The 72,089-nt window shown below is 46.7% G+C and overlaps 1 long non-coding RNA gene across 2 annotated transcripts; it reads right to left on the minus strand.

The window, feature by feature from the left end:
- Positions 1 to 12,657: 12,657 nt before the first annotated feature.
- LOC132208602 (uncharacterized) lies at positions 12,658 to 27,850 on the minus strand. 2 transcript variants are annotated; one of them, XR_009444731.1, is made up of 5 exons: positions 27,785 to 27,850; positions 26,795 to 26,923; positions 16,875 to 16,988; positions 14,514 to 14,690; positions 12,658 to 13,631 (listed from the first exon to the last, which is right to left on the minus strand). It is a non-coding gene; the product is annotated as an uncharacterized LOC132208602 (long non-coding RNA). The 2 variants fall into 2 exon arrangements; XR_009444730.1 differs by having other exon boundaries at positions 12,658 to 14,690.
- Positions 27,851 to 72,089: the final 44,239 nt, after the last annotated feature.

Here is a 72,089-nt window from a genome sequence, read left to right on the forward strand (position 1 = left end):
AATTTAGACAAAAAGACAGAAATTTCCAACCTCTGTGGGTCTTCAGCGAACTGGGAGAGAATCCTTCAGGAAGGTAATGTCTTCACCCTCTGTATCAGGAACTGTAATGAAGTGAGTGACCTGTGCCTGCTCTCAAGTGATCAAGTCTGTGAGAATGTTCTAGAAACCATCCGTCCTTATGAATGTGTGTTTCTGTCTTTTGGGAGGGAGAGTTTCTTGTATCTTACGTTACGTTTTTTGTAAAAAAAATTGGGACATTACTATTTGATATTTCAGCTTCATTTGTATTTTTTTCAATAAATCGCCGATACATTTGAAAAAGTCACAGGATCCTCAATCAAACTGGTAACTTTGCCTCCAGGGTGATGTATATTTTATTTGTTTTCCTTCCTCACAGTTAACATAGTGGCGATACACATCCTGTTTTTTAAAGATTGTGGATTGTCTCCATGTGCCAGACGTCACCTGGGGGCCATGGCAGTGGCGGATCTACTGGTCATCATCCTCGACCTGATATTGAGACACATTCCCATTGTTTATCCGGAACAGTTTTATTTCCTGCGATACATCCCCGTGTGTAATATCCACGCCGTCCAGCTTTATGCAGCCACTGACTGTTCTGTCTGATTCACCGTCACTTTCACCTTTGATCGACTTGTGGCCATTTGTTGCCAGAAGCTGAAAAGTAAATATTGCAGTGAGAAAACGGCGGCTGTGGTTCTGGGAACAGTGACTGTGCTGAGCTGTTTAAAGAACATTTTCTGGTATTTTATGCTCACAGCTCGCTATTGGCTGAAGAACCTCCCCTGGTTTTGTGATGTAACAATCGATCTTCGATTATCTCGAGCCTGGGTCACAATCGAGTTCCTCCACCACATTCTAACCCCGACTCTCCCATTTCTCCTGATTCTGCTGCTCAATGTTTTCACCGTCAGACACATTTTAGTGACCAGCAGAGCCCGCAGGAGACTCCGGGCTCACACCAATGGGGACTGTCAGTCCGACACAGAAATGCAAAATCGAAAAAAAATCCATCATTTTACTGTTTGTGATCTCGGCCAATTTCATCCTGTTATGGTCAACATTAATGGTGTATTTTCTCTGGAACCAAATGTATGATTTTGGGTATCGGTCTGTGTATCTGGATTCCTTTGTGCAGGAATTGGGCTTCATGCTGCAGCTCCTCAGTTGCTGCACAAACACCGCGATTTATGCCGTGACCCAGACTAAGTTCAGGCAGCAGCTGAAGAATGTGCTGAAATATCCCTTTACCCAAATTCATCAATCAATCAAATTCACTCATTAATCAATCCATCCAGGATTTTCTCATTTCAGTTCAATGTTTCAGCAATGAAGCAGCCTGTCGCTATGGTAATAGACTGAGGGTAGTGCTGGTTTATCCAACCTTATCCCACAGGTCATTAGAGGGACACATTTTAATGCTTCTATCAACTCTGGAGCCAGTGGGAACTTCCATTTTTAATTAATAAAAAAGTTCATTGAAAAGTGTGAAGCAGCAGAGCAAACTGATTGTTTGCGTTTGTGTTGAAGAAGCTGTGCTGGAGGGAGACAGACTCAGCCCCAAGTCCTTGTCCTCAGGGAAGTGATGAGGGGACTCGGGCCGACCTCAGGAGTTAGGTTTAATTCAGCCTGTCTTTGCGTTCATCTCTGGTCTTCCATTCCAACCTGGTTTCCACAGAATTCATCTCTCCCCTTTGTTCCATTTCCCTCCATATCTCCATCCATACCTCATGATGATGCCCCTCTCTCTGTCTCCTCGTCCTTTTATCTCCATCTTTTTCAATCTCCCTCTCTCCCTTATTCTCCTTCACTCTCTCTACCTCCCAATCTCCCTCTCTCTGTTTTTCTCACACCCTCTGTGTCTCTCTTCGTCTAATCATCTCTTACCTTCCATTGCTGGAAGAACAGTGTGTTTTGTGGTGATAGGATATTGATTGGGACCATAGTGGTGGTGCAGCAGGCCGGGGGATCAAGCTGGGTGTAGGATCCCTGGCCTTTGTTCAGGGGATACTATGTTGGTGGGTCTGAAGGTCATTACCTGTGGAACAATGTGGGATGGGGCCACAGGCTGCTGCTGGGGGAAACATCTAGGTGTGGGCCCATAGGCCGTTGCCACAGGAAATGTCTGAGTGTTTCAATCTGCTGATACTAAACACATGAATAACTGAAGGACAAACAGTGACAACAGCTTGGGGCTGGCACAGCTGAGGGATCACCCAAACAGCAGATCAGGTCTGAGCTGTGCAGTCCTGCCAACTGGAGCTGTGAATGGGGGTGGTCAATGAGAGCCACAACAGAAGGAGGCAATGTTCAGAGAATCAATGCTGAGGGAATGCAGGCCATCATTCCACTGACAAGGCAGAACTACTTGATTCTATCCTCAACGTGAAGAATCGAGTTTATGACCAGTTGTATTGATTTGATTTATTATTGTCACTTGTACCTAGGTACAGTGAGAGGTTTTGATTTATGTGCAGTACAGGCAGATCTGTTCTTCCTCTCAGCCATCCCTTCCTCCCACCTCAAACCACACCTCCATTTCCAACCTACGACCTCATCCCTCCTCCTTGGCCTGTCCGTGTTCCCTGGACTGACCTATCCCCTCCGTACTTCCTCACCTACACTCTCCTCTCTACCTATCTTTTTTTTCTCTCTATCTTCTGTCCTCCTCCCCCTCTCTCCCTATTTATTCCAGTTCCCTCTCCCCATCCCTGTCTCTGATGAAGGGTCGAGGCCCGAAACATCAGCTTTTGTGCTCCTGAGATGCTGCTTGGCCTGCTGTGTTCATCCAGCTCCACACTTTGTTATCTTGGATTCTCCAGCATCTGCAGTTCCCATTATCACTGATACAATCTTAACCTCACTGCAAAGCCTCTTCCAGGGATGACTAACCTGATGTATTTACCCTCCTCCCTCCGGACCAACCTCAGGGAATCTCTCTCCCGCTGCAAGTCTCTTGTAATCTCTTCAGCCTCGAAACTGCTCGACCATGTCCTGAAGCAAACCAGGTACCACAGCCACATCACCTTCCTCAGAACCTGCCTACGGAACGGGATCATCCCCAATGGACTACAGTCTACATTCAAGCCTTCCCAATTTGTCCGTGACCACCTCTACACCCAGAGCATTCAGAAGCGTTTCTCCCAGCGAGTCCTGAAACAGACACTCGCAGCCATGCGCCAGCACCTCCAGGCACTGCAATCCAGCCTGCCCCAGCTCAGAGCCTCCCTCTCCCAGACCTGCAAAGGACCTCTCCTGTTTTTGTTATCCTCCGCAGGATGCACAGACTGAACACACATTTCTACTCAGCTTTACTGGACACTAAAAATCGTAAGTACAACAAACTCACTGGGTCCAGCCAGCAACAAGAGGGTTCCTCCACCTCCGAAATCCCGAGACTGTCCTTGCCCCTCCACCAGCATGTATCTGCCTCCATTGACCATGAGGACACAGCCGGTGACCCCCACCAATGACGTCACACCCGCCACTGCCTGGCACACCACGACTGCGACTGCGCAGGCGACCGCTGCTGCAGTCACCGCCTCCACTTCCAGAACCAACACCACACAAATCAGTGATAATAGGAACTGCAGATGCTGGAGAATCCAAGATAACAAAGTGTGGAGCTGGATGAACACAGCAGGCCAAGCAGCATCTCAGGAGCACAAAAACTGATGTTTCAGGCCTAGACCCTTCTTCAGAGAGGGGGATGGGGAGAGGGAACTGGAATAAGTAGGGAGAGGGGGGAGGCGGACCGAAGATGGAGAGAAAAGAAGATAGGTGGAGAAGAGAGTATAGGTGGGGAGGTAGGGAGGGGATAGGTCAGTCCAGGGAAGATGGACAGGTCAAGGAGGCGGGATGAGGTGGTAAGCAGGACATGGAAATGCAGCTTGAGGTGGGAGGAAGGGATGGGTGAGAGGAAGAATGGGTTAGGGAAGCAGAGACAGGCTGGGCTGGTTTTGGGATGCAGTGGGGGGAGGGGACAAGCTGGGCTGGTTGTGTGATGCAGTGGGGGGAGGGGACGAACTGGGCTGGTTGTGTGTTGCAGTGGGGGGAGGGGATGAACTGGGCTGGTTTTGGGATGCGGTGGGGGAAGGAGAGATTTTGAAGCTTGTGAAGTCCACATTGATGCCATTGGGCTGCAGAGTTCCCAAGTGGAATATGAGTTGCTGTTCCTGCAACCTTCGGGTGGCATCATTGTGGCAGTGCAGGAGGCCCATGATGGACATGTCATCTGAGGAATGGGAGGAGGAGTTGAAATGGTTCACGACTGGGAGGTGCCGTTGTTTGTTGCGAACCGAGCGGAGGTGTTCTGCAAAGCGGTCCCCAAGCCTCCGCTTGGTTTCCCCAATGTAGAGGAAGCCACACCGGGTGCAATGGATACAATAGACCACTTTGGCAGATGTGCAGGTGAACATCTGTTTGATATGGAAGGTCATCCTGGGGCCTGGTATTGGGGTGAGGGAGGAGGTGTGGGGGCAAGTGTAGAACTTCGTGCGGTTGCAGGGGAAGGTGCCGGGTGTGGTAGGGTTGGAGGGGAGTGTGGAGCGAACAAGGGAGTCGCGGAGAGAGTGGTCTCTCCAGAAGACAGACAAGGATGGGGATGGAAAAATGTCTTGGGTGGTGGGGTCGGATTGTAGATGGTGGAAGTGTCGGAGGATGATGCGTTGTATCCGGAGGTTGGGGGGTGGTATGTGACGATGAGGGGGATCCTCTGGGGGTGGTTGTGGCGGGGGCGGGGTGTGAGGGATGTGTTGCAGGAAATGTGCGAGACGCGGGCAAGGGTGTTCTCGACCACTGCCGGGGGCAAGTTGTGGTCCTGGAAGAACGTGGACATCTGGAATTTGCGGGAGTGGAATGCCTCATCCTGGGAGCAGATGCGGCGGAGGTGGAGGAATTGGGAATAGGGGATGGAATTTTTGCAGGAGGTTGGGTGGGAGGAGGTGTATTCTAGGTAGCGGTGGGAGTCAGTGGGCTTGAAATGGACATCAGTTTCTAGCTGGTTACCTGAGAGGCCCAGGAAGGTGAGGGATGTGCTGGAGATGGCCCAGGTGAACTTGAGGTTGGGGTGGAAGGTGTTGGTAAAGTGCATGAACTGTTCGAGCTCGTCTGGGGAAGCAAGAGGTGGCACCAACGCAGTCATCAATATAACAGAGGAAAAGATGGGGTTTGGGGCCTGTGTAGGTGCAGAAGAAGGACTGTTCAAAATAACCGACAAAGAGGCAGACATAGCTTGGGCCCATGCAAGTACCCATGGCCACCCCCTTTGTCTGTACAAAGTGGGAGGAATCAAAAGAAAACTTGTTGAGGGCAAAGACAAGTTCGGCTAGGCGGACAAAGATGTTGATGTCGTTCCCATTATCCCATTATAATACTGGACTACCTTAGGTCCCAGTTACCTTCCATATTTTTCATCAGCCTGACTGAGTACAAAGACTTGTAAATCACTGCTGACAGTTTTTACTGTTGTTCCCGTTCTCCTGGGCTTCCGAACCCGCGAAAATAGTCGGTTTACGCCAATACATTTTCAAGACCTTTTCTATAAAAATCTCTTCGCAGTGAATGTAGATCATTGGAAATGTACCAATCGGATGAGGTAGGGCAGACCTGACATCACTGACAAGCCTCGTCAACCAGCTCCATGACTAGCGGCCAGTCAGTGAGATTGCAGCAACAATCGGTACAGAACCGCACACTCAGAGAATGTCCCAGCACAGAGGAAGGTGCTGCAGCCTGTCACTGTCTGCATCAGCTGTCTGTACGGGTAACTTCACCAGCCCTGTAAATCTCTCATCATTCAACTCTCTCCTGAGGGCCGCGAATGATTCTGCATCCAGCGCCCTCTCAGACATTGCACAGCCGGCAGGAACCGCTCGCTGAAGACAGTGGCTCTACCTTCCTCGATAAACGTGACTCATCGTTGCAAAGAAGGTAAATCATCTCTGCCGCCTCCCAAACCCATCCCACCCTGTCTGTTTCTTTGGAATGTGTAACTCTCTGCAGTGTCAGTGTGCCTGCAGCTGCTAAAAGGGTCTGATTTTGTGCTGTTCTATTCTGTGCACTAAACAAACTGAACTGTTAGCAATGCAAAACATGCCTGCCTCTTCCCAAATCAAACAAAATACTTGAAACAAATTCTAATTCTGATTGAGTAATATCACTGACAGGAATTACTGGATCATAATTATAGACAGAATTTCTTCGACTGATCCATCTGACCGGGAATATATTGAACTCTGGTCCCCAAACCACTCCAACATCCGGAACATCACTCCCGTCCCTTCATGGATGGTGGATATTAAGTTCAGGACATTGAATAAGTCACAAACGGTTTGGCTTTGACTCCAAACATTCCAATTACAATCTGCTAATTTAGAATTGCAAATTAAGATCCAAGAGCTGTAGAGATATAAAGGATGGAAACAGACTGATTGCTGCAACTTGTCTATTCGAAACAGCTATCCTAAATTATTTTAGTTCCACTGCCAGCATTGGGCCCGGATCCCTCTGTCCCCTTCCTATGCACTTCCCAATCCTGATGCTGATTAAGAGCTGGGATTGTACCACCTCGTCCATACATGCAGCATTCTCTACATGTAAAACTGTCCCTCAGGTCCCCTTTAAAACTTTCGCCTCTCAACTTAAACCCATGCTCTTAGGTTTGGATTCCTTTCCCTGAGGAAAAGATATTGACATTTCACCCCATCCATGCCCCCCACGATTTTATAAACCTCTGTAAGGTCACGCCTCAGCCGACGATGTTCCAGGGAATCAGTCCTGGCCTATTCAGCCTCCTCTTCCTGTAGCTCAAACCATTCGATCCATGCGCCATCCTAGTAAATCTTTTTTTTTTTCTGAAACCTTTCAGTTTAACAACTTTCCTGTAGCAGGGATATTATAACTGAGTGCAGTATTCTAAAAGTGGTAATGTTCTGTACATCTGTATTGTAACGCCCAAACTCCTACACTCAATACATTGATCAATAAAAGCAAGCATGCCAAATGCCTTCTTCGCCACCCAGTCTAACTGTGGCTCCGCTTTCAAGGAACTATGCATCTGCACCCCAATGTCTCTGTTTGGTCACACTCCCCAAGGCCCTACCATTTATTTATAAGTCATGCCCTAGTTTGCCTTACCAAGTCGCAACACCTCACATTTATTTGAACTTTATCTGCCACTCCTTGGCCCATTGGCCCATCTGATCAAGGTCCCGTTGTACTCTGAGATAACATTCTTCACTATCCACGACAACATGAATTTTGTGGCCATCTGCAAACTTACTAACCATCCCCCCTATGCTTCCATCTAAATGATTTATATAAAATTATGGATAAGCAGTGTCCCAGCACTGATTCTTGTGACACACCCCAGGTCACAGGTCTCCAGTCGGAAATATAACACTCTACCGTCACACTGTGCCTCCTGCCTTCAAGCCAGTTTTGGAACCAAACCTCTAACTTCCCCTGGATTCCATGTGATCTAACCAGTCTACCATGAGGAACCTTTTCAAACACCTTTCTGAAGTCCATCCAAACAATGTTTACCCTCTGCCTTCACCAATCTTCTTTGTCGCCTCTGCAAAATACTCAAGTTAGTGGGACATGAATTACATCACAGACAGACATGTTGGCAATCCATAATCAGTCCTTGCCCTTCCAAATGCACAGAAATCCTCTTCCTGAGTCTGAAACAAACATGTCATAACCATGGTTAAATACTTCACCCCAAGATGAGTTTTCAACCACATATCCCCACCATCACCAAGACTGCCACCTTAGTGGCATCACCCGGTTCCGCCTCGTCTGCTCATCTGCTGCTGAAACTCTGATCCATTCCTTTGTTACCTCTGGACTTAATCCTTACACACTCCTCACTGTCCTCTCACATTCCCCTCTCTGCACTTGTCTAACTTCCTCTGCCTCTGTTCATGGGTGTATTTGAGCTCTGTTAGTGTCTTATTGTTCCTTCCATTAACTCTATCTGAATGAGTTTTTACCACTGCCCATTCTCCCCACCATGTACTGCTGCCTTAGCAGCTTTAGCTTCCTACACAAATTCCCACAATGCTGTAAGGGAAGGAGTTACAGGTTATTCACCAGGTGATGAAATCCTGAGGTCATCCTAAACTCTGCTGCCCGTGTGAGTATTCACACCAGGGTTTGTTCACCCACTACCCCACCGTGCTCATGCAGATAAAGTTTAAATTTTACATCATTCTGTTCAAATCTCTTGATAGATAGAGAGGAGATTATCTCTGTGATGTCCGCCGGCCTCCAGCCCTCTCAAGGGGAATTAGGGCTGGCAAGTAAATGCTAACCCAGCCAGTGATGCCCACCCCCACCCCAAATATGAATTTTTACAAATGCCCTTGCATTGCCTCCAATGCCAGCCTCCTGGGCATTCTCGATTTTAACTGCCCCACATGTGGTCCCCTTACCCTTTAGCTGCCAAGGCCACAAACTGTGAAATTTGCTCACTATTCCTCTCCTGTTCTCCACCTCAGTTTTGCACTTAATAATACTCCTTGAAACCAACACATTTGCCCATTAAACAATTTGTCACCTCCCTAATATCTTGTTATGTGACTGGGGGCAGAAGTTGCATTATAACACTCCTGAGGAACAGCTTGAAAGTTTCCATTATGTGAAAGGTACTACATCGATATAAATTAATTGTCGTTGATTTGGATACATATCACAGTCCCTTCATCATTACCTGGTGAATAACCCCTTACCCAACAGCACTGTGGGAGCTATGAATGGAAGATAATTTCCAGCAGCAAATAGTCAGGCAATGTTCAGCTGTAAACACCTCATTTAGAGAGTTAATGGCAGTAACAATAAAATACCTACTCAGAGATAGTAAGAACTTCCGATGCTGGAGTCAGTGATAACACGGTGGAGGAACACAGCAGGCCAGGCAGCATCAGAGGAGCAAGAAAGCTGACATTTCATGGTGGGACCCTTCTTCAGAATTTCTGAATAAAGTACTTAAGTCGGTTACACCCATTATTGGAGACAGAGGAGGTTACAAAGTGGCAGAGAGTTAATCAGGGAGTGCAGAGATGAACCAAAGCAATGGATAGTCTCTGATTCAGGACTTTTATAAAGCAACTTTTGACAACAGTCACATAATGAGATATTAGATGGGTGACGAAATGAGTTGCATCAACACCAGAGTCGGATAACTGGGAACAGCACATGAAGCAAAATTTGTACATGACTGGTTAAAGATACTGAAACAATTTCATTGTCTTCAACTTTAAAATCAAATGCTGGAGTCTGCAGCTCAAAATATATCAGAAGCACTGGGGTCAGAGGAAACCCACAGTTCATTAAATGCCCAGGATTCAGGGTGATGTCACTGAGCAATTGCCTGTGTGTGATAACATCACCCACTTGAACACAGAGCATTCGAGTCTGCACAAACAGGTGGTGTGCACAAAGGATGTGAGGGTCTGTGGAATGATTGAAAGGAGATTGATCAGAATGATTCAGGAACTGAGGGATATTAGTTGGAAGGTCAGGTTGGAGAAACTGAAGTTGTTCTGCTCAAAGCAAAGGAGACTGAGGTGACCTTTGACAAAGGTGTCTCGGTTTATGATAGATTTAGATAAGGTAGGTAAAGAGCAGCTGTTCCTCTTCATTGATCGTAAAATTATTAGAAACACATATTTAAGATATTGGGCAATAGTTACTGGGAGATGTAAGGAAGGAACTTTACGTGATTTTTATTTGGCTCAATACTGACATTCAAAGACCAATAATATCCACTGCTGAATGAATAAAGAACCAAGTGGCACGCTTAGATCTTGCTGTATCACTTGGTTTTGAGTTTCTGTTTGTAAATCCTTTTCTAACACTCTGAAGCTCTGAAATCCATTTCCTTCGTCTGCTCAAACGCTATACTACAAAACAAAAACCTTGCTCCTTTTGAAACATGCAGGTTTTTTTGGAGAATTAACAGGTTGGATGCAGAAAGGTTAGTTCCCTTCTAGGACAGTCCAGGACCAGAGTACCTCATATCAGAGTGGGGTTACATATCTAAGCCAGAGATGAGGAAGAAATTATTCTCTCAGACAGTTGTGAATCATTGGAATTCTATATAGCAGAGGTGTGTTGTGGCTGAACCAGTAAGTATATTTAAGGCTGAGATCAACAGATCTTTAACCAGTAAAGGTATCAAGGTTTGTGAGGAAAGGCAACAAAGTGCAGATCAGACAAGAGCTCATTGAATGGCAGAGCAGACTTGATGGTCTGAATGGTCCCTTTCTGTTTGTATGAGGCTGCAAGACTCTGCACAGTAAAATGTGCAAATGAAAAATACATGGCACCCCTCAGAAAGCTGAACCATGGTGAGAAATGCAAAGGGCAACACACAAATGATATTCAATGTGTTTCATTGATCTGGAGTGATCTGTGTACCAGTGTAAACAGGAAAACTAGTCTTCAGCATTCACACTGAACTTGGCTCAACGTTATGGCAAAGATCTGTAGCTCAGGTTGTGGGTGAGGTTGATCACTTGCTCGCTGAGCTGGCTTGTTCTTGTTCAAATGTTTCATCACCATGCTAGGTGATATCATCAGTGGAGACTCCGTTGAAACGATGTTATTCTACTCCACTTGGAATTTATGCTCTGTTATGGTGAGTTGTTTACTTTTTGGTTTTGATCTGTATGGATTTGTAAATGGGGTCCAATTCTGTGTTTGATGATTGCATTACGGGTGGAGAACGATGCCTCTAGGAATACCCATGCGTGTCTATGTTTGGCTTGGGCTACTATGGTTACTTTGTCCCAGTTGAAATGATGGCCTTCATTGTCTGAGTATATCGATATTAAGGAGAGTTTGTTATGCAGTATTGCTGCTAGTTGATGTTCTTGAATTCTAGTTTCATTCCTGTCTGCCCGATGTAATATTTGAGGTAGTCATTGCATAATATTTTGTAAACCACTTTGGTTCTGCATGCTGTGGGAATTGGGTCTTTAATTCTTGTACGTGTTTTCTGTGGAATGGCTGTGGGCCACCATGGTTCTGAGTCTGAGGAGTCCTGTTGTCAGTTCCCGTATGTTCTTGATGTATGTCGGTATGTGAGGGCATACTGTGTCCTTCCATTGTTGTCTGTTTAACATCAGTAACCTCACCGGTTCCCTCACACAAGGAAATAGCCACTACTGCAGAAGACCATATAATCCCAGTTCCCAGGCCTGGAATTAGAAAAACTCTGGCCCAGCTGTGCAGATACAGCCGGAAATGGGAATGGCAGTGAGCACGCGGAGCTACTCTGTGACTCCAGTGATGCAATCGGTGAGCACACGGTCCTTCTACAAGGTTATAGAGGTGTATGAAAGCAGGGTTAATGTTCCCGGTTCAGACACCCTTCTTTCGAGCTCTTCAGAATGAGGAATCTAACTGTTGGTTCAGTGTTTACCGAAAGTTCAGTCAAATCATGAGCCTGTCCACCTGAGTGAGTTGCTGGTCTGCTTGGCCCCTTTGACATTATGTGTATGTTAATCATACATTGCTGTGTGTGTGCGTGCTTCTGCCTGTCACATTCTGTGCGGTGTGACACTGTGGAACTGTACAGCCAGGAAGGCCAGTCAATAAGCGTGCTTCCATTCACAAGCAAGAAGGAAGTAACAATAAATTTCAGTTGTGAGTTACCCAGCCGTGTGTGTTGTAATGGGAGCACACTGGGCCCATCACCCAGACGTCACTGGATTGAAACCATTCTCTGCTGTTTACACCAACAAACTGATGTTTACTACCTAGGCAGTAGCAGCTAAGTTAATTGTGCTCACATTGTCTCTGCATCAACTTATTGTTCCCAGCGACCACTTCAATCTGCATTTATCCTGACATGGACACACTGTAAGTGCTGCAAACATGCACCAGCTGATACTTTTCCCTTTCACTCACTCCTTTTCTCACCAGGAACTAACACCAACGTGATGGTCTCAATGACCTTCTGCTGATCTCTGTTGCTCTGGGTAGATCCGAACAGTGAAAGTTATTCTCTACAGTAAGGTAATGCAGCAGCGAGATAGCAGTGCAGTGGTGATATACATCCAAGTAATCCCTGGGGACTGAGACACAGCAGCTGCTGGAGTTTAAATTCAGTGAATAAAATCTGGAAAGTAAACCTGAATTTCAGGAACAGAGGCCATGACTTTAATTTCCTGAAATCCCATTCATTCACATCCCTTTGGAAGGGAAGTCCTTGCCTGGTCTACAATACAAGTGGCTTGTGGCCCACAACAAAATGGTTGACCCCTATCTGCCCTCTGACATCAGTTGAAGGTAAATTAGGGATGAACAACAAATGCTGTCCTGACCAGTGATACCCACCTCCTATGGGAGAATAAGGAAGATTAAAAACACATTCACAACAGGGAAAACTGGGCCTTCTCTCTGCATTGATTTCAATTCACCTCATCGTCCAATCCGGACAGAGACAAGGACACCCACAGCACAGAGAAACCGAGGGAAGGATTCAATTACCCACTGAGGTGGAAACTGATTCACTCAGACACACTGGGGAGAGGTTGTTCACCATTCCCATGTGTGTGAAGGCATCGCTCAGCAAAATAAATTCCGGAGACACCTACAAATTCATATACAGTTATATTCTGCTTTTATAGCTGCTGCAAATCCCCAACTAAAAATGAACCATATCTGGTTGTCTGTTTCCAGTGAAATTCTGAGGGTTACTCACACTGAAATATTATCTTAAGATTTTTCTCTGCAGATGCTGCCACTTCTGCTGACCTTTTCTAGTAATTTCTGCTTTTTATTTGTTTCTGATTTACAGCATTTGCAGTCCTTTCAGTTTTTAATCCAGTGGAGTTCCACTGTTTTGTGAAACATAACCATCATTAAAACCTAGCTGTAGAAGCCATAATTTAGAAGTTTGCACATGACATGCAGTAAGTAATCATATCGTTGACCATGACAAAAAAAAATTATGGACTGCAGGGAGATATCAATCAAGTTGAAAGATAAAATGGTGAAAGGAATTGAATCCACAGGAGTGAGTGATAATGATTTTTTCGAGACTGAACTATGAAAGTGAGGAATAGCAAGTGGTGTAGAAGAAGAAAGAGATCTTGGAGTGAACATTCACAAATCCCTGAACGTGGTTGGACAGGAAGATCAGGTGGTTGAGAGGGTTAGACGTATTTTGCAGGCACATTATTCAGCTGGTAGGTCCATTTCAGTTTCTCATCAATATTAGCCCCCAGGATGATGATAATGGGGAATTCCATAAAGATACACCCAGTGAATGTCACTTGGCTGTGGTTAGATTCTCATTTCTCAGATTTGGTCATTATTTTTTGGTACTTGTTGGTGCAAATGTTCTTTGTCGCATGGCAAGCTCACGTCAATGTTGTCCAGGCTCACTGCATTTAGATATCTACTGCTTCAGTATCCAAGGAGCCACAAACGGTGCTCAAGTATTGTGCAAGCATCAGCAAACATTCCCACTTCTGACCTTATGGTGCAGGGAAGGTCATTGATGAAACAGCTGAAGGTGGTTGGGACTAGAACCTGATCCTGAGGAACTCCTGCAGCTGAGACGATTGCCCTCCTATAATCACAAGCCTCTTCTTCTGTATTCAGTATGATCAAACCAGGGTGAAGTAGGGTAAGGAGGGTAGGAGAATGTACATTGGGAACAGAGAAGGAAAAGGAGCAGAACTTTAAAACACAGAACAAGTAGAAAGTAAATGTGTCCAAGCAGTACTGCATAAGATATAAGTCAAATACAACTATATCTAGACATAGTCTTACCGCATGTCTATGACAGTGGACCATCAACAGTTCCTGAGCCCTATGTGCCTATCTGTATAGCTTAAGATAGTCATGCAAGTATTACTCACGCGGAAACGCTTGCATCCTGTGATGCATCCTGATGGTGGGATAGAGAAGCTCTTAAGATACTGTGGAAGTGGAAGCCCTGTTGAAATTAGATGACTCAGAACTTTGTCCTGTTTTTGTAGTAAGTAACTGATATGAAATAAATTATGTGTCAATGTTACGTGAACCATTCTGATGTGAAAATGACTTAATATGCTGTTTTGAGCTGTAAAAGGTTGTGTGTCTCTGAGCTAGACTTAGAGACCTCTTCCCTATGTATGTGGTACAAATTGGAATAAATTCACCTTGTTTCGATCTACTGATGTCTGAAGACACAATGCTTTCAAAGACTGGCTACCCAAGGAAGAATAATATTCTCTGGTCCTTATTGAATTTAGCTTTGTCATGATTCCTCAATACAATGGTCTGTCAAAGGGAGTCTTAGGATAGTGGATCGTCACTCTCACATTTGGAATTTAGCTGTTTGCTCTATGTTTGTGCAAAGACCTTAATGAGGATAGGAGATGACTGGCCATTGCTTAACTCAAACTGAGATCCATTACTATGATATTACAAAACAAGTGCTGCTGGATGTCATTGTTGTCACCCTGTTTTGACTGTATATATGTACTGACAGGGCAGACGACTGACTGAAGGCTTGTCCACACAGACCACGTGTATGGTTTCTCTTCACTGTAAACGATGCTTGTTCCTTCCTTGTTCAAAGCTCCAGAGAATTAAATGTTCCTGGCAGTTCCTGATCCAGTGTTTGAGTTGAGCTTTCTGTCAGTAGATGCTCCCTTTCCAATTCCCTGGAAAATAAAAGTAGATTGAAAGCTGCTGATTGTCACCTGGATCATTAAAAACTGCGGGTGCTGTAAATCAGGAATGAAAATACAAGTTGCTGGAAAAGCTCAGCAGGTCTGGCAACATCTGTGAATGAAAAAAAAACAGTGAATGTTTCAGTTCTGGTGACCCTTTCTCAAGTTCAGAAGAAGGTTCGCTGAACCTGAAATATTAACTCTTTTTTTTCCTTCACAGATGTGTCAAACCTGCTGAGCTATTCCACTTGGATCATTTGATATCTTTGAAAGGACAGAAGATGAAAAATACAGGACAAATCAGGCTGTGGAACTGGCTGCAGAGCCAATCATTATTTGTGCAGAGCCAGCAGAGTGGGAGGTTTGAGTGAGACCACAACAATGCTGTCGGTGTAACAATACAAACCGTACAACTATCTGACTATAACCTGTGTCAGTCTGTAACTGGATATGTGTAAATGACCGAAGCTTGCTGAAAATGCATTCCTGCAAGCAAGTCGGAATTCATGGTCCTCCTTTCGATAATTAATTCCCCTTTTGCACTGGTGGGATTTGTATTTGGAGGACTGTGTTCAGTTCTGGTCACCCGACTTAAAGAAGGTTGTTATGAAACATTTCGGGGCAGATTCAATGGACTAATACCTGGAATGAGTGGATTGCCTTGAAGGAACATCTAGAGGAAAATACAGGCTAGGCCAGTGTTCTCTGGAGTTTAGAAAAGAAAGAGGAGACTAAATAGAAACATCAAAGATCCTGAGGGGACCTGACCAGATGCATGGTGAAAACATTGTCCCTCTTGTGGAAGGATCTAGAAGTGAGGGCCATTGTTTAAAGGTAAGGATGAGTCCATTTGAAATAGTGTGGAACATTTCTCTCAGAGGGTTGAGAATCTTTGTGATTCCCTTCGTCAAAAGGCAGTGGATGCAGAATCATTCTTCAAAAAAAAATCAGAGGCAGATTCTTGCTGACCAAGATGATGCAAGATATTCTGAGATATGCAGGCATGCAGAGCTGAGGTTGAAATTACATCAGCAGTGATTTTATTGAGTCGCAGAGCAGGCTCGATGGGCCAAGTGGCCTTCACTTGTTCCTTATTCCTACATTTGAGGGAACCGCAGGACAAAAAAAACTAGAGTCCTGTCTGATTACTGCGGGTGAGGAGGGAGTTTGAGCTCCAACTTCACTCACCCAGTGGATTAGTTCCTCTCTACACCCCAACCAGCTTCAATTAACATTTGCAAAATTCATCCTTCTAAGTTACAGAAAATACATCATTCCTGATGAGATGATGCATTTTAAATCGGAGCAGAGAACACACAAATTAGGAATCAGTTGTCCATTCTGCCTCTTGAGCCTCAGGTCAAAGCTGATCTATTTACGCTTCAATTCCACATTCCCACTTGTCCTTGATAGTTTAAAACAAAAACATCCTGTGGGCATTGCTGGCTATGTTTAATTGTCATTAAGAAGGTGGCAGCAATCTGTCTTCATGAACACTGTGGTCCATGAGTGGTAGGTGGACACACAATGCTGTTAGGGAGAGAATTCAGTATTTTGATCCACCCACACTGAAGGTATAACAATACATTTCCAAGTCAGGATGGCGAGTGTTGTGGAGGGGGCCTAACATATTTTTTCCAACCAACAATTTTGTGCAAATTCCCTGTTTTCTTTCTGACTCCCTTCTTACATAGTAAGGTTACATTAGCTATCCTCCAAGTCATAAAAAAAAACTGAGAGTCTATAGAATTTGGAGGATAGCCACTCGTGCATCTGCTATTTCTACAGCCACTTCCTGAGGTACTTTGAGATGAAGGTTATCAATCTCTGGGGATTTATCTGCCTGTTATCCCATTAGATTTCCCAATATCATTTTCCTCCTAATACTGATTCCACCTTCCTATTAGACCCTGAGATCACCTTAATTTTGGGAGGTTATTTGCACCCTCCTTATTGAAAACCTCAGTCATATTTAATTATTCCACTATCACATTGTACCCCATTATAAATTCACTGTTTCTGCTTGTCAGGAGACCCTATATTATTCGTGACCAGTCTTTCATTACCAATCTCCAATTAAGAGTTTAATGATGATTATAGAGCCATTTTTGATCATCAGGAAAAAAAAACATCTGGCTCACTAATATCCGTCAGGGAAAGGAAATGTATCCTTACCTGGTTTGGTCGATATGTGACGCCAGCCTTACAGCATTGCAGTGGACACTTGATAGCCCTCTGGGCAATCACAGATGGGCAATAAATTCTGGCCAAGCCACCAAAGTCCACATCCTGTGAATGAATATATAACAAAGTTCTATTGGTTTGTATGGTCCCTGCAGCATGCACTCATGTTCTGTTTTCTCACTCTGATTAAATCCCTTTGTTTCCCTTTGCAGAAATCTAAACAGCTCCCAATCCTGTTGTCAGTTGTTTTATTGACCTAATTGTGTATGCTGCTTCCTTAAATTTAATACCTGTTCATTTCCCTTTCTGTGCTGTGGTTTGATCATGTTTCCCATTTTGTTCTTATGCCTGGCTGCGATGAATAACTTCCACAGCTTGCCCACACGCTCTTTCAATGTTTGCCATTACCATTTCCCATCATCCATTTAAACACTGATTCACCATTTATCACAACTGGCTCGTGCCTCATACCATTTTAACTGCTTTCATTTAATTACAGGACCCAAGACTCAGTAACAACATGATCACTCTCCAGCTTTGTGAAGAATTCCAAACTATTGTGGCCACTCATCCTTAAGGGCCCATATTCAACTGGATTGTCAATTATTCCATCCTCATTATACAAAACCCATCTGCTTCTTCAACATAATAAAATGTGAGGCTGGATGAACACAGCAGGCCAAGCAGCATCTCAGGAGCACAAAAGCTGACGCTTCGGGCCTAGACCCTTCATCAGAGAGGGGGATGGGGAGAGGGAGCTGGAATAAATAGGGAGAGAGGGGGAGGCGGACCGAAGATGGAGAGTAAAGAAGATAGGTGGAGAGAGTATAGGTGGGGAGGTAGGGAGGGGATAGGTCAGTCCAGGGAAGACGGACAGGTCAAGGAGGTGGGATGAGGTTAGTAGGTAGCTGGGGGTGCGGCTTGGTGCGGGAGGAAGGGATGGGTGAGAGGAAAAACCGGTTGGGGAGGCAGAGACAGGTTGGGCTGGTTTTGGGATGCAGTGGGTGGGGGGAAAGAGCTGGGCTGGTTGTGTGGTGCAGTGGGGGGAGGGGACGAACTAGGCTGGTTTAGGGATGCAGGAGGGGAAGGGGAGAGTTTGAAACTGGTGAAGTCCACATTGATACCATATGGCTGCAGGGTTCCCAGGCGAAATATGAGTTGCTGTTCCTGCATACTTCGGGTGGCATCATTGTGGCAGTGCAGGAGGCCCATGATGGACTAGATGACATGTCCATCATGGGCCTCCTGCACTGCCACAATGATGCCACCCGAAGGTTGCAGGAACAGCAACTCATATTCCGCCTGGGAACCCTGCAGCCATATGGTATCAATGTGGACTTCACCAGTTTCAAAATCTCCCCTTCCCCTACTGCATCCCTAAACCAGCCTAGTTCGTCCCCTCCCCCCACTGCACCACACAACCAGCCCAGCTCTTCCCGCCCACCCACTGCATCCCAAAACCAGTCCAACCTGTCTCTGCCTCCCTAACCGGTTCTTCCTCTCACCCATCCCTTCCTCCCAAACCAAGCCGCACCCCCAGCTACCTACTAACCTCACCCCACCTCCTTGACCTGTCCGTCTTCCCTGGACTGACCTATCCCCTCCCTACCTCCCACCTATACCCTCTCCACCTATCTTCTTTACTCTCCATCTTCCGTCCGCCTCCCCCTCTCTCCCTATTTATTCCAGCTCCCTCTCCCCATCCCCCTCTCTGATGAAGGGTCTAGGCCCGAAACGTCAGCTTTTGTGCTCCTGAGATGCTGCTTGGCCTGCTGTGTTCATCCAGCCTCACATTTTATTATCTTGGAATTCTCCAGCATCTGCAGTTCCCATTATCTCTGCTTCTTCAACATGTTGATTCATAAAATTGTACCATACAGACACGAAGGATTCCTCCTGCACTGTACTGTTACAGTGTGATTTGGGCAATTTATAAGTAGGTTGCAGTCACCTGTAATTAAAGCCATACCTTTATGCCTTGTATCTCTCAATTCCACCCGAATGCCTTCCCTAATATTACTGCAGCTTGGGGTCCATATGCAGCACTAAGGTCATTTTCTTTGTCCATTGGTGTTTTTCAGCTCAACCCAAACAGACTCTACTTCAATGCACCCTATATCCTGGCTCACATCAGTTTCCTGTTTTAATCAGCAGCTCCTGACAAATCCTTTTCCCTCTTTCCTGCCCAATCCATCTTCCTCAGACAACCCACTGATTCCAGGTTTCAATCTTGTAATCCTCCTCTGAGCCACTTTGAATAAACGAACGGAAGGCCAAAACCTGATACGGTATTCGAGATTTGGTCCAACCCCTTCCTTGTACAAATGAAGCAGAACATCTTTTCATTGATTATTCCTTGTTGTCATAACAAGGGAGATGGCCTCGTGGCTTTCTGGATTTCAGAGAGATCTTAATCAATTGGGGCAATGGGCTGAGGAATGACAGGTTGAATTTTATTAGGATAAATGTTTGTTTTACCACAACGCAATACTTCACAAAGGCAGGACTTGCACAATTAATGGTTGGGCTCTGGGTAGTGTTGCAGAATAGAAAAAAACCTCGGGTTTCAGGTACATCATTCTTTGAAATTTGCATCACAGGTAGACAGGGTGGTTCGGAAGACATTTAGCACACTTGTCTTCATTGCTCAGGCCTTTGAGTACAGGACTTGGGAAGTTATGTTGGCTAGTCCTCTTCGGTCGGACTATGTGCTGCTCTGGTCGTCCTATTATGGGAAGATTATTATTAAACTGGAGTGGGTTTGGTCAAAATTACCAGGATATTGTTGGGAATGGAGGGTTTGAGTTATAAAAATACGCTGGATTGGCTGGGACTTCTTTCACTGGAAGCTAAGGGGTTGAGAGATGGCCTTATGTAGGTTAATAAAATAATGAGAGACACAGATAAGGAATAGCCAAGGTATTTTCCCTCAGGTGGGGGGTTTCAAAACCAGGGGCATTTTTTTAAGATGAGGGGAGAAAGATTTAAAAAGGACATGACGGACAACTTTTTGTTATACACAGAGTGCTCAGTGTGTGGGATGAACTGCCAGAGGAAGTGGTGGATGTGGGTACAGTTACAATGTTTAAAAAACATTCAGATAAGTACATGAATTTGAAAGGTTGAGCGCGAATATGGGCCAAACGCAGGAAGATGGAACTAATTTAGTTTGGGAACACGGTTGGCATGAACGAGTTGTATCGATGGGCCTGTTTCCATGCTGTATGACCCTCTCATGACATTCTATATCTGCACACTAACTCTGAAACTCAATTTCTTAATTTAAATTCTTCTGCACTTCAGAATTCCATTTAATGAATATTGTGCTCCATTCATTTTGGTAGGAAGAATTTTTCCACTTCATCCAACGCCTGCAAGATATTTTCCCTGTAATAATGTTCCAGATTTCAGAGGAAAGATCGAAAGGGGGGCAAAACAGGTGATGGAGTAGCTTTCATTAATAAGGAAAACATTGCTGCTATCACCAGAACAGATATTTTAGAAACACCATCCAATGAAAACATATGTTGAAATTAGAAATGAAAAGGAACGATCATCTCATGGGATTGTACCATAGGCTTCCTAATAGTCAGAGGGAAATTGAGGAACAAATGTGCCGAGGGATCTCAGATAGGTGTAAGAATAATAAGATTATAATAGTTAGTGATCTACAGTTTCCAAACATTTAAAATGGGCTGACAGAGTGTTAAAGATTTGGATGGTGAGTAATTTGTGAAATGTGTTCGATAAAGTTTTCTTTCCCAATAAATCAATGTTCCTATGAAAATAGGAAGCTTTTCTTGGTTAATAAGGCATAGCAAGTGACTGAAGTGGCAGAACAGAGAAACTTTGAATCTTGTGATAGTAATTCTATCAGTTTTAAAACAGTTGTGGATAAGGATGTGTCTTCCAGAAAAAATTAGAAGTTTTCAATTGGAGGAAGGCAAATTTTAATGGTATAAGACAAGAACTTTCAAAAGTTCCGAGGAAGGATCAACGGGCCCGAAATGTTAACTCTGACTTTTCCTCACAGATGCTGCCAGACCTGCTAAGCTTTTCCAGCAACTTCTGTTTTTGTAACTTTCAAAAGGTATCAGGAGGAGAATGCAGGTATAAGGATGTCTGATAAGTGGGAGGCTTTCAAAAGTGTGATAATTCAGAGTCATTATGTCCCTGTTCGAGTGAAAGGTATGGCTGGTAGGATTAGAGAACAATGGGTGAAAAAGATACTCAGGTTTCAGTCAAGAAAATAATAATAATAAATTATTAGATGCAAACAACTTGGCTCAAATGAATATCTTGAACAGTGTAAATAGTGTTAGGGGAATTCTTAAACAGGAGATCAGGATGGCAAAAAAGCAACTTGAAACTGCCATGGTAGATAAGCTTAAGAATAATTCAGAGTTTTTACAAGTGCATTTCGAGGAAGAGAGCACCGAGAGAGCAAGCAGGGCTCCATAAAGATGAAAAAGGTCAACTTTGTGTTGGACCACAGGAGCAGAGAGAGATCTTAAAGGAATATATTGCATCAGTTTTTACTGTTGAGAAAGAAATGGAGGCTAGACAAGTCAGGAGGAGAAATATTTTGGTTTGAAAACAGTTCACAGAAATGGGGGAGATTTTAATGAATTTCTTCTCAGTGTTTATTAAGTAGAGAATCATGGATGCTAAGGATAAAAAGGGAAGCAAGTGGGGATGTTCTGGACCATCGCGGAGGTGTTTACAGCCTTAAAGCACTTTAAGGTTGATAAATCCACTGGACCTGATGAAGTCCAGCTTCGGACACTGCGGGAGGCTGCGGAAGAAATTGCAGAGATTTTTGCTTCATCTTTGGCCACTGCTGAAATTCTGGAAGACTGGAGGGTGACTAGTGTTGTCTCATTGTTTAAGAAAGGTAGCAAAAACCAGCCAGCGAATTACAGGCCAGTGAACCAGTGGTAGACACGGTATTGAAGATGATATTCAGGGAGTGGATGCACAAATGTTTGGATATTCAAGGTCTGATTTGGGATAGTCATCATGGCTTTGTGCACAAGAATCATGTCTGACAAATCTATTCATGCTTTTCGAAGAGGTAAGCAAGAGGATTGATGAGAGTAAGGCAGAGAATGTTGTCTATGTGGATTTTAGTAAGGCCTTTAACAAGGCCCTATACAGCAGGCTAGTCATGAAGGTTCGGTTGTGCGGGATCCAGGGAGCGCTAGCTCATGGGATCGATGGTAGGAATAACAGCGTGATGGCTGAAGGTTGGTTCTTGGACTGGAGTCCTGTGGCTCATGGTGTAACACAGGGGTCAGTACTGGGACCTTTGTTATTTTTCACTTTCATAAACGATCTGGATGTGAATGTACACAGCATGATTAGTAAGTTTGCGGATGATACAACATTAAGAGGTATCACTGATTGCAGTGAAAGTTATCAAAAATTACAGCGGGAAGTGGGCTGAGGATTGCCAAATGAAATTCAATACAGCTAAGCGTGAGGTGTTGGCCTTTGGTAAGTTCAACCGAGGTCAGAGTCATACAGTGAATGGTAAGTTCTGAGGAGTATTGTGGGACAGAGACACTGAGGAGTACAAGTACATAGTTGGTTGAAAGCAGCATCACAGGTAGACAGGGTGGTGAGCAAAGCATTTAGCAGGCCGGCCTTCTTCGGTCAAGGCAGTGCTTATTGGAGTTGGGACATTATAGATGTACAAGTCATTGGAGAGGCCACATTTGCAGTGCGGCGTACAGTTTTGGTCACCCTGTTACAGGAAAGGCATAGCTAAACTGGAAAATGTGCAAAGAGGAGTTACAAGGATGTTGCTAGGAATAGCAGGCCTGAGTTCTGAGGAGAGGTTGGCCAGGATTGGATTTTATTCCTTGGAATGTAGGAGAATGAGGGTTGACCTTACTGAGGTGGATAAAATCATGAGGGGCTTAGATAGGAAGAATGCATGTCGTCTTTTTCCCAGGGATGGGGAATGGAAAACTAGAGTGTACAGATTTAAGGTGAGAGGGGGCAGATTTAAGGAGGATGTGAGGAGCAACTTCTTCACATAGAGAGTGGTGCATATTTGGAATGGGCTGCCAGAGAAAGTGGTTGAGACAGGCTCAAAAACAACAATTTAAAAAAAAACAACATTTGGGCAGGAACAGAGATGGAAAGTGTTTGTAGGGGGACATGTACCAAATGCAGGCAATTAGAACTTGTTGAGTGGGCAACAGAGTCAGCATGGACCAGTTTGGGCCGAAGGGCCTGTTTCCGTGATGTGTTACACTCTGACTTTAAACCTCTAGGTCCTGCTCTAGTGCATCAAACCATGTTGTGGTAAGTTAAAGAGAAAACATGGGGCCCCCTTGCAGAAATATTTGTATCATCTATAATTACAGGTGAGGTGCCAGATCACTGGAGAGTGGCTAAAATTGTGCCTTTGTTTAAGGGACGTAAGGAGAAGCCTGGGAACTATCGAGCTGAGAGTCTGACCTTGGTTTTGGGTATATAGTTGAAGGTAATCGTGAAATGTAGGATTTATGTATTTGGAGAGATAGGAATGATTAGTTGATTGATTTTCTTGGAGAAGTAACAAAGAAGATAATTGAGGGCGGAGTGGTGGAAGTAGTTTATATTGACAAGAGTAAATCCTTTGACAATGTTCCACAAGGTGGACTAATTAGTAAAGTTAGATCATATGGGACTCGGGGGGAGCTTGTCAACTGCATACAAATATGGCTTAGTGACAGGACACAGACACTGGTGGTGGAGTGTTGTTTATCAGACCAGAGGCCTGTTCCCAGAGGTGTTGCACAGGGTTCAGTGCTCGCTCTAATTTTGTTTGACTTTGTATAAAAAAGCGATTTAGATGAGAATAGTGGAGACATGGTCAGTAAGTTTGCAGATTACACCAGAATAAGCAGGATAGTGGACAGTGAAGTAGGCTGTCCAAGATTACAAAGAGATCTTGATTTATAGGGTCAACAGGCTGAGGAATGGCAGGTGGTGTTTCATTTGGATAAAGGCGAGGTATTTCATTTTGGTAAAACAAACAAGATCAGGACTTATACAATTAAATGTAGGGTCTTGGGGTTAGTGTTGTCGAACAGAGAGACCTCAGGGTTCAGGCCCTTAATTCTGTGAGGTTGGCATCACATGTAGAAAGGGTGGTTAAGTCGGTGTTGAGCCTGCTTGCCTTCACTGCTCAGATCTTTTGTGTATAGGAGTTGGGATGTGATGTTGAAGTTGTGCAGAACATCAGTGAGGACTCTTCTGGAATAATGTGTCTACGTCAGATCTCCTGTCATACGAAGAATATCATCATGCTTGGAAGGGTTCAGAAAAGATTTATAAGGATGTTGCCAGGAATGGAGGCTTTGAGTCCTAAGGAGAGGCTTGATCGGTTGGGATATTTTTCCACTGCAGTCTAAGAATTGGAGGCGTGGACTTATATGTTTATAAAATCATGAAGAGTACAGATAAGGTGAATGGAAGATCCCTTTTCATTCACGTGAGGTATTTCAAGACTAGGGGGCTGGAGAAAACCAGCTGAAACGTTCACTCTCCATGTATGAAGTTGGACAGTCCCTTTTGCCAAACTATTTGACGAAGGGCCAAACAGATGGAGACTATGTGATGCTTCTCGTGGTTGGATTAACTTTCTACTTTGGGTGGCTTCATGCTACACTTACCCTCCAGTACTGGTAACCTATAGACTGTATGAGTTATGAGGAGAGACTAGGACTTCACTTGAAAATAGGAGGTTGAGGGATGACTTTAGAGAGGTTTATAAAATCATGAGGGGTATAAAGTGTACAACAAGGGTCTTCTCCCTTGTAGAGGGGAGTCCAAAACTGGAGGGTATATTTTTAAAGGAAGGGGAGAAAGATTTAAAGGTAAACAAGTGGGAGCTCTTTCAAACAGAAGGTTGTTTCTATGTGGAATGAACCGCCAAAGGAAGTGGCAGATGCAGGTATACTTCCAATATTTAAAAGACATTTGTACAGGTACATGAATAGGAAAGGTTTAGAGGGATATGGACCCAACACAAGCAAGTGGGACTCGTTCAGTTTGGGAAACTGGTCGGCATAGACAAGTTGGAACGAAGGAGGCTACAGAACTCAAATAATTTTTGACATTTTGGAAACAGTTCATGTTGCAGGAGAGGAAGAGTTAAATGTCTAGGAAATATGAAGATGGATAAATCTTCAGCACCTGATCTAATGTATCCCAAGACATTATGGGAAGCAAGGGAAGAAATTGCAAAAATGTTGCTATCATCTATAAATACGTGTGGGGTGCCAGATGGCCAGAAATGGCTAATATTATGCCTTTGTTTTAGAAGGGATAGGGAGAAGCCTGAGAACTATAGACCTTAATGTAACACTGGAAGACAGTAACAGAATTAGAGTCAGTATGGATTTATGAAAGGGAAGTCATGCTGGACAAAACTGCTGGAATGTTTCATTTGGAGTTGAAAAGCCAGCGGATGTTGCTCATGTGCGCTTTGAGAAGGCGTTCAAAAGGTCCCACAGAAGAGATTAGCAAGTAAAGTTAAAGCATATGAGATCTGATTGCTTCTGTGTGCCAGCCAGTGACAAGTGTGATAGTGCAGGGGTCAGTGATGGACACCAGGTACTCACATCATCTATTAGCTATTTAAATGAGAAAACTTGAATATTGTATCTGCAAGCTTGCAGGATTAGGACAGTGATCCGTGAGGAAGATGCAAGTATGCTTCAGTGTGACTTGGAGTTGAGTGAGTGGGGCAAAAATGCAAGGCAGATGAAATATAATGTGGATAAGTTCAAGACTATCCAGTTGGATTACAAAACGAGGAAAACACAAGTCACTGACAGTAAGCATGCAGGTGCAATGGGGGGCAAAGAGGGCTAATGGTATTTTGACCTTCAGAGTGACAGCATTTGAGTACAGGAGCAGGGATGTCTTGCTGAAATTGTAGAGGATCTTAGTGAGACCACACCTGGGATGGTATGTGCAAATTTGAAATTCTTATCTGAGGAAGGATGTTCTGGCTATGGACGCTATTCACAAAGTTGATGAGATTGATTCCTGGAATGGCAAGACTTACGTATAAGGACAGCACTGATTGGTTAGGATGAAATTCACTGGAGTTTAGATTAGATTAGATTCCCTACAGTGTGGAAACAGGTCCTTCAGCCCAACAAGTCCACACCACCCCTTGAAGTATCGCACACAGACCCATCCCCCTCCCCCTCCAACCCACGTACCCCGAACACTACGGGCAATTTAGCATGGCCAACCCACCTAGCCTACACATCTTTTGACTGTGGGAGGAAACCGGAGCACCCAGAGGAAACACACGCAGACACAGGGAGCATGTGTAAACTCCACAGACAGTTACCCGAGGCTGGAATCGAACCTGGGTCCCTGGTGCTGTGAGGCTGCCGTGCTAACCACGGAGCCACCATGCCGCCCTAGTTTAGAAGAATGAGGAAAGATTTCACAGAAGCCAATAACATTCTAACAAGCCTAAATTCAGGAAGGATGTTTTCAATGACCAGGGAGTCGGAGCTGAGGGGCATGGGCCAGGCTGTTAAGGACTGAAATGAGGAAACTTTTTTTTAAAAAAAACAGAGACTGGCAACCGTGTGAAAGTTGCTGCCGCAGAAAGCAGTTAAGGCCAAACACATGATGATGGTGATGATATGTATCGTTGTGAGGGCTTCAGGGATCAAAGGGTATGACTCTCAAGTGGGAAGAATATGAGTAGAATGATCAGCCATGATCAAAGTGACTAGCAGAGAAGGATAGAAAGCTACAATGGCCTGCACCTGTTCCTATTTTCTACGTTTCTAATACAGTGAAGGTGGAATAAGAACAAAATGATTACAACTGACAGAAATATCAGTACGACCTTATCACCACTGGATGAAAATCCTATAACTCCTTACCAAACAGCAACATGGGAGCTACTTCACCACGTGGATTGCAGCAGGTCAAGAAGGTGCAGTGTGATTTTGGAAGCTTCTGGAGTGGCTGCTCTGTCTCTCATTTCAATCCAGTTTTCAAGTTGTTGAATGCTGTGAGAAAAGCAACATAGTACGTAAGAAATATCTTTGGACGTTTGCTGATAATGGGGGACCTGAGGGGTGGGATAGGGGCTGGAGGTACAGAAGTGGATAAAGTTGTGGAAGAGGGACAATGAGAGAAACAACTGGCTGGATTTTGAGGCGGGGTGACGGGCGAAGAATAACCCCAATATCCAAACCACACAGCCCCACCCTGTTCAGCTCTCTCCCTCCACTCTTTGGTCTTTCTCTGAGCCTCTGTCGCACCAACAGCCAGCTCAGCGTCAAAGATGTGCATTTGGCCCAGTTTCAAAGTCCTTCTGTTTGACCACATTCTCTCCCAGACTTGCTGGCACCAGTTCTCAGATGCTGACCTTATTAATGGCCAAAAGAGTCTACACAGTTTTTGAATAAGAAACAACCTGCAATTAACTTCCAGGCCAGGCCTCAGAAACCAATAATTGATTTTGTATTTTTTTTTTAGCACAACTGCTGCTCACAGCCCAGACGTCACCGTTCAACTCTCAGATTCAAGCCAAAAATGGTTTTTAAAAACTCAGTGAGGGTGCTATCACAGGACACAGTGGAAAGACCTTTAACCAGTGAGTACACATTGGAGTTCTGCTTTACTGAGAACACCTCTCATTGCTGTAATCACATTCTGAAGTGGCTTGACAGGGTAAAAGCTGACAGGACTTTCCCTCTCACAGGGCAGTCTCGGCCTGTTTCAGGGAGGAAGCCTGAGGCTCTCTGCAACCTACACGCAGCACCGGAAGACCCCTGTTTGAGACTTTAGTCCTAAACTGAGCAATCACGCAGCCCTCTTGCTGGAATACAGCACCGAAGCTGCCCTCCCGTTTAACCTGTACTCACCACTTGTGGCTCTCATGGAGGACCATTTCATTCCGGATATCTCTCCCAGTGCGCATGCTCCGTGGCTGAACGACATCTAACAACCAATAGCAAGCAAAAGGCGGAACAGGAAGAAGGCACCGGATGTGCTTGTTCTCCAACCAATCAGAGGAGAACGAGGCCACAATTCTGAGGGCGGGCCACCGTCCGGAAACATGAAACTCGGCCTGATCCTTCATAGATGCTGCAGACAGGCTGAGCTTTTCCAGCAAAACAAAGTGTGGAGCTGGATGGACACAGCAGGACAAGCAGCATCTCAGGGGCACAAAAGCTGGTGTTTGGGGCAGCTTTAATGCAGTTCCCATGATCTCTGAGCTTTTCCAACAGAGATAGTAGGAACTGCAGATGTTGGAGGATCTGAGATAACAAAGTGTGGAGCTGGATGGACACAGTAGGACAAGCAGCATCAGAGGAGCAGGAAGGCCAACGTTTGGGGCCTAGACCCTTCATCAGAAATGAGGGAGGGGAAGGGGGCTCAAATAAATAGGGAGAGAGGGGGAGGTGTATAGACGATGGATAGAGGAGAAGATAGGTGGGGGGGAGGCAGACAAGTTAAAGGGGCGGGGATGGAGCCAGTAAACGTGACTGTAGGTAGGGAGTTAGGGAGGGGATAGGTCAGTCCAGGGAGGACGGACAGGTCAAGGGGCGGGATGAGGTTAGGAGGTAGAAGATGGGGTGGGACTTGAGGTTGATGGAGGGAATAGGTGAGAGGAAGAACAGGTTAGTGAGGTGGGGACAATCTGGGCTGGTTGTGTTGTGCAGTGGGGCGAGGCGACGAACTGGGCTGGTTTTGGGATGCAGTGGGGGAAGGAGAGATTTTGAAGCTTGAAGTCCTCATTGATACCATTGGGCTGCAGGTTTCCCAAGCGGAATATAAGCTGATGTTCCTACAACCTTCGGGTGGAATCGTTGTGGCACTGCAGGAGGCCCAGGATGGACATGTCATCGACGGAGCAGGAGGGGGATTTGAAATGTTTGGTGACTGGGAGCTGCAGTTGTTGAGTGTGAAGCAAGCATAGGTGTTCTGCAAAGCGGTCCCCAAGGCTCCGCTTGGTTTCCCGATGTAGAGGGTGCCACAACGGGAACAGCGGATGCAGTATACCACATTAGCAGATGTGGGGTCTGGGATGGGGGTGACAGGGGAGGTATCGGTGCACATGTAGCTCTTCCTGCGTTTGCAGGGAAAAGTGCCGGGTGTAGTGGGGCTGGAGGGGAGTGTGGAGCGGGCAATGGAGTCATGGAGAGAGTGGTCCCTCCAGAAAGCAGATAAGGGTGGGGAGAGAAAAATATCTTTTGTGGTGGGGTTGGATTGCAGATGGCTGAAGTGTCGATGGATGATGTGTTGGATCGGAGGTTGGTGGGGTGGTATGTGAGGACGAGGGGGATTCTGTTATGGTTGTTATTGAGGAGAGGAGGTGTGAGGGATGAGTTGCGGGAAATGCCGGAGACATGGTCGAGGGAGTTCTAGATCACTGAGAGGGGTGATTGCAGTCCTTGAAAAATGAGGACTTCTGAGATGCACAGTGGTGGAATGCCTCATCCTGGGAGCAGATGTTGCAGAATTGGGAATAGAGGATGTCATTTTTGCAGGAAGGTGGGTGGGAGGAGGTGCATTCTAGGTAGCTGTGGGAGTCGGTGAGCTTGAAATGGATATCAGTTTCTAGGTAGTTGCCGAAGATGGAGATAGAGAGGCCAAGGAAGGGGAGAGAGGTATTAGAGATGGTCCAGGCGAACCTAAGGTTGGGGTGGAAGGTGTTGGTGAAGTGAATGAACTGTTTGAGCTCTTCCTGGAAGCAGGAGGCGGCATTGACACAGTCGTCAATGTAAGGGAGGAAGAAGTGGGATTTAGGCCAGTGTAGGTACGGAAGAGGGATTGTTCCACGTAACCTGCAAAGAGGCAGGCATAGCTTGGGCCAATGCGGGTACCCATGGTCACCCCCTTTATCTGTAGGAAGTGGGAGGAATTGAAAGAGAAGTTGTTGAGTGTGAGGACGAGTTTGGCTGAGCAGATGAGGGTGTTAGTGGAGTGGGACTGGTCGGGCCTGTGGGACAGGAAGAAGCAGAGATCCTTTAGGCCATCTGTATGGGGAATGCAGGTGCATAGGGACTGGGCGTCCGTGGTAAAGATGAGGTTTTGGGGACCGGGGAATTGTAAGTTCTGGAAGGGGTGGAGAGTGTGGGTGGTGTCACGGACGTAGGTAGGGAGTTCCTGGACAAATGAGGAGAAAATGAAGTCCAGATAGGTGGAGATGAGTTCAGTGGGGCAGGAGCTGGCGGAGAAAATGGGTCGAGCAGGGCAGGCAGGTTTGTGGATTTTAGGAAGGAGAGAGAAGTGGGCAGTTTGGGGTTGGGGAATGATGAGGTTGGTGGCTGTGGGTGGGAGGTCATCTGAGGTGATGAGGTTGTGGATGGTTTGGGAGACGATGGTTTGGTGATCGGGCGTGGGGTCATGATCAAGGGGACAGGAGGAGGTGGTGTAGGAGTGTCGGCATATAGCCTCGGCGATGTAGAGGTCAGTACACCATACTACAACTATACCTCCCTTGTCCATGGGTTTTATGGTGAGGTTGGGACTGGAGCGGAGGGCTGCACGTTCTGCAAGGGAGAGTTTGGAGTGGGTGAGAGGGGTGGAGAGGTTAAGGCGTTTGATGTCATGACGGCAGTTAATGATGAAGTGGTTGAGGGAGGGTAGGGGCCCTTGGGATGGTGTCCAGGAGGGGTGGGTGCATTGGAGGAGAGAGAAGGGGCCAGTAGAGGGAGGGTTAGTCTCACGTTTAAAGAAGTAAGCGTGGAGGCGGATGCGGTGGAAAAACTACTCAGCGTCCAAGCATGAGCGGTTCTCGTTGAATTGTGGGTGGAGGGGGACAAAAGTGAGCCCTTTACTGAGGACTGACCGTTCGTCCTCAGTAAGGGGGGTAGGAAGGAAGGGATGGTGTAGACTCGGCAGGGCTCAGTGTTTCTGTCTCCTCTGGAGCTGCTGGCTGTGGAGGCCGTGGGCAGAGTTACTTCGGCAATGGCGGGTGGAGTTGCATCGGCGTCAGCAGTGGGCAGAGTTGTGTACGGCGGCAGTGGGTGGAGTTGCATCGGCGGTGGGCAGAGCGCCGTAGGTGTCGGTGGTGGGTGGAGCAGGGTAGGAGGCGGCAGCAGCGGTGACGGTAGGAGTGTCCTCAGTGTCAATGGTGTTGGACTCGGAAATGGAGGCGGTGGCATTCGCTGTCCTGGAAACGGTGTATCCGGCGGCGGAGGATGTGACATCTTTCCTGGTGGCTCCGACAGAGGCCACATGGCCAATGGTGGTGGGCACATTGTGGGGGAGTTCCTGGGTAGGGTTGGGGTTTTGGGAGTTGGGGGAAGCCTGTTTTGGGTGGTAGGCACCAGTAAGTTTACTGTACTTACGGTTTTTTGTGTCCACTTAAGCTGAGTAGAATTGAGAGTTCAGGTTGTGGATCCTACGAAGAATAAAAAACAGGAGAGGTCCTTTGCAGGTCTGAGAGAGGGAGGCTCTGAGCTGGGCGAGGCTGGATTGCAGTGCCTGGAGATGCTGGTGCATTGCTGTGAGTGTGTGTTTCAGGAGTCGTAGGGAGAAACACTTGTGAAATGCTTCTGAAGGGTCTTAATGTTCTGGATGTAGACTATGTCACGCTTGGGGCCAAATTGGGAAGGCTTGAATATGGACTGTAGTCCAATGGGGATGATCTGGTTCCATAGGCAGGTACTAAGGAAGGTAATATGGCTGTGGTACCTGGTTTGCTGCAGGACATGGTCGAGCAGTTTCAAGGCCGAATAGGGCAGATTTTGGACACTTTTCCAGGGTAATGGTGAGACTGCATTGAGAGCACTGTGTGCATGATGAAATCAGAAGCCATCCAGAGATGATTGGCTGAACTCATTCCTGTGAGAAGTATTTATCTTCAGAGGAAATCATGACCAGACTGGCCCTGAATTTATTGGACTTTAGGCGAATGACACATGATCTTGTTTAAACCCAAAATATTCCGAGCAGTCTTTTCAATTTGAATGCTGAAACAATATTTCCATTTGTGAACAGTGGATGGACCGTAAAACTGGAGAATATCTCAGTTAGACAATGGTGACTTATTTCTTTAACCCTTCGAAAGGATTGTGTGCTTATGGAAATCTTTCCAGAAAGAGATGGAGGATAAATCATTGAATATTCTTAAGGGAGAGGCAGAAAGATTTTTGACTAAGAATGGCACACTAATGTTATAAGGGGTGGAGAGGAATGTTTATTTGAGGCCACATCCAGATCTTTCAAGAACTCATGGCATGGCAGACTGGGTTTGATTTTTCTGATCACTTACTCCTGATCCAAGTTTCTACGTCTATTGTCTGTAGAAACCGGAAAATTAAGACAGAATTAATGTGGTCATGAAGGCTGCCCCTTTCAGAATGATGGGTACTTCCAAATATGATTTTTAAACAGCACTATGAAAATACTCAGGAAAGTTTCATGGTTTTTCAGAAAGATCAGAGACATAGAATGAAGTTAAATTCTCATTAAAACTGCTTTAGTAAACAGATTGGGCTGAATATATGTCTTTAATAGGACAGATTACTTTTATTTGTTCTGGTGAGATGAGTTTCATTGACAAGACCAGCATTTATTGCCTCTGTCTAATTCCCATTCAGAATATGACGGTGAAACCCAGGGACACTACCAGATATGTTCCATGGAGAAGTACAGGATTCTGAGCAAGTGACAGTGAATGGACAATGATATATATCCAAACCAGGATGCTGTGTGGCCTTGGACAGCGTAATCCTCAACATTTGATGCTCACAAAATATGGAAATTGTAAAACTGTATTTTCTGTTTTCAAAAATTAAGGTCAGAGAGTCATTCAGTAGACCAACAGGACCTTCAGCTCAGCATGCCTATTCCAGTCAAACAAACAAAACTACATTAATCACACTTACCTTGAAGTCTACAGACACTAGGCTCAGGCATTTTGAATGCTCCTCCAGCTGCTTCTCAAATGCTGAGTTATCTTGAATTATCTGTGACCTGAGATTTGGCTTTTTTCTTTCACTTTATACGTGAACTGTGTTTTGCAAATATATCCCACAACATCAAAGACAGTGATTAGCTCGATAGATCATTACAAATGTCTACATTGCTTTGTAATCTTCTGGAAAATCAGACTTTCTTTTGAATTCCTTTGGGATTTTAATGTAGCGAGATCAGCCCTAATTGACCTTGAAAACTTCCAGCCTGAATTTCTCCAAATTGGAAATGTAGTGGACACTGAAAAAGGTTACTTCAGAGTACAATGGGATCTTGATCAGATGGGCCACTGGGCCAAGAAGTGGTAGATAGAGTTTAATTTGAATAAATGTGATGTGCTGTGTTTTGGAATTCAAATTAGGGCAGGACTTATACACGAAATGGTATTGCTGGGGAGTACTTGGGGAGTATTGCTGGAAAACGTGTCCTGTTAGTGGGCGCAGAGTTCCTTGAAAGTGGATTCAGAGGCAGCTAGGAGAGTAAAGAAAGAATTTGGTGCACTTACCTTTATTGGCCAGTGCATTGCGTATAGTAGTTGGGAGGTCCTGTTGCAGCTGTACACTGTTTAGGCCACTTTTGGAATATTGCATGCAATTCTCTCTCCATGCTATCGGAAGGATGTTGTGAAACTTGAAAGGGTTCAGAAAAGATTTATAAGGGTGTTGCCAGGGTTGGAAGCTTTCAGCTGTAGGGGGAAACTGAATAAACTTTTTCCTGGAGATTCGGAGGCTGCGTGGTGACCTTCCTGATGTTTGTAAAGTCAGGAGGGGAATAGATAGGGCATCCAGACAAGGTGTTTTCACTGGGCTCGGGGAGTCCAAAATTAGAGGGTGTGGGTTTAAGGTGAGCTGGAAAAGATTTAGAAGGGACCTCAGGGGTAACTTTTTCACACAAAGGGTGGTGTGTGTGTGTGGAATGAGTTGCAAGGGGAAGTGCTAGATTTTGGTACAATTACAACATATGAAAGGATGGGTATGTGATTCGAAAGGGTTTAGAGGGATATGGGCCAAGTGCTCGCAAACGGGACAAGATTTATTTGGGATATGTAGTTGGCATGGACAAGGTGAAACTGAAGCCTCTGTTTCCGTTCTTCAGAACTTTATGACTATGATTTGGTGAATTTCTGATGAATAGTTACATGCAGGATATTTGTTGCTGGAAGTTGATTATCTCATTGAATATCAAAGGAGGGCTTTTGGTTTGCCTCCTGTTGGAGATAATTCCTGCCAGACAGCATTGAAGAACTATTCTTGTGAGCCATTCATCAGCTAAACCTGAATGGTGCCACATCTTTTGGAATAACGACATAGACGTCTGCAGTAACTGAGGACCATGAAACGGTGCTGAGGACTCGGTTTCCATACTGTTGGGTTGCTGATGTTTTAATCTCCTGTCAGTATGTTCTGTTAGTTTATGAACATTCACAATCCTGGCTCAAACACAAACACTCTCTTTGGCAATGCATGTTCGAGTGACACAAACATGGAACCAGATCATGGAAACAGCACTGGAAGGGAGTGGGGATTAAGAACTGGCAAGAAAACAAATACATCATCAAAATATGCACATGGGAACAAGGAGTCTATTCTTCTTTTGAGGAATGAGCCATAACAGCTAAAATACATTATTCTAATGAAGGGAAAGCTGTATCCATTTTATCAGTTTCATTAAAATAATGGTGATAAACAGCTGGAATAATCTGGCACTGACCATTTGACAAAAGCTGGATGTTTTCAGAGACAGCTCGACTGTCCCAGGTTGAGTAAGTGCTGATACTTTATGAGAGATGCGGTTTTCAAAAACTTTCTGAACACAGTTGATGGAACAGACAAACAAGTGCCATTGGCTAGTACTTCGGAATATATCAGACCTTTCATGGCTGCTACCACATAGAATCAGACAATTGAAAAAAGACTCATTGAGACTGCACCACCAGGTGCTGATCCAAATGCTTTTTATAGTTTGGCATGTTACCTGCCTCAGCCATCCTCCTAAGCAGTGCATTTCAGACACCAAATAGCCTCATCACAAATAGGACAAACATCTCCTGACAGAATTGGAAGTCAGTACCGAAAATTATTCCGAATTTTGTGAGGACAGTGAGCACAGTGTTCTGTACATTTGCTCTTTATTGTTTCAGCTGGTGTTCCAATCTCATTTGAAGTGAGATCAGAGTAAATTCCCATGCCACTTCACTCATTATGGCATCATGGACCTGAAGCAAAAATGTGATCAATGCAAATTGGAGACAATCCTGCACAATCTTGGAACCCCTTATAAACAGCTCTGTGTGTACTTCTGCACCACTTGGATTGGAAGCATTTCAGGAAGGCAGCTTCACGTTACGTTCTCGAGAGCTCTTGATGATGAAAAATAAACATAGCCTTTGCTCGTGCCTGCTAAAATCCATGGATGAGTGTGTCTTATTAAGAACATCAAGATACTTTATGGTTTCAAAGTTGAGTCGAAAGTCTTGGAAGGTAAGACTTTGCCGAATGAGTGTAAGCCCAGCGACATCAGGGGCATGGCATGACATTGTGGTAAGGATCCTCATCGTTTTCAATCAGAGGACTGATCATGCGATATCAGTGCCACTGAGTTCAAACCATTCTTGGCAATTTATCTCAATGCGACATGGCATCAATATTAGGGATCTTTAATACACAAACTTTGCAATGTCTCATTTAATGATCATTCACAGATACTTGAAGGTCAACTCAAATGGCAGCTTTGTTGTTCTGATCCAGATCAGACAAATTGTGACAGTCCAAAAGAAAGAAAAGAAATTCTGGAATGTAACTTATCCAGTCCAGCAGCATCTGTCATATGACTTTTTCAGAACTGGTTGATAACAGACTACATATGTTAACTCAAAATCTGTCTCCAGATGTTGCCTCATCTGTTGCGTTTCTCCACCAATTTCTGTTTCTGTTTCAAATTTCCATAATCTCTAGCATTTTGCTTTTCTGGACTGGCCCAGCTTGGTGAGATTTTGACAATATCATCCATTCCTGTTTATGCTTGTGTTATTCTGCCGATTACACTCATCATGCCCCAGTGTTTGTTTCATCGTTTAAGTTCCAAAAAAATTACGAATATCATCCTAAATGCATGAATATCTGGAAATCAATTTTGATTAAAATTAATTTTAGAGGCAGCTGCACTTCATGAGACAACGGAAATAGGTTACTCATGACGACACAATCCGTGCCCTTCACTGAAAGCATCTCCCCTCAGGCTCTGAAAACTTTTCATACTATTCTCAGAATATTTACAGCAAAGCTGTGGTCACTCAGCCCATCATCTCTGTACCGGCTGGGGATGAACTATATTCCTACTATTATTATTCTGTCATCTCGGGATACACCTAACATTTTGAAATCTTGATCTGCTTTTAATTTTGAATGTCCTGGGCATACCCCATGATTAAAAAGTGTACACATAATACAAAATTTCCGACATCGCATTTAAAGTTATCATACTATGATCGTATTGTTGTTTGGCACTCCATCTCCCAAGTATAACGTATTGACTTGCTCTGCTTTGCATTTCATTCTGTCTGTCAGAATAAGTGCTAGTTAAATACTGGTGACATTGGGATATCACTGTCCTCCTCTCCAGTCACTGCAGCCACTGCCGCCATTCCACTCAGTCTCTGAACCATTGTCACATTCATTCTGTCACTGACTATTTAGTCCATGGGCTTTAATGAACAACATCATTGTACACGCTGCATTTGATTTTAGTTTTGGTCAATTGAATCAAGAAATGTAAGTGTTACTGTTTTAAAGCCCATAACCTGCAATGAAGAACTTTGCATGTTGAAGATACATTGTTGTTTTATTGTAGCAGTGAGAAAACCACACTTACTCTGCAAGGTCAGCCTGACTGTGCCCAGCGATTTTTTTTTTGTTGTTGTTGGCTGTGTCAGAGTAATCAGCACAGTAATAACATTTTGATTGTGTTTTGTTTTGGAGGGGGAGGGTGTTGGTGCAGGTGGTTACAGCATTGCACAGGGACAATAGGGCAGAGCCATTTAGCCTGAAAAATGAAAACATCCATCATTCTCCCTCACGACAGACGTCGTTAGAGCAATTGCTAATGGTATATAAGACCTATAGCTAACGATGTTAACATGTAATCCAGTCCACTTTTAATTGTGATCTGAAGGTTCACTGAAGGTGGATTGAAAGGGGTTAACTGGAACTGTTTGCTTGGTGACTGTGATTGATGTCAGTCTCCATGGATTCGAACTGTGTCACAGGAGGCTTTCCCTCTCCTATTACTGAGGGGCTCCATTCAGTGTGTTATCCCATAGTATAATGAGACATCAGCGACAGCGCTAACAGGGATCAGCAGCTGCAGAGAGAGGGGACGGAGAGATCAGAATCTGAGAACAATAGACTGGAATGTGACAACATTGGATCAGAATCTGAGAACAATAGACTGGAATGTTACAACAATGGATCAGAATCTGAGAACAATAGACTGGAATGTTACAACAATGGATCAGAATCTGAGAACAATAGACTGGAATGTTACAACAATGGGCAGGAGTTTATCCTGGGGTCTTTACTATCTTACCAACTATTGGTCGACATTACCAGATCGGATACTAGGTGTACTGTGGGTTATTCAGGCTGGTTACTATCCCATTCTCGCTATTGTTGGTGTTCCTGGTAAGTCTCTCTATCTCTGTCCAGTCATTACTTCCATAAAGTATATTCAACTTTATTGCTGTTTCTGTTGCCTACATTTGGAAAAGATGGAATCTATTATCTTCAGTTTAATTAAAACCTCACTTCATTGTTCATGAATTTCAGACTCATCCTTCGCAAGCATCTGAGAACAAGAATTGTTCACATCATTAAGGGCCTTTATTGATTTATGTTTCGCTATTGTGTCCATCGCCAAACCTGTCCAACACCAGCTGCATAAAATCCCCACTCTCCCCCTCTGCCTCTGTACTGTTACTGAATAAACCATTATCTATGACGTGGTATTATTCAGACGTTATAGTTCCAGCTCTTTTCTGACCAGTCTCCCAAGTTATAAATAATTTGATCACACCCTTGTTCTTGTTTCTGAAGTAATTAACGATAAGAACATCATGTCAGAGCAGTTAAGTCACTCAGCAGGTATTTCCGGAGACACAAGTTATTACCCTAAAGATACTGTTTCAAATCACACCACAGTCGGTGGTAGAACTTAAATTCTAATGATAAGAAATGTAACGAAAGTGAATTTCAGTAATAACAACCATAAAATCAGCAGCATTTTGACTCAAAAACCGATCTCATTCCACTGATCTCCTCTGATCGAACGTTTTACCTGGCCTGGATTAAGTGTGAATTCAGACCCATAACGATATGTTTGGCTCCAAACTGCCTTGTGGAATGGTCACAGTTACAGGTAATTAACGATGGTTCACAAATGCTGCTCTTGCCAGTGATTCTGACATCCCATTCAAAAAAAAAACGTTTAAATCAAAGAAAGAAAGATGTCAGAGATCTGAAACAAAAAGAACCAAAGTGCTGCGGGAAATGAACAGGTTTGACAGGCATTGATGAAATTTAAACAGAGTTAGCATTTCATGTTCACTGAACAGACATCAGAACTGAAATCAGCTGGTAACTATTGTGATTTATTCTGTTGACAGGGATGTTTGTTTTGAAGGGGAGAAGGAATAAGTTGAATAAATGCTGAATGATAGAGCTAGAGGGAAAAAAAAGAAACAAAGAACGGGATTGTTGATGATCAGGTGGGATGGAAATAAAATGTGAAATTAATTACATTTATTTTTCGCTTTTTCCCATATTCCTGAATGTCGTGCCCATGTAGATATACTTCTAAATCCCTGTCTGAAATAAGTTATGTCCCCTCAGTCTGTCTTCTCTGAGTGTGGTCATCTTCACATTCATTCATGGGATGTGGGTGTGACTGGCTGGGCCAGCATTTATTTCCCTTTCCTCGTTGCCCTTGAGAAGGTATCTGTGAGCTGCTTTCTTGAATCACTACAGACCACGTGCTGTACATTGCTGGTATATAGGTCTGTCCTGTGTCATTTCTTTGAGACTTTGTGGTGATTGATACAAGTGAGTGGCTGGCTTGGCCATTCCAAAAGACGGTTGAGAGGTAACCACATTACTGTTGGTCTTGAGTCACATGTAGGCCAGACCAGGTGAGGATGGCAGATTTCCTTCCCTGAAGTCCATTAGTGTGCCAGGTGGAGTTTTTTCCCAATGATCAACGATGGCTTAATAGTTTCATCATTCCATGTAGTTCATTGAATTCAAATTCCACAATTTGCAGTGGCAGGATTTGAATCAGGGTCTGGGTCATTACCTGGATCCTTGGATTAATAGACTAGAAATAATACCACAAGGTCATCTCGTCCCCAACATCCCCAGTCACCTCCAGCAGCAATAGTGGTGTTGCTGCTATCGCGACTGTGGTACAGAAAATTGTGCAATTACATTGTCCACTACTTCTATTAAGAGCAGACTCATTAATATTTCAGGCCACTGCAACTGTGTCAAGATATGACTGTTTATCAGCCAGGAAAATAAACTAAGGAGAGGAAGGCATTTCCAACACTGAGAGAGTACACGATGTATGTATCAGGGAGAGGGCAGTACTGACAAAGGGCATCAAGTGAGCTGGTTTCATTCCAGAACTTACTCAGAGATAGTAGGAACTGCCGATGCTGAATATGAGATTAGGTATCGAGCTGGATGAACACAGTAGGCCAGGCAGCATGAGAGAAGCAGGAAAGCTGATGTTTCGGGTCTGGGCGCTTCATCCAGCTCTTCACATTGTTATCTCATTCTAGAACTTTCTTCGCAGCAGTGGGTGACTTATCCATCATGTGCCAGAGTGCCGACCTCCGATATATTCACGACATGACACACGCCAGCTCTGCCTGGTGTGGTGAATGTGATGTTCTGTTTCCATGAAGGGAGGAACAGAAACTCTTCCAGAAATAGCAGGGAACATGGTGAATAGTGAAAATGAGGAACTGTGGGAAATTCAAATCAAATTTTACTCTGAGATAACTTGCTTCATTGTTCATTACATCATCAATTTTAGTGTCATCTGCAAACAGGAAATGACATCACCAACCCAAGGAAACCGAAACAGATAAATAGAAAGCGGGACATAACACCAACGCTTCATCGGAGGCTCGCTGATGATGTCACCTAGAATGGTGATGAAACGTCTGAAAACTAACCTTCCAGCTCAGCGAGCAAACTCACATCCAGAAGATTCTCTGTCTCACCTGTCATCTATTTTCTAACGATCTGGGTCCATTTTCTCCCTGCCCATCCATATACCTGTCCAAATATATCTTAAAAGACGCTGTGTCTGCGTCTACCATCACTGCTGGCAACGTGTTCCAAGCACCCACCACCCTCTGTTAAAGACCTTTCCACGCATATCTCCCTCAAACATTCCTCGTCCCACTTTGAACTCATGACCCCTAGTAATTGAATCCCCCACTCTGGGAAAAAAGTTTTGCTATCCACCCTGTCTATACCCCTCATGACTTTGTAGACCTCAATCAGGTCCCCCCTCAATCTTTGTCTTTCTAATGAAAATAATCCTAATCTACTCAACCTCTCTTCATAGCTAGCACCCTCCATACCAGGCAACATCCTGGTGAACCGTGAACTCCTGGTGAACCGCCTCTGCACCCTCTTCAAAACATGCACATCCTTTTGGTAATGTGGCGACCAGAACTGCACACAGTACTCCAAATGTGGCCGAACCAAAGTCCTATACAACTGCAACATGACCTGCCAACACTTGTACTCAATACCCCGTCCAATGAAGGAAAGCATGCCATATGCCTATTTGATCACCCTGTTGACCTGCGTTGTCACCTTCAAGGAACAATGGACCTAAACACCCAGGTCTCTCTGTCCATTAATTTTCCATCGGATTTTTCCATTTACTGTATAGTTCGCCCTTGAATTTGATCTTCCAAAATGCATTGCCTCGCATTTGCCCGCATTGAACTCCATCTGCCATTTATCTGCCCAACTCTCCAGTCTATCTATATTCTGCTGTAATTTCTGACAGACCCCTTCACTATCAGCTACTCCACCAATCTTAGTGTCATCTGAAAACTTGCTGATCCGACCACCTGCATCTTCCTCCAGATCATTTACATATATCACAAACAACAGTGGTCCCAGCACAGATCCCTGTGGAACACCACTGGCCACAGGTCTCCAATTTGAGAAACTCCCTTCCACTACAACACTCTGTCTCCTGTTGCCTAGCCAGTTTTTTATCCATCTAGCTAGCACACCCTGGACCCCATGTGACTTCACTCTCCATCAGCCTGCCATGGGGAACCTTATCAAATGCCTTACTGAAGTCCATGTATATGACATCTACAGCCTTTCCCTCAACAATCAACTTTGTCACGTCCTCAAAGAATACTATTAAGTTAGTAAGACATGACCTTCTCTGCACAAAACCATGTTGCCTATCACTGATATGCCAATTTGCTTCCAAATGGGAATAGATCCTATCCCTCAGTATCTTCTCCAGTAGCTTCCCTATCACTGATGTCAGGCTCAGCGGTCGATAATTACCTGGATTATCCTTGTTGCCCTTTTTAAACAAGGGGACAACATTAGTAAGTCTCCAGTCCTCCGGGACCTCACCTCACCAGGATGCTGCAAAGATATCTGTTAAGGCCAAGTCTATGTCCTCTCTCGCTTCCCTCAGCAACCTGGGATAGATACCATCCGGACCAGGGAACTTGTCCACCTTAATGACTTTTAGGATACCCAACACTTCCTCCTTCCTTATGTCAACTTGACCTAGAGTAAGCAAACATCTATCCCTAACCTCAACATCTGTCATGTCCCTCTCCTTGGTGAATACCGAGGCAAAATACTCATGAAGAATGTCACCCATTTTCTCTGAATCAGCACATAACTTTCCTTCTTTGTCCTTAAGTGGGCCAATCCTTTCTCTAGTTACCCTCTTGCTCTTTATATATGAATAAAAGGCTTTGGGATTTTCCTTAACCATGTTTGCCAGCAATATCTCATGTCCTCTCTTCGCCCTCTTAATCCTTTGTTTGAGATTCGCTCCACATTCCCGATATTCTTGCAAAGCTTCGTCTGTCTTCAGCCACCTAGACCTCATGTATGCTTCCTTTTTGCTCTTGGTTAGACTCACAATTCCAACTGTCATCCATGGTTCCTTCATCTTGCCATTTCTATTCCTCATTTTCACAGGAACATGTCTCTCCTGCATGCTAATCAACCTCTCCTTAAAAGCCTCCCACACACCAAATGTGGATTTACCTTCAAACAGTTTCTCCCAATCTACATTCCTCAGAATCTTGGTATAGTCAGCCTTCCCCCAGTTTAGTACTCTTCCTTTAGGACCACTCTCATCCTTGTCCATGAGTATTGTAAAACTTACGGAATTGTGGTTGACATTTCCAAAGTAGTCCCCTACTGTAATATCAACCACCTGGCCGGATTCATTCTCCAGCACCAGGTCCAGGATGGCCCCTTCCCGAGTTGGACTGTATACATACTGCTCGAGAAAACTCTCCTGGACACACCTGACAAATTATGCTCCGTCTTGACCCCAAACACTGAGTGAATCCCAGTCAATGTTGGGAAAATTAAAATTTCCCATCACCACCAGCCTGTTTCTCCTACACCTTTCCATTATCTGTTTACATATTTGGACCTCTATCTCACGCTCGCTGTTGGGAGACCTGTAGTACAGCCCCAACATTGTTACTGCATCCTTCCTATTTCTGAGTTCTACCCATATTGCTTCATTGCTTGAGTCCTCCATGGGGCCCTCCTTCAGTACAGCTGTGTTATCGTCTTTGACAAGTACTGCAACTCGTCCACCCCTTTTACCTCCCAATCTAACCCCACTGAAGCATCGATATCCTGGGACAACTAATTGCCAATCATACTCTTCCCTCAACTAAGCCTCAGTAATAGCGTTAAATTCATACTTCCAGGTACTGATCCAAGCCCTAAGCTCATCTGCCTTATCAACTACACTTCTCGCATTAAAACAAATGCACCTCAGGCCACCTGTCGCTTTGTGTTCATCATCTGCTCCCTGGCTATGATCCCCTTTCGTCACACTGACTCCATTAAATATTTCCCTACAGGCGTTCGTTCCTACCTCTTTTCTGTCCAATATTTGGTTCCCATCCCCCTGTCACATTAGTTTAAACCCTCCCCCACAGCATTAGCAAAAGTACCCCCATAGACATTGGTTCCAGTCCGGCTCAGGTGTAGACCATCCAATTTGTAATAGTCCCACGTTTCCCAGAACCGGTTCCAATGTCCCAAAAATCTGAACCCCTCCCTCCTACAGCATCTCTCAAGCCACGCATCCATCCTAGCTATTCTTTCGTTTCTGCACTGACCAGCACGTGGCACTGGTAGCAATCCTGAGATTACTACCTTTGAGGTCCCACTTTTTAACTTGGCTCTTAACTCCCTAAGTTCTGCTTGTAGGACCTCATCCCGTTTTCTGCCTATATCGTTGGTACCTGTATGCAACACGACAACTGGCTGTTCACCCTCCCCCTTCAGAATGTTCTGCAGCCGATCGGAGACATCCCTGACCCGTGCACCTGGGAGGCAACATACCATTCGAGAGTCCCGTTGGGTCTCCCCTCAACCTTCTAAACTCTAATGAGTACAATCCCAGGGTCCTTAGTCGTTCATCATACGGTAAACATACCATTCCAGGGATCATCTGTGTGAATCTCCGCTGGGCACGTTCCAGGGATGGAATGTCCTCCCTGAGGTGTGGGGCCCAAAGTCATGCCCTGCTTTACTCTACCAAACGCAAAACCTCTCATTTATCTAAATTAAACTCCATCAGCCACACCTTGGCCCATTGGCCCATCTGATCAATGTCCCATTGCCCTCTGAGATAAACTTCACCACTGTCCACGGCACCACTTTTTGATGTCATCTGTAAACTTACTAACCATGTCTCTGATATTCACATCCAAACCCTTTATATTAATGATGGAAAGCAGTGAACTCAGCACTGATACTTGCGGCACACTGCTGGTCACTGGCCTCCAGTCTGTAAAACAATCATCTGCCTTCAAGACAATTTTGAATTCAATTGGCTAGCTTCCCCTGGATCCCATGTGATGACCCATTACTAATCTGTCTACCGTTCGGAACATTATGGAACACCTTCCTGAAGCCGATTTGGAAAATGTCTGCCACACTGACTTCATCAACCTTCTTTATCACCTCTTCAAAATAATCAATTAGTGAGATGTGATTTCCACTGCACAAAGCAATGTTGACTGTCCCTATTCACTTCTTGCCTTTCCAAATGCATGTGAATCCTATCCCTCAGAATCCCCTCCAACAACTTACCCAGCTCTCATGTCAGCCTCACTGGTCTCTGGCGCACTGGCTTGCCAGGTCACTGTTTCCTTTTCTAGTCCCACCTCTCCCCTGATCACTCCAAATTTTAAATGTAACCAGGTTGGTGATGTGGCTGATAATATCGGTCTCAGACTGGGTCAGGGTCAGTGTAAGGAAAGATTCAGACAGTTTTCTTTAATCTGCTAAAATGACACATTTATGACCAAACCAATTTTACTCAAACTATGATGCAAAGAAGAAACACACACACACACACACAGACACAGACACACACACACACACACACACACACACACGCACACACACACGTATATTTGATGACAAGCTGAAATATTAATTTGAAAGAACTTTGTCCACGTAACAGTTGAACTCATGATACAAGGAAAAATGTGAGAGATTGTCCCAAATGTTATTCTGCTTCCAAATTTATTCTGCTCGCACAAGTTGTTGGCAATGGGATTATTTCCTGGAACTGCTAGATTTGGCTGAATTCCCTTTGCTACAGGCAGTGGGAGATGCCAATTAATCCTCATCATGAATCCTCCATGAGTGGTAAAGATGATTGGTGCGTTTTCAGCTCGCATACATTGATGCAATGAGGAACAAGGAAATAGAGAGGGAGCAATAGGCTGTTGCTTTTCAGGTAGGTTGTGTTTCTTTTCCCCTCTCTGAGTTGAATCGTGCAATAATGCTATGCAACCCCCAGACATGAACATGTGAGGTCCTCTTGAACATTGTCCGAGCTATTAGTTTCCATCACATTCCCTGCTCCATGTTGGCGTATCATTGCTGCTGTCATACACGGAGTCATTTCCTGAGCAACAAAAGGGCCTACTTGATTTAAAGACATGTTTATATGTGCCTGCATAATTTAAAAATAACAAGTCTTGATGTCTTCACAACATCTATATTAAAATGAATGTGTCTTACTCCAAAAGAAATACAGAAATTAGTGGAAAAGGTCAACAGCCTGGCAGCATCTATGAAGAGAAATTAGAATTAATGTTTCCGGTCAAGTGCACCTTCCTCAGTATCTGTTTTATTTTTTAAATTATTTCCCCAGTTGTATTCTCCCAATCAAGACAAATTATCCGTCAGGTATTCACCATTTACACTCTCCTCAAGTTCTTATATAGTCAAGACTATTTCTGGTTCTCAGAACTAAACTGTTAATCCTCCCTAACATTCTGCCTTCATCACAGGACAGTGTATAGAGAACCATCTTTGAAAAGTTTCAAAGGCTATTTGATGTTTTTTTAGTTTCAGGCATCATACCTACAGACAGAGCATGAGATGGATTCTCAGCAATGCCCTGTACAGAAGCAGGGAAACATGCCAAACATCATACCCAGCACCCTTTTCAAGAAACAGCACTATTCCATTTACTTTCCAAATCACTTGTGACATCTTCAGACTAACTTTATATGATTTCTGTACCAGGACACACAAATCACTCAGTAGCCCCAATCTCTGCGTTACTTCTCCAGTCATATAATTTACTGCTGTTTTATCCTTTCCCCAAAACACAAATGTCCCACAACCCACACTGTACTGTTTTATTTGCATTGCCGGAAGTTTGCTCCCAAACACCCACTGTCTACACACCAGTGTAGATCGCCTCCCTCCACTTGTCATCTTATTGGGCGGCTATAATGCTGTACTAGCACATTGAGCTCCAATCCTATCAGCCCTTCATCGACATCGTTAATCTGGATTGTGAACTGTTGATGAACTCACAACATTCCTTGATGAATTCCATTAGTCGCAGCTTTCCAACCTGAAACTAAATAATTATCTATATTCTGCATTTCCTGTTAGTGAACCAGGATTCACTGAGTTGCAGTGATAATGGGAACTGCAGATGCTGGGGAATGCAAGATAATAAAATGTGAGGCTGGATGAACACAGCAGGCCCAGCAGCATCTCAGGAGCATAAACGCTGACGTTTCGGGCCTCGACCCTTCATCTGATGAAGGGTCTAGGCCCGAAACGTCAGCTTTTATGCTCCTGAGATGCTGCTGGGCCTGCTGTGTTCATCCAGCCTCACATTTTATTATCTTCACTGAGTTGCAGCCCAGAAAGGTTGCAGGGCCTCTCCTGTGGTGTGTAGCTGGTTGTCAAGATGTATCTGAGCTCAGCAACACACCATTCAGGCCATTTGTTTTTAGATCATCAGGTAGAGGTTGTACTGTCAATGATTCTGATCCTTGAGTGTTTAAAAAACAACTACAGAACATAGACTGACATTTGAGTAGAATGCTGTACGGTCAAAAATGCTGTCTTTCAGATGCAGCAATAAATCTAGTCTGCCCTCCCAGTCAGGTGCGCAATTTTCCCCGGAAATGTATCGAGGAGGAGGGGAGATTTCCTATCAGTCTGGTTAACATTTGTCCCTATAACAACAGCACGAATACAGATAATCTTAATGATTAATTTCATTTTTGGCTGTGGGTGCTGTGTGGAAAAATTGCCACAATTGGTACACAATAAAATAAAATGTCTTTGATGAGTGACCTTACAGATGTTTGCAAAGTCATAAGAGACACAGGAGTGTAAACAGCCAAGGTCTTTTCCCCAGGGTTGGGGAGTCCAAAACGAGGGTCACAGCTTTAAGGGGAGAGGGGAAAGGTTTAAAAGGGACTTAAGGGGCCACATTTTCATGCAGAGGGTGGTGTGTTTATGGAATGAGCTGCCAGAGGAAGTGGTGGAGGCTGGTACAATTTCAACATTTAAATGGCATCAGGATGGGTGTATGTTTTGGAATGGTTTGGAGAGGAATGGACCAAATGCTGGCAAATGGACCCAGATTTATTTAGGATATCTGGATGGCGTGGATGAGTTGGACCGAAGGGTTTGTTTTCATGCTGTATATCTCTGTGTCTCTACGATAGCAACCATGACTGTTTGAATGGGGACATCCTTTTCCTCTGTAACAGCTTTGAAGGGTCAAGTGAGACAACAACAAACAGGATATGAGCTGCAGTTGGCCAGTTGGACCCTCGAGACTGCTGCTTAAATTAGAAAGATCGTGGCTGATCTGTTTGTGGCTGAACACACTTTTCCTGTTTATTCCCAATAATGGACTCTCCTGTCCATTAAAGGTGAGTTGAGCTCCGCCTTGAATATCTTCACTAACCCAGTGTTCACTATTCCCTGGGGATGAGAACACCACAGACAGCACAATATTAAAGAAAAGATATATTCGTATCTCAGTTTTAATTGGGAGACTCCTTAAAGTGTGTTATCCTCACAGCAAATTACCTTCTCTAAATATTCCCGATATCTTCAGACCAGACAGTATAAGAAATTGGAGCAGAATTTGCCATCTGGCCCATCAAGTCTGCTCTGCTGTTCGATTATGCTTGACGTATTTCTCAAAACAATTCTCTTGCCTTCTCACCATAAACCTTGAACTGCTTATTCATCAAAATCTATCTATCTCCACGGCTGTGTGCGTGTGTGCAAGTGCGTGCGTGTGTGTGTGCGTGTTTCTGCTTTGTGGCAGGAGACAGGGTGGCCATGGAGGATTGTCCTTCAGACCGGAAGCCTGTGGTTAGAGGTGATCCACAGGGATCGGTGCTAGATTTACTGTTGGTTGTCATTTAAATGAATGATTCAGATGAAAATTATAGAAGGCAAGGTTAGCAAGTTTACGGATGACACTGAGATTATTTCAACCATGGACAGACAAGGTTATCCAAGATTACAAAGAGATCCTGAGCAAATGAATGAATCATAAAGATGTACAGAATGGGAACAAATCCTTTGGTCCACATGTCCATGTTGAACAGGTATTCGAAATTAATCTAGTCCCATTTGCCAGCATTTGGCCTACATTCCCCTGGACCCTTCGATGGCCCCTGAATCGCCAATATGACTGTCCCCTATATTTGCTCATCAACCTGTTCTGACAGGCTGTGAGACACCTCTGCGACTGGCAGGAGTTGTATCCAGAACTTCTGGTCCAGAGCTAGTGACATTATACCCATTACCTATACCCATCCTTTGAAATTGTGTTTTCACAAGCCTCCAGCACTTTATCTGGAAGTTCATTCGTATGATTTTTAAATCTTACCTTTTGTTCCATAAACCTGTGCCTTCTAATGTTTGACTCCCCATACTCTAGAAAAAGACCCTGACTATTCACCCTATCCATGCCCTTCATGATTTTATAAACATATATAAGGTGCACATTTTACTCCAATCAACATGAACGGCTGTGCTTTCTGTTATCCCGGGGCTGAATTGTGAAATTCAACACTGGTCCTTCTCAATCAAGTCACAATTCTGGAAAAAAATTCACCATCTTGTTTAGACATTTTCTGAAACAGTACTGTGGGATTTGAGTCGAGACCTCTGGTCCAAAGGTGAAGGCCACCACACTGCGATGGCCCCTGAATCTACAATATCACTGTCACATATATTTACTCATCAACCTGTTCTCACAGGCTGTGACACATCTCTGCAACTGGCAGGAGTTGTATCCAGAACTTCTGGTCCAGAGCTAGTGACATTATCATAGATTCAGAGATTGGAATTGAATCAGAGCACAGGCACAGAGGCATTGGTGCTGCCCATTACACAAGATCAAAGTCATGCCCAGATTTTGAGTCACATTTTACATGCCAACTTTCAGCTGAGTTTGGATGTATCAAATTCTGGTTAAATTTACTGAATTACACAGGGAAGATTTTTCAGTGTTGAACAAATGCAAGGTATTTGCCTCAACTACAGGATGTTGAGGGAATGTGCTGTGCCATTGAGATAAACTATGAACATCTTTAATTGCTTGGCTATGATTTACAGCTTAAATGGTTATTATCTGAAATCCTGCCTCTACTGACCCCTTCTCCCACCGCCAACGCACCCCCTCCTCCTGGACACCATCCCCAGGCCGCCTACCCTACCTCGACTTCTTCATCTCCAACTGCCATTGAGACATCAATTGCCTCAACCTCTCCACCCCCTCACCCACTCCAACCTCGTCCCGCAGAACATACAGCCCTCCGCTCCCTTGTCTCCAACCCTCACCTCACTACAAAACCCACGGACAAGGGAAGCACAGATGTAGAATGGCGCACTGACGTCGACATTGCTGAGACCAGATGCCAGCTCTCTGACACCTCCCTCTACTGCCTCCTGGATCATGACCCCACCCCTGACCACCAATACATCATCTCCCAGACCATCCTCAACCTCATCACCTCAGGTGACCTCCCACTCACAGCCTCCAACCTCATTGTTCCCTAATCCTGCACCGCCCGCTTCTATCTCCTTCCCAAAATCCACAAACCTGCCTGCCATAGTCAACCCATTGTGTCTGCCTGCTCCTGCCCCACCGAACGTATCTCCACCTATCAGGACTCTATTTTCTCCCCCTTGGTCCAGAAACTCCCCACCAATGTCCATGATACCACCCACGCGCTCCACCTCCTCCAGAACTTCCAATTCCCTGGTCCCAAACACCTCATCTTCACCATGGACCTCCAATCCCTGTATACTTGTAATCCCCATACAGATGACCTAAAGGGCCTCTGCTTCTTCCTGTCCCCCAGGCCCGACCAGTCCCCCTTCACTGACACCCTTGTCCGCTTAGCTGAACTCGTCCTCACCATTAATAACTTCTTCTTCAAGTCCACCCACTTCCTACAGACAAAGAGGTCGGCCGTAGGTACCTGCATGGGCCCAAGCTGTGCCTGGCTCTTTGTAGGTTACAGAGAACAATCCCTTTTCCAAAGCCACGCTGGCCCGAAGCCCCACCTCTTCCTCCATTATATTGGTGACTGTATCGGTGCCGCCTCGTGTTTCCATCTCTGGAAACCACCTGGAAACCAATATCCATTTCAAGCCTACCAACTCCCACAGCTACCTAGAACACACTTCTTCCCACCCACCTTCCTGCAAAAATGTCGTCCTCTGTTCCCAATTCCTTCGCCTCCTCTGCATCTGTTCCTGAGATGAGGCATTCCACTCCCAGACATCCCAGATGTCTTCGTTTCTCAAGGGTTGCAACTTCCCCTCCACAGTGGTTGAAAATACCCTCCAACACATCTCTCATGTTTTGCGCAACCCATCCCTCAAACCCCCTCCCATCAATAAAACCAAAACAGAATCTACTCGTCCTTAGGTACCCCAACCGCCCCGACCACCCAAACCATCCTCCGGATCCAACACATCATCCTCCAGCACCTGCGCCATCTGTAATCTGACCCCACCACCAAAGACATTTTTCCCTCGCCACTCTTCCCTGCTTTCTGGAGGGACCACTTTCTCCATGAATCTCTTGTCCACTCCACACTCCCCTCCAGCTCCACGTCACCCGGCTCTTTTCCCTGCAACTGTGAGAAGTGCGAAACCTGCCCCTACCCCACCACCCCGTACCCTCCATCCCAGGCCACAGGAAAACCTTCCACATCAAACAGATGTTCACCTGCACATCTGCTGATGTATATTGTATCCCCTGTTCCTGATGAGGCCTCCTCTTCATTGGGGAAAACACGTGGAGCCTTCGAGACCGCTTTGTGGAACATCTACGCTCCACACCCTGGATGGCATGTCCATCCTGGGCCTCATCCAATGCCACAATGATGCCACCCGAAGGCTGCAGGAACAGGACCTCATATTTTGCTTTGGAGCCCTGCAGCCTAATGGTATCAATGTGGGCTTCACATGCTTCAAAATCTCCCGACCCCCAACTGCATCCCAAAACCAGCCCAGCTCGTCCCTGCCTCCCTGACCTGCCCATCCTTTCTCCCACTGATCCACTCCTCCCACCTCAACCTCTGCCCCTATCTCCTACCAACCAGTCCAATCCCTGTCTCCTTGGCCTGTCCATCTTCCCTTGACTGACCAACTTCCACCCTAACTCCCCACCTACACTCACCTTTACTGGCTCCATCCCAGCCTCCTTGACCTGTCTGTCTGCTCTCCACCTATCTGTTCGTTTATCCATCTTTCATCCGCCTCCCCCTCTCTCTCTCTATTTATTCCAGAATCCCCTTCCCCTCCCCCATTTCTGAAGAAGTGTCCAGACCCGAAATGTCAGCTTTCCTGCTCCTCTGATGCTGCTTGGCCTGCTGTGTTCATCCAGCTCGATACTTTGTTATCTCAGATTCTCCAGCAGCAGCAGTTCCTACTATATCTGGAGACTGCAATGTTAGGGAAAGGAACTCTGCAGATATGTTCTGCACTATGACGAATCTCGATTAGACATTACTGAACACCAGACACGACTAAAGAGCATAATTTCCAACTCCAAAAGATCATATTGCAGATCACTATTTCCCACCTCTAAGGTGTGAATGCTGTCATCTTAAAAGCATTAAATGTTACACTGCAACAAATTATATTCTAGGATCAAAAACAAAGTTGCTGGAAAAGCTCAGCAGATCTGGCAGCATCTTTGAAGGAAAAAAAACTGTCAATGTTTGGGGTTCAGTGACCCTTCCTCTGAATTGTTGGTGGCTGAGAAAATGTCAGTTTATATGCTGAAAATAGGGAGGTGGGTGGGGTAGAGAGTAACCGAGATGCTAGGGCCCAAAGAGAGAGAAAGAAGTTGGACAGACAAAGGAGTTAATAACGATCAGGCTGGGAGGGTGAGTAGTTGCTAATAGGGACTGTTAGTGACTAACAACAGGGAGTGTGTAATGGCAGGGTATGTGGTAACAAGGCCTGGTGTGTGCAGTGGGGTGTGGGACATGGGAGAGTTTAGCCCCTAAAATTATTGAACTCAATACTGAGTCCGGAGGGCTGCAGGGTCCCCAAGTGGAAAATGAGGTGTTGTTCCTCCAGCTTGTGTTGGGCTTCACTGTAACACTGCAGCAAGCCAGAGACAGAGATGTTGCCCAGGGAGCAGGGTGGTGCATTAAAGTGGCAGGCAACAGGCAGTTCAGAGACTTTTTTTTACAAGTCGCGCATAGATGTTCTACCTCGCATTCACCAAGTCTTCACTTCATTTCCCAATGTAGAGGAGACCACATTGTGAGCAGCGAATGCAGTAGACTAGATTCTGGGAAGTGCGGGTGAAATGTTGCTTCACCTGGAAGGTATGTTTGCGCCCTTGGATACTGGGGAGGGAGGGGGTAAATGGGCAGGTGTAGCACCTTCACCGGTTACAGGGGAAGGGCCGTAGGGCTGTGGGGAATTGTTGGGGGTGAAGGAAGTGTGTAACAGGGTGTCCCGGAGAGAACAGTCCCTGCGGAAGGCAGGCCTGTAATGCTGCTTGGCCTGCTGTGTTCATCCAGCTTCACACTTTGTTATCAAGGGAGAGGTGGTCTGGTGGTGGCATCTCACTGAAAGTGGCAGAAGTGGCGTCTGATGATCTTCTGGATGTGGATGCTGTTGGGATGGTTGGCGAGGCTAAGGGGAACCCTATCACTGTTGCGGGAGGAAGGAGAAGGAGTGAGGGTAGAAGTGTGGGAGATGGATCAGACCTGGTTGAGGGCCCTGTCAACAAAGGAGCTGGGGAATCCTCAGTTGAGGAGGAAGGTGGACATGTCGGAGGCTCTCTTGTTGAAGTTAGCCTCATCTGAACATATGTGCTGGAAACGGAGGAACTGAGAGAATGGGATGGCGGGAGTCTTTGCGAAAATAAAGACCGGAGTTTGTAGGCCTTCTGGAGTTGGGAGGGTCTTTCAAAACATGTCAGGGTTGTGTGGGGGTGCAGTGGGAATATCACTCACTGGGCTGTGGTGTGGCAGATTGTGTTTAATTTGCATAAATGCAAGACATTTACAGGATTTTACAGGAAGGAGGGTGTGAGGACAAATAGCCCAGGTAGCTGTGGGAGACAGTGGATTTGTAATGAATATTAGTGGCCAGTCTATCCCAGAGATGGAAACAGAAATGTTGAAGAAGGGAAGGTCAGAGATAGACCAGGTGAAAGTTTGGGCAGGGTGGAAGTTGGAAGCAAAATATGTGAAGCTTTCCAATTCCAGACGAGAGAGAGAAGCAGTACTGATGATATCTCAGATTCTCCAGTATCTGCAGTTCTTACTATCTCCGATGATATCATTGATACAGTGGAGAAAGAGCTGTGGGTGGAGGAGGGTAGCAGAATAGGACTGGGAAAAGGAATGTTCCACGTACCCAATGAAGAGACAGGCATAACTAGGGCCCATCTGGGTGCCCATTGGCAAACTCTCTACCCTGACGAAAATGAATCTCCCCATCACAGGCTGGTCTGCAATCCACACTCCCACCACCACCACCCCACGCCTCCTGCTGCCCGCACAAGGCAAACCAAGCTCAGGGTCTTTGCGAAAATAAAGGCCGGAGTTTGTAGGCCTTCTGGAGATGGGAGGGTCTTTCAAAACATGTCAGGTTTGTGTGGGGGGTGGGAATATCACTCACTGGGCTGTGATGTGGCAGATTATGTTTTATTTGCAAAAATGTGAGACATTGCTTTTAGTAAAACGAACAAGGGCAGGACTTATACAATTTAAATTAAGGCCTTTGGTAGTGTTGCAGAACAGAGACGAGGCCATCAGGCATAATTCTTCGAAGTCTGTGTCACATACAGACAGGCTGGTTAAGAAGGCATTTAGTTTGTTACCTTCTTTGCTCAGACCTTTGAGTTTGGGAGTTGGGATGTCATTTTCACATTGCACAGGATGTCGGTGTGGCATCTTCTGAAGTACTGTGTCCAGTTCTGGTCGCACTGTTATGGGAAGGATAATATTAATCTGGAGAGGGTTTAGCAGAGATTTACCGGGATGTCAGTGGGAATGGATGGTTTGAGATATAAGGATTAGATTAGATTCCCTACGGTGTGGAAACAGGTCCTTTGGCACAACAAGTCCACACCACACCTTGAAGCATCCCACCCAGACCCATTCCCCTATAACCCACACACTCCTGAACACTATGGGCAATTTAGCATGGCCGATCCACCTAGCCTACACATCTTTGGATTGTGGGAGGTAACTGAAGCCCCCGGAGGAAACCCACGCAGACACGGGGAGAATGTGCAAACTCCACACAGACAGTTGCCCGAAGCTGGAATTGAACCCAGGTCCCTGGTGCTGTGAGGCTGCAAAGCTAACCACTGAGCCACTGTGCTGCCTGTGCCAGGACAAGGGGTGCCATGGGTGTCACTGCCAGAGATAGATGGCCTGGAATTGGTTTAAATATGAACAAATGGGATGGGTTGGATATATAGACAGAGAGGGGGAGATAGAGAGACAGTGCCATGGAAGGATGTGTTCGCAAGTTTCAGAATGCTGACATGTAGACATACTCCCTTACACTGAAAACACTGCATGGGCCCAACACTGTCGCCTGATTCAATCCGGATACATCACCACTTCAGAGTGTTTTCAGAGACTGGATAGGCTGGGACTTTACTGACTTGTGCACAGGAGGATGAGGGGTGACCTGATTGAGGCTTTTAAATCATTAGGTGCACAAATAAGTTGAATGTCGGTTATCTTTTCTTGGGGATGGAGGATTTCAAGGCTGTGGGGATGTTTCAAATTTTGAGGATCAAACATTTTAAAAGAGACATGGGGGCAATTATTTTACAGAGAGTGGTTCACGTATGGAATAAAATTCCAGATAAAATGGTGGAAGTGAGTGCAGTTACAACATTTAAAAGACATTTAGATAAGTACATGAGGAAGAAATCAGTTTGCATGGTGTTGTGAGCTGCTGCCCTCCCAGACCCTCGCTGAATAAATCCCTGACAGTCCCCCATCCTCTGCGATAATAAAATGTGAGGCTGGATGAACACAGCAGGCCAAGCAGCATCTCAGGAGCACAAAAGCTGACGTTTCGGGCCGAGACCCTTCATCATCTCTGAATTCTCCAGCATCTACAGTTCCCATTATCCCCCATCCTCTGCTGCTGCTTGTGCAGTGGCGTGTGGAGACCAGCAGAGGGTGGCATTGCATCACATCAAACAGCGCAGAGACTGTCAGAGATAATAAAATGTGAAGCTGGATGAACACAGCAGGCCAAGCAGCATCTCAGGAGCACAAAAGCTGACGTTTCGGACCGAGACCCTTCATCAGAAAAGGGGGATGAGGAGAGGATTCTGAAATAAATAGGGAGAGAGAGGGAGGCGGACTGAAGATGGAGAGAAAAGAAGATAGGTGGGTGGAGAGTATAGGTGGGGAGGTAGGGAGGGGATGGGTCAGTCCAGGGAAGACGGACAGGTCAAGGAGGTGGGATGAGGTTAGTATGTAGGAGATGGAGGTGCAGCTTGAGGTGGGAGGCAGGGATGGGAGAGAGGAAGAACAGGTTCGGGAGGCATAGACAGGCTGGGCTGGTTTTGTGATGCAGTGGGGAGGGGACGAACTGGGCTGCTTTTGGGATGCAGCAGGGGTAGGGGAGATTTTGAAACTGGTGAAGTCCACATTGATACCATTAGGCTGCAGGGTTCCCAAGCGGAATATGAGTTGCTGTTTCTGCAACCTTCAGGTGGCATCGTTGTGGCACTGCAGGAGGCCCATGATGGACATGTCATCGAAAGAATGGGACGGGGAGTGGAAATGGTTTGCGACTGGGAGGTGCAGTTGTTTATTGCGAACTGAGCGGAGGTGTTCTGCAAAGCGGTCTCCAAGCATCCACTTGGTTTCCCCAATGTAAAGGAAGCCACATTGGGTACGATGGATACAGTATACCACATTGGCAGATGTGCAGGTGAACCTCTGCTTAATCTGGAAAGTCATCTTGGGGCCTGGGAAGTGGGTGAGGGAGAAGGTGTGAGGGCAAGTGTAGCACTTCCTGCAGTTGCAGGGGAAGGTGCTGGGTGTGGTGGGGTTGGAGGGCAGAGTGGAGCGAACAAGGGAGTCACGGAGAGAGTGGTCTCTCCGGAAAGCAGACAAGGGTGGGGATGGAAAAATGTCTTGGGTGGTGGGGTCGGATTGTAGATGGCGGAAGTGTCGGAGGATGATGCGTTGTATCCGGAGGTTGGTGGGGTGGTGTGTGAGAACGAGGGGGTTCCTTTTTGGGCGGTTGCTGCGGGGGCGGGGTGTGAGGGATGTTTTGTGGAAAATGCGGGAGACACGGTCAAGGGCGTTCTCGAACACAGCGGGGGGAATGTTGCGGTCCTGGAAGAACTTGGACATCTGGGATGTGCGGGAGTGGAATGCCTCAACGTGGGAGCAGATGCGGCGGAGGCGGAGGAATTGGGAATAGCGGATGGAATTTTTGCAGGAGGGTGGGTGGGAGGAGGTGTATTCTAGGTAGCTGTGGGAGTCGGTGGGCTTGAAATGGACATCAGTTACAAGCTGGTTGCCTGAGATGGAGACTGAGAGGTCCAGGAAGGTGAGGGATGTGCTGGAGATGGCCCGGGTGAACTAAAGGTTGGGGTGGAAGGTGTTGGTGAAGTGGATGAACTGTTCGAGCTCCTGTGGGGAGCAAGAGGCGGCGCCAATACAGTCATCAATGTACCGGAGGAAGAGGTGGGGTTTGGGGCCTGTGTCGGTGCAGAAGAGGGACTGTTCCACGTAACCTACAAAGAGGCAGGCATAGCTGGGGCCCATGCGGGTGCCCATGGCCACCCACTTTGTCTGTAGGAAGTGGGAGGAATCGAAAGAGAAGTTGTTGTGGGTGAGGACGAGTTTGGCTAGGCGGATGAGGGTGTCGGTGGAGGGGGCCTGGTCGGGCCTGCAGGACAGGAAGAAGCAGAGGGCCTTGAGGCCATCTGCATGCGGAATGCAGGTGTATAGGGACTGGACGTCCATGGTGAAGATGAGGTGTTGGGGGCCAGGGAATTGGAAGCTCTGGAGGAAGTGGAGGGCGTGGGTGGTGTCACGGACGGAGGTCGGGAGTTCCTGGACCAAAGGGGAGAAAATGGAATCCAGATAGGTGGAGATGAGTTCGTTGGGGCGGGAACAGGCTGAGACAATGGGTCGACCAGGGCAGGCAGGTTTGTGGATCGTTTGGACATAGAGCAGCTTTTCTGCCGCCTTCGCCTCCACGCTTACTTCTTCAACCGGAAACCTAACCCTCCCTCCACTGACCCCTTCACCCGCTTCCAACACAAGTCCTCCTCCTGGACACCACCCCCAGACCTCCTTGACCTCTTCATCTCCAACTGCCATCGAGACATTAACCGCCTCAACCTCTCCACCCCCTCACCCACTCCAACCTCTCCCGTGCAGAACGGGCAGCCCTCCGCTCCCTCCGCTCCAACTCCAAACTCACCATCAAACCCGCAGACAAGGGTGGCGCAGTGGTAGTATGGCTCACTGACCTCTACTTCGCCGAGGCCAAACGCCAACTCTCCGACACCACCTCCTACCGCCCCCTTTATCATGCCCCCACCAACGAGCACCAAACCATCATCTCCAACACCATTCAGTACCTCATCACCTCAGGGGACCTCCCACCCACAGCCTCCAACCTTATTATTCCCCAACCCCGCAAGGCCCGTTTCTATCTCCTTCCCAAAATCCACAAACCTGCCTGCCCTGAGTCTATCAGAATTTCTGTGGTTCTGTGATTTGTTAATAACTGCATTCATTCCATTTGGTGTGTGTTGGGATTACTGTTATTCCGTGGACAGCATTTCATTATTTGAATCACTCCATGAGACTACATCAGTATTTGCTGTCTCCAGTGAGTGTGACAGTGTTTCAGTTTTCCATGGGGACTGTGACTCTACGAGATTTTAAATGCTTGATTATTGAAGATGTAGGGACAAGTTGGGAGACTAGTAAATATTACAGGTTAGTTTCAGTATCTGAGCTGTCTGAAGGAGGAGGTGCAGGAGGGAGACTCCGTGCTCCCTTCCTGGGAGCTGGTGGAGAAGATGTGCAGTGAGCCCACCCTCCTGCCCACCAAGACCGTGGTGATTCCATTTGTACCGGCTCGATATAAAAGGGAGATGGCATCAGGGGCACAGTTTCTAAGCTGTGCCAGGTGGAAATGGAACTGACAGTGGGTTTAAAGTGAGAATTACCCTTCACTGAACATTGCTGCTTACTCGGTCGGTGGGACATGGATATTACGGAATCTCCACACAGGTCGTCCTGGGTCTCTCCGGCTCATTCCATGGCCCTCCCCATGCGGCGGGGGAAGGTGGGTAAGGGAACTGATGTGGGGAACACCACCGCCCTGTTTGGCCTTTTCTGTCCTAATCCAGGCTGTTCCTCCTGGAATGAGGGAAAGGGAGGGAGGGAATGAAGGTGAATGTGCATGGCCCTGCTGTTAGTGATGGTGTAGGTGACGGGGAAGTGGTGAGGTGTCCGGATTGAATCAGTCGACAGTGTTGGATCGATGCAGTGTTTTCAGTGTTGGGGAATATGTCGACAGGTCAGCATTCTAAAGTTGTGAACACATCCTTCCATGACACAGTCTCTCAATCTCCCCGTCTCTGTCTGTTTATCCAACCCATCCCATTTGTTCGTATTTAAAGTGATTCCCCACCATCTCTCTCTGGCAGTGATTTTCACACCCATGGTACCTCTTGCCATGGCATATTGGAGATATGGAGCTGAAGATGGATGGGAGCCGCACATCCTGTCACTTCCAGCACGGGCTGCAAGATTCCCCAGGCTGGGCAGCGATTTAACACAGCGTTACCGAGCACTGCACTGGGGTGGTCTGTACAGATCTACACACTAGGAGGGTAACTGCTCCGGCTTTACAGATCAGCTCAGTGGTGTTCACTTCACAGCCCCCCGTGCTGGAGAGATACCTGGCCCGGCTTTATAGATCAATGCACTGGTGTGGTCTGCACAGCTCCCCGTGCTGGACTGATATCTATTTGACTGGTGAGACCTGCACAGTGTCCCACTCTGGACAGATTGCCGGGTTGTATTGAGCAGGACACTAGCCTGGTCTGCACAGTGCTCCATGCTGAACAGATATTTCATCTGGGTTTGTGGTGTCTGGGCTGGTTCTGTGAGGTGGATTGAGGATGTGAGATAACTGACCACTTCAGCTGATCTGGCAATGCCTTTAATTTGTGTTTGCCAGTTGGGTTGAGTTTGGGGAGAGATTTCCACCGCGAGGCTGAGTGGGTCTCACCAAAACTGATGGACAGAAGGGCCTTTGTGATGTGGGTCTTTGTGACTCCATCACATTCTGTATCCGACATTCCCCGGAACATTCTGTAACCGACATTCCCCGGAACATTCTGTAACCAACATTCCCTGGAACATTCTGTATCTGACATTATTTGTGAACAGTTGGAAGCCAGTTAATTGAACAAAAGATAAGATCCCGAGGGAAAAGATCCCATTCCAGAGAGAAGGAGACACTGTTGCAAATTCCCCTCAGGTAGTTAATGGGGTGAATACATTTTCCCTGTGATCATGTTTCTTCACAAACAAAAATTGACCACAATGTGGACGAAAAGACTGAAATTTCCGTCCTCCGTTTGTCTTCAGGGAACTGGGAGAGAATCCTTCATTACAGCAACGTCTTCACCCTCTATATCAGGAAATGACCTGTGCCAGCTCTCGAGTGATCGAGTCTGTGGGAATGTTCTAGAAGCCATCTGTCCTTATGGATGTGTGTTTGTGTCTTTCAGGAGGGAGAGTTTCTTGTATTTTATGTTAGTTTTTTTGTAAAATAATACAAATTGAGACATTACCACAGGTTATTTCAGCTTCTTTTTTTCAGTAAATCAGCAATACATTTGAAAATGTCACTGGGTCCTCAATCAAACTGGTAACTTTGCCTCCAGGCTGATGTGTAATTTATTTATTTTCTTTCCTCACAGTTAACGTGGTGACGATCTACGTCCTTCTTTATAAAGATTGTGGATTGTCTCCATGTGTCAGACGTTACCTGGGGGCCATGGCAGTGGCGGATCTACTGGTCATTATCCTTGACCTGATATTGAGACACATTCCCATTGTTTATCGGGAACAGTTTTATTTCCTGTTGTACATCCCTGTGTGTAATATCCACGCCGTCCTGCTTTATGCAGCCACTGACTGTTCTGTCTGGTTCACCGTCACTTTCACCTTTGATCGATTTGTGGCCATTTGTTGCCAGAAGCTGAAAAGTAAATATTGCAGTGAGAAAATGGCGGCTGTGGTTCTGGGAACAGTGACTGTGCTGAGCTGTTTAAAGAACATTTTCTGGTATTTTATGCTCACAGCTCGCTATTGGCAGGGGAACGAACCCTGGTTTTGTTCTGGAGCAGCCATTGTTTATGAGTCTCGTGCCTGGGTCACAATCGAGTTCCTCCACCACATTCTAACCCCGATTCTCCCATTTCTCCTGATTCTGCTGCTCAATGTTTTCACCGTCAGACACATTTTAGTGACCAGCAGAGCCCGCAGGAGACTCCGGGCTCACACCAATGGGGACGGTCAGTGTGACACAGAAATGCAAAATCGAAAAAAATCCATCATTTTACTGTTTGTGATCTCGGCCAATTTCATCCTGTTATGGTCAATGTTAATGGTGTATTCTCTGTGGTCCCGGATGTGCAATTTTGGGTATCGGTCTGTGTACCTCGATTACTTTGTGCAGGAATTGGGCTTCATGCTGCAGCTCCTCAGTTGCTGCACAAACACCGCGATTTATGCCGTGACCCAGACTAAGTTCAGGCAGCAGCTGAAGAATGTGCTGAAATATCCCTTTACCCAAATTCATCAATCAATCAAATTCACTCATTAATCAATCCATCCAGGATTTTCTCATTTCAGTTCAATGTTTCAGCAATGAAGCAGCCTGTCACTATGGTAACAGACTGAGGGTAGTGCTGGTTTATCCAACCTTATCCCACAGGGGGTTACAGGGAAACATGTCAATGTTTCTCTCAACTCACAGGCCAAAGAGAAAAGGCACCATTCCACTGACTGCATCCATAACTTCAATATGTAATGAACGTTCATTAAAAAGTGCCAAGCAGCTCAGCAAACTATATTGTTGTTTGTCTCTGTGTTGAGAGAAACAGGCTCCCACCCTGTCCGTCCAACCCTGTCTACCTCCCTGACCCTCCCTGTCCCTCTCCCTGTTCCTCAAACCCTTTCCCTCCTTCCCTGTTCTTTGCTCCCTCCCTGTCCCTCCCCCTCCTTGTCCTTCCCTGTCCCTCACTCCCTGTCACTTACCCTCCCTGTCCCTCCATACCCCTCGCTCCTTCCCTGTCCCTCGCTCCCTGTCTCTTGCTCCTTCAATGTCCCTCGCTCCCTCCCCATCCTTCACACCCTACCCATCCCCTGATCCCATTGCGAGCTCTCTCCCCATCCTTCTCTCCTGTCCCTCTGTCTTTTGCTCCCGTCCCTTGCTCCAGTCCCTCCCTCTGTCACTCCCTCCCTGCCACTCGCTCCCTCTCTCACTCCTGTTATGTCACTCGCTCCCTCCCAAGCTCACATCCCGTCTCTCGTTCCATCACTCCCTCTCTCCCTGTCCCTCCCTTGCTCCCTTCCTCCCTGCCCCTTGCTCACTCACCAACCCTCCCTCCCTCCCTCCCTGTCTCTTGGACCCTCCATCCCGGTCCCTTGCTCCCCGACTCTGACCCTCTCTCTTTTGCTCCATCCCTCTCTCCCTTGCTCATTTGTTTCCTCGCTTCCTTCCCATCCCTCATTCCCTCTTTGCCTCCCCATCCATAGCTCCCTCACTCCCTCCCCGTACCTCACTCCCTCGCCATCCTTAACCCCCTCGCTCCCACCCTGTACCTCACTCTCTCCGCATCCCTCACTCCCTTGCTCGTTCCCTCCCTGTCCCTCGCTCCCTTGCTGTCCCTTCTCTCTCCCTCCCAATCCATCGCTCTCTTCCTCCCGCTGCGTCTCGCTCACTCACTTCATCTGTCACTCACTCGCTCCCTCCCCATCACTCACTCCCTCACTCCCAACGCATCCCTTGTTCCCTCACCATCCCTTGGTCCCTGCCCGTCCCTCACTCCCTCCCTGTCTCTTTCTCTCACTCACGGCCTGTCCCTCACTCAGTCCCTTGCCAGTCCCTAACTTCATCGTCGCTGCTCCCTTGTTTCCTCCCTCGCCCCCTCCCTGTCCTTGCTCCCTTGCTTCCTTCCTGCCCCTCGCTCCCTTCCCGTCCCTAGCTCCCTCCCCATCCCTTTCTCCCTTGCCAGTCCTCCATCCCTCCTCGCCCCTTGCTCCCACACCATCGCTTCAACGCTCCCTGTCCTTCGCTCACACCCTTCCTATCCCTCGCTCCCTCATTCGCTCCCACCATGTCCCTCACTCCCTCCCCATCCCTTGCTTGATCCCTTGATCAGTCATAGCTCCACACTTGCTCCCTCTTTGCTCCCCGCTCTACCTCCTTGCTCCCTCCCTCACTCCCTCCCTGTCCCTCACTAACTCCCTGCCCCTCACTAACTCCCACCCTGACCCTCATTCCCTCTCTCTCACTCCGTCCCTTGCTCCCTTCCTACCCCCGTCCCATGCTCTCTTCCTCCCCATGCCTCACTCCCTCGCTCCTTGTCCCTTGCTCGCTTCCTTCCTCCCAGTCCCTCCCTCCTTCCCACCCTCCACCTGCGTCCCTCGCTACCTGCACCCCCGACTCTCTCCCTCCCCGTACCATTCCTTCCCTCCCTCGATCCCTCCCCGTCACTCCCTCACTCGTACCTCACTCCCTGCCTCCCACACGCCCCTCACTCCCCGTCCATTGCTCCCGCCCTTTGGTCCCTGATCATTGTCCCTTGCTCCCAGGCCCTCCCATCGCGTCCCTTGCTCCCTCCCTCCCTGTGCCTCACTCTCTCCTTGTCCCTGACTCCCTCGCTCATTCCCTTCCCATCCTCTTTCCCTTGTCATCCGTTTCCCATCCCTCCCTCTGACTCTCGCTCACTCGCTTCATCCACCATTCACTCAGTCCCTCGCTCCCTACTCGTCCGTTACTCCTTCTCCGACCGTTGCCCCCTCGCTTGCTCCCTCCACATCCCTCGCTGCCTCCCTGTCTCTTTGCTTCACTCACTCCCTGTCCCCGTCCCTACTCGTCCGTTACTCCTTCTCTGACCGTTGCTTCCTCGCTTGCTCCCTCCGCATCCCTCGCTGCCTCCCTGTCTCTTTGCTTCACTCACTCCCTGTCCCCGGCCCAGTTCCGTGCTACCCCCTTACTCCCTCCTTCCTGCTCCCTCGTTTCCCCCCTCATCCCCACCCTATCCCTTGCTCCCTCATTCCCTTCCCATCACTCGTTCCCTCCGTCATTCCCTCCCAGCCCCTCCCTCCCCATCTCTTGTTCCCTCCCTCCCCGACTCTCCCTCCCCATTCCTTGCTACCTCGCTCCCTTCCCATCCCTTGCTCTGTCGCTTGCTCCCTCCCCATCCCTCACTCCTCATTTCTCACTCCCAATCACTCACTTCCTGGCTTCGCATCTCTCCCTCTCCATCCCTCACTCCCTCATTCACTCCCACCACAACCCTTGTTCCCTCCTATCCCTCGCTTGGTCACTCGATCCGTCCGTCGCTCCGCCCTTGCTCCCTCCTTGCTCCCTCCCTTGGTCGCACTGCATCCCTTCCTCGCTCCTTCCATGCTCCCTCCCTTGGTCCCTCCTCGCTATCTCCCTCACTCCTTCCCCTTCCCTCGCTCCTTCCACAACCCTCACTCCATCCCTCTCTCCCTCTCTGTCCCTCGCTACATCCCTTGCTCTGTTCCCATCACTTGCTCCCTCCCTCCACGTTCTCCACTCCTTCCCACCCAATTCCTTGCTTCCTCCCTGTCCCTTCCTCCCTCACTTGCTCCCTCTCTGTCCCTCGTTCCTATTTCCTCACCCCCTGTCACTCGCCTCCTTGTTTCACATCGCTCCATCTCCATCTCTTGTTCCCTCACTCCCAGCCCGCCCTCACTCCCTCCCTGTCCCTTGCTCGGCCCCTCAATCGGTCCATTCCTCCCCTTTGCTCCCTCCTTGCTCCCTGCTTCCTACCTCCTCGCTCCCTCCCTCACTCCGGCCCCATCCCTAGTTCCTTCCTCGGTTCTGCCTTGCTTCCTCCCTCGCTCCGTTCTCACTGTCTCCCCCTCTTGCTCCCTTTCCCTCACTCCCTCCCTCTGCCTCACTCCCTCTGTCGCTCCTTCTCTGTTCCTCGCTCCCTCCCCGTCCCAAGCTCCTTCCTCACTTCTGCCTTGCTTCCTCCCTCGCTCTGTTCTCACTTTCTCCCTCACTCACTCCCTTTCCCTCGCTCCCTCCCTCTGCCTCACTCCCTCTGTCGCTCCTTCTCTGTTCCTCGCTCCCTCCCCGTCCCAAGCTCCTTCCTCACTTCTGCCTTGCTTCCTCCCTCGCTCTGTTCTCACTTTCTCCCTCACTCACTCCCTTTCCCTCGCTCCCTCCCCATGCCTCACTCCCTCTGTCGCTCCTTCTCTGTTCCTCGCTCCCTCCTTTTCTCCCACCCCGTCACTCGCTCCTTCCCTCCCTGTCTGTCCCTCCCCATCCCTCCCTCACTCCCTTCCCCATTCATTTCTCCCTACCTCCCCATAACCCACAGAACTTTCTCCCTCCCTCCCCATCCCGCACTCCCTCACTCGCTCCCTCCCTGTCCCTCATTCCCTCCTCGTCCCATGCTCGGTCATCGGCCCATCGCTCCCTGCTTGCCCCCTCCTTTCTCCCCTCTCGCTCCCTCCTCACTGCCTCCCTGCCCATCCCTCGCTCCTTCCTTGCTCCCTCCACATTCCCACTCTCCCCGTCCTTCAGTCCCTCCCTCCCTCCTTCCCACCCTCCCCAACCCTCCCTCCAACCCTCCCCACCCGTTCCTCGCTCCTTCCCCTCTCCGTCACTCACTGCGCTTTCCCGTCCTTTCCTCCCAACCCCTTCCCTGTTCCTCCCTCACTCCCTCCACATCCTATGCTCCCGTCCATCTCTCCCTCGCTCCCTCCCCTTCTCCCTTCCCGTTCCTCCCTCATTCCCTCCACATCCTTTTCTCCACTTCCCGTCCCTCCCTCACTCGCTCCCTCCCCTTCTCCCTTACTGTCCTCACTTGATCCCTCCCAGCCACTTCCTCATCCCTCGCTCACTGCCACCCCGTCCTTCGCTCCCACCCTCCCTTCCCCATGTCCCCGTACCTCCCCTCCCTCACTCCCTCCCTTGCTCCCTCCCTAACCAGGTCCTTTGCTCCCTTCATCCCCATCCCTCATTGCCTCGCTGCCCGTCTCTCCCTCACTCCGGACCTTACCACTACCCTCCCTCTCACCCCCTCTCCATCCCCCTCACCCTCCCCCTCCCTCGCTCCCTCCGCCTTTCCTTGCTCCGTACTCACATCCCTTGCTCCCTTCCTCTCGGTCCCTCACTCGATTGCTCCTTGTCCCTCGCTCCCCGTCTCTCACTCCCCATCCCTCACTCCCTCCCTTGACCCCTCTCTGTCACTCACTCCCACCCTTACAATGCCCCTTGCTCCCTCCCTCCTCCCTGTCCCTCCCCATCACTCCCACATCCCTGTCCCTCCCTCCATCGCGCCCTCCCCATCACTCCCTTCCTCATCCCTCAAACTCTGCCTCCCCGTCCATTGCTCCCACACTCTCTCCCTCCTCCACGTTCCTCACTCCCTCCATCCCTGTCCCTCACATCCTCCCTCACTCCCTCCCTACCCTGTCCCTTGCTCCCTTCCTCCCCACGCCTCGCTCCCTGTCCACTGATCCCTGTCCTTTGCTCCCTCACTTGTTCCCTCCCTCCCAGTGGTGCCCCCTCACTCCCGCTCTCCCCCTCCCTCCCTCACCACTCCCTCGCTCCCTCCCCCTCACCTTCCTTCTCTTGCTCCCTCCTCTCCTGCCCCTGCGTCGCTCCCTGCCCATCCCTCCCTCACTCCCTGCCCATCCCTCCCTCACTGATCTAAATATTGTATTTGCTTATGAGTCATTGGCATTACTGTAGGCTCAGATTTACTGCCCATCGCTAACCGCCCTGGAGAGGATGGAGCTAGCTATGGTCCATGTATTGTTGATAGATCCACAGTGCTATTAAGGGAGACTTCCAGGAATGTGACCAAGCGACACAGAAGGAACATGATATATTCCCAGGCCAAAGTCAGATGACACATAACACCAGGTTCAAGTCCAACAGGTTTATTTGAAATCATAATCTTTCAGGGTGTTCCACCATTGACAGATGAAGCGCCACTTTATTACTTTATTACACATCATGAGAAAGTGACAAAGTTGGGTGCAGCGTTCAGAAAGCTTGTGATTTCAAATAAACCTGTTGGTCTATAAGCTGGTGTCATCCGACTCCTGACTTTGTCCACCCCAATCCCACACCAGCATCTCCATGGTATATTTCCAGGTCAGCACAGTATGTGGCCTAGAGGGGATCTTGCAGGTGTTAGCGTTCCCATGTGGCTGCTGCCCCTGTCCTTCTGGATGGTAAAGACTGCAGATTCAGAAGGCGCTGTTGGAGGAGCCTTGGTGAGTCACTGCAGTGCATCTTGTAGACGGTACAGACTGCTGCCACTTTGCATCAGTGGTGATCTCCTTCTGAAGCGTACTCCAACTGCCCTTACACTCCTCTCAGGATTCACCCAATCCCTGTGTAAATCTCGTCCCCCGGTGGCGTCTCTCGGTTCCGTGATCAGTCAATGAACACTCACAGTCGGTCTGGCTGTTTAAGACTTTACGCTTTATTTCATCGTACGGGTACAGATCATCCGTAAAACGCAGAAGTTGAGGACTTCTGTATTCCTCGGAGGAGCTGCAACCCACAGGCTAATACAAAGACATTTCTGTACTTTTCTTAAAGCAGGGTACATGGTGTGATCGCACAGTGTATTCAAACAATCAATACATGATATTGCTTCATTGACAGTTACATAATCCTATAACATTAACTGTAAACAACTTACATCACAACACATAGGTTACTTTTTAACTCACCACATAGCGCCACAACATTTGCAACTGCAGGGCAGCTAGAATGGTTAGTACTGCGTTATCTTATCATTCCTGCATTATTTATGTTGCTCTCGCAGAACTCACAGTTCCTAGGCGAAAAGAGCAGCTCCAGCAGAATTTACAGTTCCCAGGCTAGAAGCCGTTTTGTTACTAACTTACACCAGAAGCATCTTGTGCCTGTGTCCAAATCTCATGTTCTCAGGAGTACAGGGATGTCGTTTGGGTGTAAATCAAGAGGGCTGTTTTGTGTTTGATTGGATTAAACCTGATGTGAGGCTTTTGAAATAAAAAAAATTGTCACAGGAAAATATCCACCAAGTGAAATATTTGTTTTGGACAATAAAGTGGGAAGCTGGATGAACACAGCAGGCCAAGCAGCATCTCAGGAGCACAAAAGCTGAAGTTTCGGGCACAGGCCCTTCATCAGTCTAGGCCCGAAACGTCAGATTTTGTGCTCCTGAGATGCTGCTTGGCCTGCTGTGTTCATCCAGCTTCACACTTTATTATCTGGGATTCTCCAGCATCTGCAATTCCCATTATCATTCGTTTTTGACAGTTACTTCTGGATCAAACAAGTGGAAGGAAGGTAGTCAGGTTGGGAAATGATATCAAAGTGGGAATAAAAGACATGTCCTGGAGACATCATAAAAAAGTGATAAAGTCTCAGACAAGACTCCTTCCGAAAAAACATCTTCCCACTGCCATCAGGAACCCCTCTTCATCCTTTCCTGAAAAATACATGCATGTTATGTGCAGTAATTGAAAATGAAAATTAACATTTTATCAACCCGCCCCATGTCATCATTGTTGGTGAAATATAATTTCTAACCCAGACCCTTCTCTCACTTCACCCTGGTGCATTCTGTGTGATTACAGCAGAGGCAGGGACAGGATGTTCATACCCCTGCTCCCACTGCTCTGGGTCTTAGTGCTGTACGGTTACGAAATACTGTTTTATCTTTACCAATGTAGAAGAAACCTAAACCTGAGCCTGAGGGTTCACTTCCAGTCAGGAACAGGTCATTGATTTACACTAATCTCTGATTTGAAGCACATTTCCGGCATTCACCGTTGTACTTCCCCTGACTCTAAACCTAGTTGGAAACGAGATTCTGTTCCGTGTCAAGGAGCTGTGAGCCATGGAAGACAGTAGCTGGGACACATTTCTTACACACAGCAGGATTAACCCACACTGTGGCTTGGCTGTCAATGAAGAGAGACGTGAAAGAGTAAAGTGCCATCTGACCCCCTCAGTCTGACCCTGAGGGATTTGCCCCGACTGAAGCTCTGTTGCTGTGCACGATTCCCCTACCTCCCACCCTGAGATTGTCCTTTCTGAGCTCCAGGTGCTGTTCAGCCCTCAGGACAAATACAACAAACTACAGCGATGTGCTTGAAGCAAAGCTGACTTATTTTACATTTCTCTCGGATACTAAACTCTAGTTCAATTTTAGGGTTATAGCCGTCATCAGAAACAAGCTGCAAATGTCAGAACAAAAGTTCCAGAAAATTACAGTGCTGAGCAAGGCCTTTTTTAATTCATTTGTGTGATGTGCATATTGTTGGCTGGCCAGCAGCATTCACCCTTGGCCCATCATGTGTGTGTTGGCTGGAATAGAACGAGCCAGGCTTTAGAGCTTTCTGGTCTCATCATTGAGATCAACAATTTCAGACTGTGAACTCTGCCCCAATTTGTTTACATTTCTTGTTTCAATTTGTGTCTGGGTCCACTGCACACCTGGCTTCAGGCACATCTTTTGTTTATTTGTTTCTTTTCCAGCCCTAACTCCATTCCCTGCAGCCTTGAGGGACTAATAACATTTCTGCAGTTGGATCTCTCCTGCCTTCCCCCCGTGACATGTGCCTTTTGCCCTTGTCTCACCCCTACCTTGCTCTGAATCTGTTACATTTCTGGTCCCAGGCATCTGTCTACCCCACCCCTGGGTCAGAGTTTTGAATTCTCTTCCTCCAGAGTGATTTATAAAATCGTTGTGGCTGCAGTTATCCCCAGATTTTAATTTTGGAAACAAAAAGCATGAATTTTCTATAGACTTGAGGTTTTTTTGAGCCTTAATCCACATTTTTTTCTTGAGAGCTAAGCTGTGATCCTCCCACAGCCCAAAAATGCAAGTTAGGTGGATTGGCCGCACTAAATTGTCCCCGAGTGTGCAGCTTACGTGGTTGGATTAGCTGCGGTAAATGTGGGGTTGTGGGGAGTAGGGTGGGATAGAGAGCTAGTGCAGACTAGATGCACTGATTTGCCTCTTTCTGCACTATTGGGATCCTGTGATCTTAACCATTTGTGACCTTGGTCACTTTTTCCTCATGACAGCCCACACATCACCATGTTCATTCAGCTCAAGCTTTCATGCTGCCTTTGTGTTTTGTGAAGCTCTGTTGTTGGAATGGGAGCTTTCTTTGATGTGGCCTCTCCTCATAGTTCTGCCCACTTCCCAGTTCCTGGCATTAATTCCAGCTCTCGTTTACCTCAATGGGGTTGTTGAAGAGCTCAAAAGGCGCATGGACTGAAATTGAGAAATTAAACTGTCAGAATGAAAGAGGAAGTGGAAATAATAAGCAGGTTTGGTAGATCCCAGGGGAGTGAGGAAGGGTCACAGATGCTTCCAGACCTGCTGAGCTTTTCCAGCAACTTTGTTTTTGTTCCAGGGGAATGAGATGCCAGGATCCTCCTCTTGTGACTGTTCACACAGTATTTTTTTAATTAATGTGTGGGATGTGGGTGTCCCTGGCTGGGCCAGCATTTCTTGCCCATCTGTAGTTTCCCTTGAGAAGGTGGTGGTGAGCAGCAGCAGTCCTCCTGATGTGTGGTGACCCGCAATGCTATTAGGGAGGGAATTCCAGGATTTTGACCCAGCGACAGTGAAGGAACAGTGATATATTTCCAAGCCAGGATGGTGAGTGAATTGGAGGGGAACGTGGATGTGGTGATCTTCCCATATATCTGCTGCCCTTGTTCTTCCAGATGGAAGTGGTTATGTGTTTGGAAGGTGCTGCCTGAGGATCTTTGGCGAATTTCTGCAGTCGAGACAAAATTCTGTGATGAGTGTCAAACCCGGGCAGGCGAAGATGGAGCACTGAATAGTAACAGACTGAGTTCAAACACAGGAGATTTGTTCAGCCAGTTATAGCACATAGTGTAACAGTCAGGGATGTGAAGTGAAGAGTGGGGGGAAATATTGCCACAAGCTGCAAATGGAAAACTTTTATCGGAACACGAGTAGGTCATTCGGCCCCTCAAGCCTGTTCTGTCATTCAATTAGATCATTGCCTGATCTGTGCCTTAACTTTCAATTTCCAAAACCGACCAAACCTATCAATGAGGCTCCTCTGAAACAGACAAAGAGGATATTGAAAAAAAACATTTACAAAAAAACTGCAAATGCAGGAAATCAGAAACAAAAACAGAAATTGCTGGAAAAATACAGCAGGCCCGGCAGCATCTATGAAAGAAATCCGAGTTACCCTTTCAGGTCCAGTGACCCTTTGAGTGACCAGATACAGTTGACCATTCCCTCCTTCCTGTAACACTCTCCGGAACAGATGATGGAGTGAGGGCCATGAGGTTGTCAATAACAACTGAGAAAACAGCAGGGCATGCTGAATCAGAGAGAAAAACAACATTTTAGTCTTTCACTTTTAAATCAATTGCACCAATTTATTCACTTTTGTTCCAGAAACGGGACAAGAGACCAGAAAATCAACTCAATGCCATCGGGTCTGGGAGCCATTGTTATTCTGACCTCCATGTGAATCCGCCCTATAACCATTAGTTTGATTCTGAACCATCCCCTGGGCAGTTAGAACGGATGATAAAAGCTTGCTGAGCTTCTGATGCCATGATCCCATGAACAAGCAAAATAAATATTCAATTACTGAAGTTACTTGTGAACCCACTGGTGTTTCTTCAAGCTATATGTCTGAGTGAATTTTCTCTCATATACCGAGTAGGTGAATGACCTCTCCCCAGTGTGTATTTGCTGATGTACAATGAGGGCTGATGATGCCCTGCACCCAGCCCCACAGTGACAGCACCTGTGAGCACGTTGGCAGTACAAAAGTCTACTTGAGCTTTTATTGCACTTCCGACAATCTGCACATTTCAAGGGTCTCTGTTCAGAGTTAACCTGTTGGGGTTTCAACAGGCTGGATGACCAGGAGAACTCCTTCCCACACTCGGAGCAGGTGAATGGTCTCTCCCCAGCGTGGACCCATTGGTGTGTCAGCAGGTGGGATGGCTGAATGAATTCCTTGCCACTCCCACAGCAGGGAAACAGCCCCTTTCCAGTGTGAAACCGCTGTGAATGCCTTCTCACACATCCAGCAAGTCAACAGTTTCTTCCGGATATGATTGCGCCGATGTGTTTGCAGCTTGGATGGGGAATTGTAACTCCTCTCACAGTCCCTATGGATCCACAGTTGGATGAAGGAAAATCCAAGGCATTCTATATTTATGTGAGGAACAAGAGCATGGTCAGAGTAATGGTGGTGCCTACCAGGGATAGTAGGAGGAACTTGCGCTCAGAGTCAGATATGGTAGGGGAGGGCCTTGATGAATACTTTGCTTCAGTATTCACCAGTGAGACGGGCCATAACATTTGTGAGGATAGCATGAAAAAGACAGATACGGTCAAACAGGTTGATGTTCGGAAGGAGGATGAAGCAAGGGAAAGAATGCTTTGCCTTTGGTGATGACTTTTGCGTCCTCACTGCCTGCTGGAGTAATACCAAATGATTGGAGGGTGGCAAATGTTATTCCCTTGTTCAAGAAAGGCAATAGGGATAATCCTGCGAATTACAGAAGAGTGAGTCATTCTGTGGTGGGCAAATTAGTGGAGAGGATTCTGACAGACAGTATTTATGATTATTTGGACATGCACAATTTGATTAAAAATAGTCAGTTTGGCTTTTTGAGGGGCGGGTCATGCCTCAGAAGCCTGACTGAATTCTTTGAGGATGTGGCAAATGACATTGATGAAGATCAAGCAATGGAAGTGGTGCATATGGATTTTAGAGAAGCATTTGATTTAGTTCCCCAAGGTAGGTTCATTTAGAAAGCTAGGAGACATGGG

This window comes from Stegostoma tigrinum, unplaced genomic scaffold (assembly GCF_030684315.1).
Source record: "Stegostoma tigrinum isolate sSteTig4 unplaced genomic scaffold, sSteTig4.hap1 scaffold_49, whole genome shotgun sequence".
Taxonomy (NCBI): Eukaryota; Metazoa; Chordata; class Chondrichthyes; order Orectolobiformes; family Stegostomatidae; genus Stegostoma; species Stegostoma tigrinum.